Here is a 72,089-nt window from a genome sequence, read left to right on the forward strand (position 1 = left end):
GCTCTTGTGGCCGCCGCTACTGTCGGCCTTTCCGGCGAGCGCTACGGCGAGGGCGAGGAGGATCTAGGTCGCAACGTCGTTGAAGGTGGCGACGGCCATGGCGGTCTTGGGCTGTGCGACGGACGCAACATGCGCGAAGGGGGTGTCTTCGTCGGATGTTTTCGGACAGCTAGGCGGCATCGGGTTGTGTTCTAAGCGGCAGATGGTGGTGATCTTCGCGGCGTCAGTTCGGAGTGGAAGAGACTGTCAAAGAGAAAGAAACTGCAGCACATTCTTCGCATGCGTAAAATGGAGGAATACATAACTTCTCCCTAACCAAATCCTTATGTTTTTAAAATTTAAAATTTAAAATTATTAGGAATTAATTAAATTATTTATTAATTGATTCTAATTCCAATTTTGCCTCTATTGTACACATTATACACTAACACTCCGTTTGTTTGATATCCGTGTCTTGCCAAGACATAGACACAGTGGGACGTGTCTATTGTTTGGATTGTGAGACACAAAAATAAGAAGGACACACTTACACACAAACATACACAAAATACATGTATTTCATGTCTCGGTAAAATGGTGAGACACAGATTTTGGAAGATGGACACAGATCTATATCACTTTTTCAGACAATTTTATCCTCGTTCATTTTCTGAAATTCTAAAGGTCTCCTCTGTTTGTTTCAAACCCTAATCAGTGATAATTTCTTCTGTATACTGACAGTGGCACAGAAAGCAAGAGAGGGAGGAACAACATAAGCTCTATTCTGTTCTCTTCGAAGTTCTGAATCTGTAAGTTGCTGCTCTTCCAATTTCTCTTCTAACGCACCGTTTTAGCTTCATTGATTTGCAAAGTTTGCTTGCATCTTTATAATTTTCTAGCTTCAATTGTTGTGTAAGTTTTTTTTATTTGTTCTTTTGGGTGGGGTGGAATCTGACGTATGGAATATAGGGCTTTGAATTGATTAATTGGGTTGGAAGACTGGGACTTGCTTGATTTGATTTGATTTGATTCTTTGAGTTTATTAGAGATAATAAGTTACCTCTATGGTGTAATTAAGAAGATTATGGTGTTTTGACTTTTTAAGTTTCTAACTATGAGTGTGCTGTGCTGTTGAGAATATTGTTTTGTGGTAGATGATTTGGTTCTTGTTGAGTTTATTAGGAGTTAATGCAAAATTAAATTTTTAAATTTGAGTTTTTAATTATTGTTTCTTAATTGGTGAAAGTTCAAGTATTTCTCTTCCACAGGTGGATAGTACTCTTTATCACCTATTTTTCTCGCTTTGCATGTGGGTCAAATTCCATTCATATGTTGGTTTATATGTGGGCCAAATTCCATTCATTCATAGCTATTGAAGTATTGATTGGCATGAAATTTTTAAATATTTTTTGCGGGTGCATTTCTATTAAATGCTTGAACCACAAACTCAGATAAATTCATTACACTTTCAGAAGCAATGAGAAATTATTGACTTTGTCACTAATTCACTTTTATGGTACCAAAAACTCATCATATGCCCTGTAGAAAATAACAAAAAAACATTGATATGAATATAGAGAAAAAGAATGGCACTTTTGGAGTATTTCGACGTAATGAATAAAATCAGATATCAATATACGGCGCTCTCCATCAATGAGCAATACTCTATGAGCAACGCTGGCTAAATGGACCTGCAAATAATGACCCAACAATTAAGAAGAAGAAGGAGGAGAAGAAGGAGAAGAAGGAAAAGAGGAAGAAGAAGAAGAATGAGAAGAAGAAGAATCGCACAAAGATTCGCCTCAAAAAAGAAAAACCACACAAAGATACGCCCAGAAAAGATCCATCCAACATCGAAGAAGGAGGAAACTAGAAGAGAGATTTTTGGGAGTAGGGGTGGGGGGAGAAACCGTCGAAGCAATTTGCAAGTTCCTGAAGTAAATTTTTTTTTAATTATTTTATTTTTATTTTAAATTATAGGAAGAAAATGATCTTTTATTAATTAGGTAGTGTCTTGTTATTTAAAACAAACATAATATTAGACACTCTTCTAATGTCATGTCTATTTATATCCAAACACTATACACAAATTAGGGGTGAGCACGGATAGCGGGTACCCGATTACCTGTCTGAACCCGAATCGAACCAATTAAATTGGTTCTGGAACCAACGGGTAATCGAGTTTAATCCGAACCAAACCGATGGTCTTTGTTAGTAATTAGTTCGGGTATCGGTTCTGGGGGTACGGAACCTGAACCAATTCGCGAACCCGATCATATATTAATTAAATAAAAAAAATAAAAAATATATATATGACTTTTTCATTTGACAAAGATTATTCACTATTAATATGTTTGGATTTTAATGAGTTTAGTTTTTAATGTATTTGGGGTTTAACATGTTTGGATTATTTCTATTGATGTTACATATTTATTGTACTTGTTAGGGGTGCACATGGGCCGGGTGAAGCCGGATTTGATGTGACCCAGACCCGACCCGAAATATACACAGGGTCTATTTATTAGACCCGAACCCGACCCTAGACCCGATGAAACCAATATACTTTCGGGCCACAATTATACCGGGTGAAAACCGGGCCGTTAACATTACGTTATGTTGATACCTTCTTGTAAGCTAACATGTAAAAATATCCAAATTTCTAAGACTCCAACCATTATTTAACATGGTAAAATTCACTTAGAAAAATATAACAAGAACCAACCCTTCTTTAAAATTAAAGCATAACCACAATCAATACTAAAGCAAAACCACAATCAATACTAATATTGTCTAATAATACCAAATATTTAAATCAATACAAATAACACAATATTATGTATTAGTCTAAAGTCTTATGCATTCTAAACATAAAACATTAACTTATAGTCTTATAATGACTAATAACACAAAATATTAAGGTTTACAATACTTAAATTTCACATAAGAATAGTCATGATCCATTACTAATAACACAAAATATTAATTGTGTATGATGACCGGGCCACCGGGCCACCGGGCCGACTTCGGGTGACCTGAGCTATGGCCCGGACCCGACCCGAAATAATGACCGGGTCTATTTTTGAGACTCTTACCCGACCCTAAACCCGATGAAATCACACCAAATTAGCCCTTAAAGTGTTCGGGACCGGGCCGGGCCGGGTCTGTGCACCCCTAGTACTTGTTGAATTTTTAAGATAAAAATTTGATTTTTTTTTATGAATTTTAAAGTCATCGAGTATCCAATTACTCGAACCGAACCAATCCGTTCTTAATCGATTTAGTTTGGTTCGGGTACATATACAAAAAAACACAAATCCGAATCAAATTGAACCAATTATATTTTAATCGGTTCGATTCTAATTTTACTATGAACCCGAACTAAATCGACTCATGCTCACCTCTAGCACAAATACAAATATTTTATGTCTATCTCTCAAGTGTCTATATCTTAATATTTATGTCTTAATACATACACAAACCAACAGCAGCCTAAATTTACTGTCTCCCCGTACTTTCTCATAATTTAATTTAAGATAAAACGAAAGCTCACGGTGGAGGCGAGAACAGCAGATCAGTGCTTGTGTTCTGATTCCTCAGCGCAGCGTTTTTCTCCTTTTGTCTTTGTGCCTTCAAAAATCTCAAAAACCATTCTTTCATTTTCCTTTCCATTTCCGATTCTCGATCACCAAACCAAGCCAAGCCAAGCCAAACCCACTCTTTCTCCTCTTTCGAATCCCTAACCCCTCTTTCTTCGCATTCCTCAACTTCAAATCCCCCCAATTCCATTCTGATCCACTATCCCCATCAACCAGTAAGGTTCCTCCCCTTTCTCCTCTCTCTGTTTTTCAATTGTTTAATACGATGTGCTTATTGCTATGCAATGCATGCTTTCAAATCGGTTGCTACATGAAAATTTTGTTTTTATTTTTTCAATATTTTTGTTTTATTTTATGATTCATTAACGGTTGATTAATTAATTGATCTCTGGGTGCATATCATGAACTTTCGGGCCGTGTGCATTTGTGAATGCAAAAAGTAAACATGAGGGGGGGGGGGGGAATTGACTGGAATATGGTGAACAAGACTGAACGGAGGTAAATGGAATTAAGATTCCACCTAGCAAAGTAAGTTATGCCTACGGAAATGTATTCTTGGGGGTTCTAGCCTTTATGTTTTAATCAGCTATTAAGCTTAGGAAGTCAACCTTTGAAATTTAAGACATTATTGTAGACTGGGAGTTGCATTGATTAAAGGTATTAGGGTTCCGAAGTTTGTTTCAAGGCTTTAGATTAAAGGAAATATGATTTGTTGGTTCTGGTTATTCATTTTGATTATGCAAGGTGTAGTTGTTAGAAAGTAAAAGGTTGCTGGAATGTGGGTTTCTAATGAAATTGAGTTGTTCCAAACCGGGACTTCAAATTTATTTTGGGTTCTGTTTTAGCTGATAAAGGCCAGAATAAGTTCTGGGGGCATATTCTTCTGTTCTGTATGAAAATGGGGTTGAATTTAATGTTTCAGTGTGGAGGGAGAGAGGATAATGATGAGTGAACAGTTAGTCTGAGGAAGAGTTAGACCTATAGAGTGAAAAGAAAGGTTGCTTTTTCATGCTTTATTAGAAACACCTTTGATATGCTTAAATTCCCGTGAAATAAAGCTTAAAAGGTTAGCTTGTTAAGAATCTTAAATGTCCAAAAAAAGATTTAAAAAAAAAGCACAAGACTCTCAAATGTATAGGCACTTGGATCTTGTCTGTTGTAAATAGTGCTTTAAATAGTTTTCTCATGAATTGCTAGATCATCCAAATATGGAGTCAATTTTTTCATTTATTAATATATTGTTGAATGGGTATTTCTTCTTGGCAAATAATAGAATTGTTTGTGGTTTTTTCATTTTATATCTCACTCCTTTGTAATCTTTAAGAAAGTCTTTAAACATTGTTGTTTCATATCCATCTTGTAGATAATAAATTGACTCCAAAGTATTCTAGATCGGTGGAGCAGGGGTGTGTTTCAGGATGAATTTGCAACAAGTGGGGCAATCTAAATCATCTAATGGATATGGTCGTCGGAAGTATGAAAAAGGAGCAACTAAGTCTGACAGTAAAATCTCATCTGGAAAATCAAATACCAGCGGTGTAGCTGAAGGTGCACTTCTGACCTAATTTATATTTATCTATTTTACCCACCATATTGCTGATATTTGTTATCGTGGCAGTGACTGGCAGTAAAAGTGGTACTTATGAGAGTCCGTCACGTGATCGGCTAGTGTATGTAACATCATCTCTTCTTGGGCACCATGTAGAAGTCCAGGTGAAAAATGGATCTATATACTCTGGAATATTTCATGCAACAAATACTGAGAAAGATTTTGGTATGTTCTGTAATATTCATTTAATTGGTTTTGGCAATATGAAATTGAAGGCAATCATCTTTCTGTACTGTTTGTCTGAATAGATAATTGGTTCATGGTTTGATTCTTACTTTTATAGGTCATAGAGATTTTGACATTTTTTTTTCTGCTTCTATCATCAATATTGCACTTTTAGGAATAATTTTAAAAGTGGCTCGCCTGATAAAGGATAGCTCTTTGCAAGGGCAAAGATCCAGTGTAGAAATTGTCAGCAAGGCTACTACTAAGACTTTAATTATACCTTCCAAAGAGCTTGTACAAGTCATAGCGAAGGTTTGCTACTTTACATGTATCTGCATTATTGTGGTCCATTTTTCTTTAAAAATAAATTTAATTACATGCTATATAGAGATGAATGATTTTTGAAAAACTGTAGTTTAGGATTAGCTGAAGTTTCTTTGAATGCACTTTCAGCTATGTTGTTGATGCTATTTGTTATGTGTTGTCTTTTCAGGATGTTGCTGTTACTAGGGATGGCCAGCCTAGTGAATCTCATTATGCTATGCATCAGGATATAATGGTTGATTCAGTTATATCTCAATCTCGCCATGTCGAGATGGGGAGAGAATTACAACGATGGGTACCTGATGATGATGATCCACAATGCCCTGAACTGGAAAATATCTTTGATGGCCCTTGGAATAGGTAGTTTTACATTTCTCTTGTTATCTTTAAAAATCGTTGGTCGTTAATCATTAAGATGAGGCTGAGCTGAGTCTATGACATTATGTTCTGAACCAACGGGAGGATAAGAACTAGAGTTTGTTACATAATTTGGCAGGTATAGGAGACACAATCAGGGAATATTTTGTGTAGTGGGTTTGGGGTGTGAATATTTGGCAAGAGTGAGATGTAGGGAAGGATTCTGTCATTTTGACAGGAAAATACCACTGAGGCTGAAGAGCTTCAATATGCTCAAGAGTGTGTGTTTTTTTGTGCGCGCGCGCGCGTATTTTTATTTTTTTTCTCCCTCGGTACTATTAAGTCTTTCGCTGTTTTATTAGCAGGAATACCAGAAAGTTCCAGACTGAGTTGCTCAGAGCTTAGGTCTAAAGGAGCATATTCAACAAATTTCATTTCCATTTGTTATATATCTTGATTATAACCAGTTTAACACACTGCGACTACCATAAATTTTTTTGTTCAATAATTTCATCTTTTTTACTTTAGTTTCTTCACAGCTCTGCCATCTTGTTTTGCACTGACAACTTTTTTTTTTTGGTATTTTTCTAGGGGATGGGATCAGTTTGAAACAAATAAAACGTTGTTTGGTGTAAATAGCACATTCAATGAAGACCTCTACACAACAAAACTTGAAAAAGGGCCTCAGATGAAAGAGCTGGAACAAAAAGCTTCAAGAATAGCAAAAGAAATTGAAGGGGAGGATACCCATGATCTTCATCTGGCAGAGGTTGGTCTGGCTTCTTTTTTTTTTAACCTCCCCCTTTTCCTTTGCAAGTTTCTATAATTTTTATGTATAAAAGACTTCTATAATTTTTTTATGTGAATTCCTCAAACACTGTGATTTTTTCAACAGGAAAGAGGCCGTTATCATGATGATTTTGATAGTGATGAAGAAACCAGATTCTCTTCAGTATATAGGGGTAAAGGTGTTGATGATAGTGGATATGATGAAGATGAGGAATCAAGGTTGGATTCATACAATTCTGAAACATTTGGCAGCATCACAGGTTCGGTCATTAAGAAGCCGGGTGAAACAAGTGGTGGAAAAGCCAACAATGGAGCACAAACTTGGTCAAACTTCTCTAAAATGGTATCTCCTCAGCCAATTTATTGAGTAAAGCTGTTACACTTCAGTAAATTTCAAACACTTTTCACTAGTTAGTCCTTAATTGGCTTGAATGCTTCCATCATGTTTAATACATAACTGATTTTTTTAATTAATTTCTTTTAGATCTGCTGGCATACCAAAATTTGTAAGCTAGATAATAATGGCATGCCCCATGTACTGTTCGTTTAATACTCAGCGTCAATATTGTGGGTTCTATTTAAGTTGCTTCTAGTTCAGGAGTTCAGGTGTGCGTTTATGTCCTAACTCCTAACAGGACTAGATGGAGGGAGGACAGGTACGACTGTTTGGGAATCTATTAATCTAATGATATTACTGGGTTGATCTATATCTATGTCATGGTGCGAGTGATGACATTGCTTTTCCAAGCTTTTTTTCTCCTAACTGGATTGGCATTAATGAGTTCATGAGACAAATATGATTTGTTAGATGTTTGCTTCCCGGTGCCCTGAGTTCACAGTTGTCCATCCATAAATTACGAAATCAATGACGATAAAAAGGAAAAATTTCCCCACCAAAAAATAAAATAAAAAAGGTAGCAAAGAATAACAAGCATCCAATATAAGTTTTTTTCAGATAAAAGAATGAAGATGAGAGGATAAGAGACCCTTCTAACAAAAACAAAAAGGTAATGAAAGATGAATGGAGTGGAAAATTATGTCAAGAGGATAGGCAATAAAGACAAGAAGTTAGATTAAAGGATGAATCACTTGCCCAATGGCCCTTCCGTAAGTGATAGTGTGAACCATCATCCACCTTCAAGGAAAGCAAACATTTGAAGGTAGAACTAGAATTACAATGATAAATAAATTTCCAGGGCTAGAATGAGCAGCATTGGTAGAAATATTAGCATTTCAACCATTTTGCCCAAGGCATACTTAACTCTTGTTAACTTGAGCCATAGAGGATGAGACTCTCAAGGAAACCACCATAGCCATTTTGAAGCCATGGTCTTGTTCTTAGACACCATATTGCCCAGACTTCAAGCCTCCTTCCTTTTTAGGCCAACAACCAACCTCCCAACTCATTATCACGAGTCCCAACATGAATCTGAAGCACCAAACCAAAGAAAATCCCTTGTAATCTTTTCAATGATATTGGTCAACCCTGTTGGAATAATAGGCATCTAGATAAACATGCAAATAAGAAAACGAAAAAAATGAACCACTATAGCTGGTTCTTACTGCTTGGAGACGGTCTTCAGCAGACTATTGGGAATAAAAGGGGAAGAACTCAAATAAAATAGAGACACAAGAAAATTTCTTTTATCGAAGCTTCGAAAGAAATTAAGCCCTCTAAATCCTTTAGGTATTCGATTCTTTATTGTTGTTGCTGTCATTTGAAGTTCCATTTCTACCTTTTCTTTTCACAGTTATATCCCTTAAATCAACTAACTACATCTCCATGTGGTGGAGAGATGACTGTGGATCACAAAACTAGCTGCATTACTGAAAGGCCTTGTAGAAAATACTTCCTTGTGAAATCCCTCCCTCACTCAGCTTTTTGACAGCTAAGCAAGGCAGACTTCCTCTTTAGAAGAAGCATTAATAGAGTCAACCCTAAAACATCTTGCTGGATATGGTTAAATATCTTTCATTTTGGCAAAAAGAATCTTTTGAAACAAAGGCCAATATATATTCTAGAACAATACTTTGGGTCTAGAACAAAGTTTCAATAATATGTTTCTTTTGTTTGAGCTTTTGGTTTGACCTCCTTACTCCCTTTTAATAAAATAGTGACTTTGCTTCTGGAGTCAGGATAACCTTTCATGTTACTTTTTTGCACAGGATCACTCACAGTCATCTCTGTCAAATATTGGTGTGGATTTAGGCCGCTCTGGTGCTGATGATCATGCTAAGCAATTAGCATCTGAACACCCTACTCAAAATTACTCATTTCAAGATGGGGAATGCAGGTCTTTATTTGCTTCTGCTAATTATATTTTAGAACTTAAAATATAAATATCAACTGTCATGAGTTCTCAAATCCAGTATACTTTCAGGATTCAGAACTGTGTTAGTGATCCAAATGAAACCAGTGGTAATGCCACAGAAGAAAATCAGGTAGCAAGTTGAGGTTTCGGTGTTGTTTCTGATACATATGTTTACAAAAATATCTTGAATGAGATTGCAGCTAGAATGAAACTCCTGGATCTCATTTTTTTATTCATTTTCCTTTTCATTAACTGATGCAGCAAGCTGAGGATGTCCGCCTGTCAAAATCTGAGGGTTTGTGTAATTTCTTTTTCGTCTCTCTGAATTGATTAGGTCATTTGACTATGCCCGCATGCAATGAATATGGATGAAATACAAACCTCATTTTCTCCATTTTTTTATTGTTAAAGGAGTACTGAAACATTCTGTCTGTACTGGATGCTCTCATCTAGTTATGAACATGTTCATTTTAGTGGTTAATTCCTTCATTGTACATGGATCCCTCTTATTGTAGCAGTTTTAATGCAGATTTACAGCCACCACATAACTTGAAGAATGTCGTCTCTGTCTCTGATAAGGGGGAATCATCACCTAACACCACCTCCTTTACCCCTTCACCACATATTATATCAAAGGGTCTTGAAAAAACTGGGTTATGTGGGGAGTTTACTACTGGGACTTCAGCATCTGGCAGATCTAGTGAGCAAACAAAAGCTGCAAATTCACGTGGAAGAGTAGGTAGTGCCTCATCATCTGGTTCAGATAATGTGGGCGGTGTGGCCGCATCTTCTGGTTCTGGTCTATCTCCGAGTTCTTCAGTTGGATCATTGTCTTCTGAAAGATCTATTTTGAATCCCCATGCCAAGGTGCGAAAGTTCAAGATTGACTTTTTAGTATGCGAAATTGCATGTACAAATGCTGGTTTTTCTTTTGGGTCCTAAGTTCTGGTTGTTTATATTACTGATGTCTCTCTGAACTTGCCCTTTTTTGGTTTTCCACTTGATGTCAGGAATTCAAGCTTAATCCTAATGCCAAGAGTTTTATTCCGTCCCAAAATCCTGTTAGGTCCCGATCCCCAGTCTCTGATGGTTCCTTCTATTTCCCAGCTAATGTATCTACGGTACCAAATATGCCCGCGATGCCCATGGGTATTGGAGTAAGTATATTATGGAAAGATATTCTCAATATCCAATGAGGAAATCATGTATTATATTATTGTAGTGTTTGAATATGTATTATACTATTATAGTTACAGAAGATATTTTATTTGAAAACCCCATTTGTCGTTAGGATCCATTTTGAATACTACTTGGTCTACCACATGTCTCTTCCTGCAGTGAACTAATGTTGGATGGATTAGGACTTATGATATACTTTTCTATTCTTAGTTTCTTACTGTGGTGGTGTTCGAATATCCAACTTCAGTTGTTAGGTTAGCTTAAGAGGTGTGAATTTCCTACCGAGTTTTGGTATGAAAAGATTTGAATATATTACTGCTTGTTTCCGTCTTTGGAAGCTCGAGACCTCACTTTGAGCTCTGGTCTTGCAGCTGGGTAAGAAAATTTGACTGGATATCTAAGGGAAATCCATCTTCTAAGCTTCACTATTTGAGCCATGGTACTATCCTTGGAAGATGAAACTAATATTTATTAGAAAAAGCGTCTTCTGCCTAAACCCAAGTTGGCTTCATTTCCCTTTTTTTCAAATGAATGTATAATGGAATATCTCTCATTTGATAGCTGCCCTAATTTATTGGAGAGTTGCATCTTTGGTTCCATATTGTATAGCAGAATTGAGAATGCAAGGGAGGACATTTGGATTTACTATGGAATATATTGATTAGAAGTGATGACATTTGTATTTACTGTGGAATATATGGAGCAGAACTGTGTAATAATGGTTTGCAGTGACTTCCTTAAGTCTATTAAGAAATTTGACTTGACCCATGGAATGAAGAAGTGCCATGGAAACCAGTTTCTCCCAAACTATATAAAATTCCCACTAAGGTTGAACATTGTACTTGTGGTGGTCAAAGGAATTCTACGTGTAAATAATCTCATTGTAAATCAACGGCGTCGTCTGATTTAACTGACCCCACCTAGTGGGATAAGGCTCTGTTATTGTTTTGTTGTTGTTGAACATTGTACTTAAAGCTGAGATTTTGCATTTGGTGTGCAGGTTGGTAATACTTTTGCTGGGCCACCACAGCCTATGATATATAATCCGCAGGTAGCACAAATGCCATCCCAAGCATATTTTCATCCAAATGGACCACAGGTTGGATTTTGCTGGAACTTTCTCATTTGAGCCTTTTATATGCATATCGATGCTTCAGAATTATTCGTTAATATTTTGGATCTAATTGCAGTATGGACAGCTTCTTGGTCATCCTAGGCAGGTTTTGTACATGCCAAGCTACCTACCTGTAAGGATTCATATATTATACTGTGTGCCTTGTCGTCGTGTTTTTATTACTATTTATTTGTGTATTTATTTAATCATATATATTGTGGGAAAGAAAAAAGGTTTAACTCGGTTATCGCAGTATCATTATATATACTGATGTATCATGGATGTTACTCATTCTTCCATGTAACATTCTGGGGAAGACATGTCCTCATTTAGATATCTGAATTCGAACAATCCCGCCTACCATTTGTAAACTTAGAGCAATTTCATACTCGGTTTTTCTTGGAACTCAAGTCTTATTGTTCGATATTTTGCAGGAAACGCCGTATAAGGGACGAGATTATTGACCACTTGGCTGACTCCACTGTTTCTTACCTGAAAAGAAAAACCAGACTCAAATTTCTTAAAAATGTGTCTTAGATGACGAGGATTTCAGCAGAGCAGCGTGTGGGAGGATCCCGCAGTAGTACGATCATTTCCCAGACCAAGCTGGCCACCCCATTTGGGATATAAGTTAATGATCTGTATTAACATGTATTTTCTGGGATTGTGTTTTCGGTGATGTTGTACACATTTTACACGGAGTCATCTTTGTTTTCTTCAGCGATATATTAATATGCTAAATTTATTTTAATTCATGTCTTCTCCCGTTTAATCACTTTTACAGTGTTTTGATTTCTGGTCTTGTCTACATCGTAGCCAAAAAAAATTGAATCGCCATTTTTCTGTTACACCCGCTCTCTGCTCTCTGTTCTCTATATTCTTACTGTATTCTCGAGCTTCAATTTTACTCCACACTCCTTTACTTGTAGATTATCTTAATGTCACGTGAGTGCGTTATATTGTGCTGAGTGGGATATTACACCTTCTCTTGGTATGGCCTATCTCCTAGAGCAAAGTATTATATTAGACTACATTTATGTACTGTATTGCCCTTTTATAGTTCTATACTATCATTCTTTGAACTCTAACCCACTCATTGTTTTAAGTTGGAAAAGATCATTATGGGATCCATGGGATCATAAGTTCATAACGTTCAATTGTTGTTTATACTTTATCTTTCCATTGAAGATTTCCTTCATCTAGTTTATGAGCTATGGGATTTGTGAAGCGTTGGATCAATCCTATGTTTGCCCCGTGTTCGTTGAAGGTTTTAGAGGGAAAGAGAGAATCTAGATTGAGAAGAATGGTGTAGTGTAGTATGACTACTCAATAATAGAATGTTTTACAATGTAGTATGTTCAGTTAATTATAGAAACAACTTAAAACAACTACTATCAGATCCTGACTTGTGATTTACCCTTTAGAGTGAAATGCAGCTCGCAAATCAACAAAGGCAAACAATCTTTTGTTGATATTCACACGAATGAAGCATAAGAGATGCATTCATGCAAAATATGCCATTTTCTAATTAGACTAATGAATAAGTCAGGAACAAACTATTATTTTGGTCCTCAAAAAATTTAGCTTTTGTCAAAATGAACTTTGAAAGTAAGAAATAACATTTTAACCCCTCATTATTTTTATAGGACAGAATACACAGCTTGATCTTCTATTGTGCTACCAACTTCATCTTCTATTGAAGTAAAAAAAATATAATCATATTGCTGATAATGACAAAAATTGCATCCAGCAACGATATGAAAAAATCAATTTTAAAATTATTATCATAATAGTACACTGATTTCAACTACTACTACTACACAAAATAGAATACATAAATTGATGTGTAGCTTGGAGTCATGACCTCGAGAATTATGAGTCCTAAGGCCTTACAGATCAGCATAAGGAAGCGCATCTTAAAATAGCTATTAAGTATTTCTTATACCCAACCCAGAAAAGGTCATGCTGATCAACAGTTGCGTCATCGACCTTGATTTGCAGCAGCGGCAATTGGCTGAACAGCTGCAAGAGGATTTACTTCATATGAAAATGCAAGCTGCCACAAATCTACCAAAGCTCTCTTCATTGCGGTTACTTGTGTTCTTACCATCCTGAATGAATAGGCAAACACTGATATCAACTGAATCCAAAAGCAAATAGAGATCATACCAAGAGCTTGTTTCTTACAAATTCATATTTGATCACATCAAAGATACCAGGCCTTTAAGTAAAAATAAGTGTTTCTAAATGTTTGTGAAGCACACATTTAGTGTACAAAAGGAGCATGGAAGTATTTCTCTGGCATGAGGAGTTATTAATTTACAGCATAACAGACCAGCCTGGTTATAAAAGGTTGCTTCAACCACAGGATTAAACATGAAATTATGAACAAACGAAATCAGATAATTAATTACTTCACCACAATAGAGTAGAAAGTGAAATGTTTTTTAGTCATGTTGAAAACAGATTACTTGGGAAACTTCAATACAAAATTTTGGAAAATTTTAGCCTGGGTGGGTTAAACAGAGTTTCAATTGATACGAAAACATAAATAAAATCTAATACATGGTCAAAAATAAAATAAATCACAAGGACAACCTTGAATTGCAAAATATTGCCTTCAACTTGATGAAATAAAAAAATATTTACCTTAGCCAGTCCATTAGGTCTACTAATATAGAATGGCATGGTTCTTCAGAACATGTTTCCAACATAACTACAAATACGGTATCTTAGTCTCAATTTGTCATGTTTAAAATCACACATAACTTCACCAGTCAATTACGAGTTCAAGAAGTTCATCTGTCCTTGGTAAGTGCATCCATTTATCAAGGTAACATCACTTCATATTTCATTGCGTGATATACAACATTCCCTTGCTCTATATACAAATCATGCATGAACTTGTCAAAGAAGGATAATTTCTATGCAAGATAGTGCATTAGCCTTTGGCACCTCAATTAATTTCATGAGTGTGCTAGAAAATTGGCATCTGTCAGTTGTGTTCATAACCTTTCACAAAGCCTGTTACCCCCCCCCCTCCCAACCCAAAAAAAAAAACAAACTTGAAATGAACAGCAACCAGAATGACAAAAAGAAAGGTTAATTTATCCTGAATCTACTTTTATATGAAATGGAGGTATGTGCTCCAAATTCCACACTAAGCCGTGGCTAATAAATTCTTGGTGTATTGACTATTAAACTAAAAAATTAGAATTTATTACTCGAGATGCATGATGATAGTCAGTACCTTTTTATAGTAGCTTGCTTCCTTCTGTAAACATAATAGATGAACAGGACCAAACAACTGAGCATAATCTTCCCACTAGATATTACAAACTTTGTATTGCCAAACTTCAAATTGATCGCACGAAAGCACCAGAAGCATGGTTCTATTCGCTCAGCTAGTCTTGGAACAATTTTTGAAGCGTACTTTCTGTTGTCTGAATCTTTGCCTTTTAAAGATTTATGTGATCCTTCGCATACATTTTGCTCATTAACAGAATAAGCCGCATTGTCACTTGTAGGAGAGGAAACTTGAGAAAATTTTGCACTTTTAGAACAGTGCATTGAGTTTAACCTTCTCCGAAGTCCCTACAAATACAATGGTATAACAGAATTAGGACTGTAGTAAACAGAGATGAAAAACACACCAAGGAGAATTGAGATCAATATGTTCAAAAAGAGTTCCCCTCCCCCCCCCCCCCCTTTTTTTAATGAAGTTAGAACATATGGTCTAATACATGTTTTTATTTTCACCGGAAACCACCACATAAATCTGATTTGTATGTCCACTTCAAATTCCAAATAATAAAAGAATTAACTTTGATAAATACAATGAGATAAATTAATTCTACATAGGAAAATTAACCTTGATTAATGTTTACCTGTCGGTTTTCCTCAGGCAGTGAAGCATTCTCAACCCAAGAGATTGCAAGATCCACATCTTTTAGAAGTGTGGCAAGAAGTGTGACTGCATAAACCTCGACAACTTCCAAGTATTCATCAATTCCAAGAACTAAGTGCTTGTTATATTTACTTCCGCACTCTTTCTTTGCCTCAGCAATAACAGCAACATATTGTCCATCCCCCAGATTCCATCCATTAAGAAATTCCTCCAGAAATTCTCGAATGCCAGATATAGAACCTTCAGCTATTTGGAAACAAACTCTGGAGAGAGAGAGAGAGAGAGAGAGAGAGAGAGAGAGAGAGAGAGAGAGATGAGTATGAATCTGCTTAAGTCGTTGCCATAATCCCAAATTCACATTATATGGAAATAAGAATAAAAAACCCTTGTCAGACACTACAAGAACAAGCTATCTGGGATATATCTTCATAGTCAACATAAAAAATAAAAACAATCAAACAAGATGACTATAAACTCTCCATATCTGGAACGTTAAATTGTAATTATAGAGTAATCAAGATTAGGAGAAAATGCAACAAGTGAAACTAAAGCCTACCCGGTAAGAAGAACTTGAGAAGGGATAGTTTTGACTGAAGTGAAATACGATCGAAGTTGATTGAGAATATCCGGTGCCCTAAAAAGTCCATAGATTCATGAATCATAATTCAGTGATTGCTGATCAAAGACCACAATAGTAAATATTATAGAAAATAATTTTAAAAAATGTTACATAAAAAAGAAAAGAACCTAGAAATTTGACCAACTACGAGAGTGGTTATTGAATACCACAAGTGATAGGAATGACTTTCTCTGGTCCCAAATAATTGTGCAGTTTTAATTATGCACACAGATTAAGCAAATGATTTAGAACATCTTTATTAGAGATAAATTTAAGTGAGCATACACAATTACATTTAATCTCTCTCCTTCATTTAATAGGGTTACTAGAAACAGTTAGGGTTAGTTTGGATTGGCTATTATAAAAAGATCTTTTTTGAATAGACAAAAACTATTTCACATTTGGATAAACTTTTAAAAAGAGTTTTCAAATATTAAAAATGTCTTTTGCTTCTGCTTTTTTTAATAAAAGTACTTTCCTTAAAAGATGTATCCAAACGAGTTTAAAACTTAATAAAAGTACTTCTTTTTATTAAAAGTACTTTTTTAACTCAAATAAACCAATCCAAACTAACACTTAATTAGTGTTGCCCAGTTTTCTAAATGGACACTTATTTGGGACCAAATGAAATTTTATAAATGAAAAATTATATGGACTCTAGGGAGTATAAAATATTTCAACTAACTAAAATTTGTTAAACAGTAACAGCTAGGGGCCTCATCCCACAGTGTACAAGTTACCTGCCAAGTTGATTGAGTGATTGAACCAGGACCATGGCAGCTGATTCCCACATATCCTGAGTTGCAACACCAGAAGAGTCGTCTTGCAAGACCTTCAAAATGGAGATAGCTATCGAAGTGGCTTCTTCATACATGGAGCAAACAAGGTAGCTGCAGTGCAAAAACACATGGATATGTAAATAAGTAGTTGTTTGCAAAACTTCTATTTTTCAATGATATCCTAATTCATGATGTTATCTATTCAATGGAGTAGAAGAGTTAACTTTGAAACATGAGTCTGTGGGTAGAATCCCAATTTGCAATAAGAAAGAAAAGCATAGTAAATATTACCTCTCAGAAACCTCAATTTGTTTCCATATGATTTTGTCAGCACTGGCGTCAGTTGTAATTGACATAGTCGCAGTATTCATTCTCTTAGCTTCAGAGACACAAACAAGAGCACAGAGGATGTCTGAAAATTTAAAAAAAAAAAAAAAAAAAAAGGAAGGAAGAACAAAATCATTACCTATATTTATATTTATTGAAAACATCTAATTTACCCTTTCCAACTTTGGGTCATTTGCACTTTGGTCCTCAGACTTTTAAGAACGTGCAATGCAATCCCTAAAACTTCCTAAACTGTTTATGGTCCTTTAATTTATTTATTTTTCAAATAATTTGAAAATTGTTATATAGGGATAGAAAAACAACCAGGCCTATTCAACAAATGTAATTATAATATTAGGCATAAGCCACCAAGAGCATGCCACCACTCAGTTCACTCCAAGAGCACTCTCCACCACAAACAAGTAATACACCATACCAACAACATGCTGCTTCCAACTTACAAAAATTAACAAGAAAAAAAAAAAGATGAGTGCTTACCGGAGAAGAGAAGACGGGCGAGCAGCAGAGTCGTTCGCGTGGAGGTTTTGGCCGACCAGTGGAACGGAGGTGACGGCGAAGAGAAGACGGCCGAGCAAACACGTTCGCGACGTCGAGGAGAAGAGCTCCGAGCAGACCTTCGCGACGGCAAGGGGAAGAGGGCCGAGCAGCAGAGACGTTCGGCGGCAACGACGGCACCCTCGGGTCGATGACGAGGACAGAGACGACGAGTTCAGGGCGGCCGGCGACGACGAGGACAGAGGCGGGCTTGACGACGAGGACAGAGAGACGGCGACGCCAACAGCAGTTCCGAACCGACCTTCTGGCGACGCGAGGAGAAGAGCAGACCTTCGAGAGGCGAGGATGGCAGCCGCTGGTTGTCACCGCCGGCGCCGATAGTGGTGGGGGCTAATGAAACGTGTTTTGGGAGATGGTGGCTGGTTGGCTTTGCTCTGAGCCTCTGATAGGGTTTAGGGTTGGCTTTCGTGCGTTTGTGAGAGAGAGAAGGGAGGGGGGGTGCTCTGCTCCGTTGTTGTTTTTCTTTGGGATCAAAACGGCGACATTTCGAAGGGTAGAATAGCGAACCGGAATGTTTAAAAACCGAGCCGGTTCTATCAGTTTACCGGTTAATTTTTAGTTCAACCGGTTTTTTGCATGACGGTTTTGGACATCAACTGAACCTGTTAGAAGATTGGTTTTCGATTAATCCAATTGAACCGATCGAACCAGTCTAATTTCAAAACATTGCATAATATAGAAACTGTTGTGATCAAGGTTCTGAAAACCGAACCGATCATCAAACCGCTCTAGTTACTGGTTTACTGGTTCAATCGTGGTCTAACCGAAAAAACTATTTTATATTAAAATAATAAATAAATTATAAATAAACACTCTAAAACATAATTATAATCTAATATAAAATTTAAAATATTTTCTAAATTTAAAGCACTACATAAAATATTATCGGTTTAAGACCTTTAGATAAAGTACAAACTTAAATATTTTAATGAACTTAAGCTTTTGCTTTCAAAGTTTGCTATAAGAGAAACCAAAATCCTTTCTTCATCCTATAAATGTTTGCTGTGATGACATTGATCAATAAAGCAATTACATCCACAAAAAATATCAAACCATTTCCAACTTTGGTTTAAATTTGTCCAAGCAACAAAGAAAAAGAATCAAGGTTTTCTCACCAAAAAAAAAAAAGAATGAAGATTCCTCGAAGTAGCAGCTATACACTCCATATCATTTAACACAAACTAGAAGTTCAGAAACCTCATTCTTCCATAGCTAGACTCAAATCTATTGCCACCTAATTTTAACATGCTACCTAACATACCACAAATTTCTAATCAAGAGAGGTGTCTCTGTTCTCACAGCAAAATTGTATTCACTTGAAGATACTCAAAACAAATCAGGAAAAGCAAAAGGATTTCACAATAACCCAGAGATAAATTTGACATTTTAATGCTTCTTCATCATGTTACTCAATAAATCAGCAAAGCAGTCACAATCCAAGCACATGTAAATCACAAAATAGTCAAACAAACACAAGTCAGCAACACATCACTAATCAACAATCACAAGACATTCAAAATCAATAATTAGTAAATTAAAATCACAATAAAAAAAGCAGCAAAGAGCTTCGAAATAATCAATCATCAATAAACAGCAGCAGAACCATAGTAAACCAACAATCAAATAATCGTTCAACAAAAATTAACAACACAACAAGTCAACCAGACCTTCGAAAGACAGAAACATAGCATAAAAAAACAAAAAAAATGATGAACAAGTGAAGAACAAATGAACAATTGAGCACTGAGTTAATCACTAATCAGTCAGAAACAGTGCAATAATTGCCATCAAATAATCAAGAGTCACAATCTAGGTACAATTAAATCACAAAACAAAACAGTAAAACACAACACACAAAATCAGTAATGAACCAGAGCTAATCACTAATCAATAAAGGCCAAGACCAGTATGCTGACAACAGAAGTAAAGGAGCAAATATAAGCTTTCATCTCAATTGGCTTTGTGTTCGGGAGACATGGGAAAAGGCTCGTTTCCGGCAGTGATCCTTATCGCAATCAATTATTCAACAATTATTATTACAAAGAAAAAAATAAATCCCGAGGGCTAGAAGCTGGAAGCCTAGAAAAAAGCAGAGCTAACGGGGATAGTGGCTGGCAAGAGGCAAGACAGTGGCCGACGGGGTGAAAGTATGGAACAGAGCTGGCGCCGCAGAAAGTGGCTGCACGACCAAAAGTGGCACTGGCGGTGGTTTCGGTTTTTGAAGATCAACAAAGCTGGCTGCGCGATGGAAAGTGGCTGCACGAACAAAGCTGGCTGACATTGGCCGGACGGAAGTTGCGACGGCGACGGTGGCTGGACGGAAGTTGCGCCGGAAGCTCTAGGTCCAGCCGTCCAGGTGAGTGCTGCTTCGCGTTCTGGAGACTGGAGAAGAGAGGGTAATGGTTAGGGAAGTAAAGGATTTAAGGTCCAGCAACCAAAACGCAGCCGTTTTTGACACAATTTAAAAACCGGTCGGGTCACAGTTCGGTTCGACCGACTGGTTCCTGGCCAGTTCGGCAGTCCAATGACGGTTTTTCAATCTTGACGTTTTTAGCTTCTGTCCGAACCGTAATTCGCATCAGTTCAAGGTTCGACCGGTTCGACTGGCCGATTCGAACCGGTTTTTAGAACCTTGGTTGTGATAAGAGCGGAGTTGGATGCCCATTAATATATGGGCGGCTCAGTTTCTCAATGAAACAACATTTAACGAAGTTTGAAAATTCAAAGCTTTGTACATGTATAAATAGCAAGGTTCTGAAAACTGGATCGGACTGGCCGGTCGAACCGGTTCAACCAGGAACCGGCAGTAATAACGGTCCGGTCCAGTACTTATAACCGCTGAGGAAAAAATCGCTTAAAATCGTTGAACCGGCCAAGAACCGGTCAGTTGGACCGGACCGGTAACCGGCCGGTTCATAGAAAACGACGCCGTTTTGTTTATTTGTAAAAAAAAAAAAAAAGAAAAATAAACCCAGAACCATTCGCGAACAACCCCCCTTCCTTCCCCCAATCATTCGTGCAAGCCCTGGCCTATCTGAAGCAAAGGAAAACCCTAGCCGTTCATTGCGTCGTCGTCCTCAGATCCTCAGCGCTCCGCGGGTCGCCGGTTGCCGGTCGTCTCCACGGCCTCCTCCTTCTCCTCCTCCGCGGCGTCTCCCCCTTCTAGCTCGGCACGTCGTCCATTCCCAGGTGAAATCGCTGGTCGAGGCCTCCAGCTGGTGCACCGTGGTGTCGCCGTCGTGTCTTCGTCTTCCTGTTGTCAGTGGACGGTTAGTGAAAGTGTGATTTACTGATTTCTGTCGAGTCTGTTACTCTGTTTTAGGGTTTTGAGGTTGAATTTGTGATTTTTGATTTCTTGAGTCTTTTGTAATGCTGCTGATTTATGATTTCTTGGGTCTTTTGTAATGCTACTGATTTTTTATTTCTTGGGTCTTTTGTAATGCGAAAAGTGGGTTTTACGATTTTAAATGTTCATCTGTCTTCCTGTTTTGATTTTAGCGTCTGTATAAATGGTTACTTTCCTGGTGTATAAATATAGATGATTATAGACACATGACATACTAAGTTTTAAATATATCAAATTAGTGCATAGCTATTTACTATGAATCTATGTTTCCAATTCAGACATTAACCACATGATAAATTGAACAGGAACATGTTTGTTCTTAAGTATTATTAACATTTTAGTATACTTGCCTTGTTATAAGGCTTAAGCTGCAAATGTAGTTTGATCTCCTTATCCTCTCCTTATATTTCTAATGTGGAGGATTTCACTTAGCTCAAGTCGATGACTTCAACAAGAAGTTTTCTCACTCAACCCTGTAAACTTGTTCTTATTTATCTGATTACCTGTTGTGATCAATGATTAGAGAAGGTTGCCTTGTTCCTCTACAATATATTCTGAGCAGTGAGATCTGCAAAGAACTAAACTACTAAAACCATTCCTTTTTGTTTTTGCTTGAATTTTAGAAGAAAGAGCAATGTAATGTATTCCTATTTATTATTTCATAAGATCAAGGTTAAATTAAAAATTCAGGTGGAGTTGAGTTTTGTTTATGAGTAATTAAATGCACGAAACAGGAATAGGATTGCTAATTTCTTTTGTGACTTTCATTGTTCTTTTCCCCCTTGTTGTGCTACTGTTGTTGTTATGCTGCTCTTTTATTATGGCACTGTAATTCTCCGATCACTGATCAAGTGTTTTGAATTTGGAATTTCTAATTAGTGACTTGTTAAGCTACTGTTATTATTATGCTGCTATTTTGTTATGGTACTGTGATTGTGTGATCACTGATCAGTATTTTGAATTTGAAATTTGTAATTAATGACTTGTTAAGCTGCTGTTTTGCTATGGCACTGTTGTTGTTATGCTACTATTTTGTATTGGTTGTTGCTGAATGAGTAGTGGTAGTGGAAGGAGAGTCAAAGTGTATCGGTAGTTGGTGATATGTTATGCTTTCTTATCCAATGACTACTTGTTATGTTGATACCTCAACTTGGAAACAACACTACATCCTGTTTATGGCTTGCTCAGCAAGAAGAACATGTTGCTAAGAGAGCTTTCTTACAACAGATGAACGCAACGCTGCCTAAGATTATACCAAAAAGGTCATCTTGCAAGGTTCAGGTTCATGTTCAGTTAGCATAATACCACAGAATGATCAACATTTTCTAACTGAACTAGCCCAACATTCTTTTGAAATTGATAATCCTTTGTCTCCTGATATTTCTAAATTAGAATCTGAGATGTTAAGTGATCCTGTTAACCCTCAAAGTCAAAATTTCATATTTAGATATTTCTTTTTACTATTTAAATTTTGAGTTTGTATTTTGATAAGATCATATTGAAGGTTGTGGTAGGCTTAGAGAAGGGGGGTTGAATCTATGCCTTCCTTTTAGGTTGCTGTTATTACCCTTTTAAAATGAACTTCCAATTCAGGTTCTGTTTGAACTCAGCAGCGGAAATTTATGAGACAATTTATTTTTGTCTCATGAATATCAGAAAACAGAAAAGCTAACACCAGCATGTATCCTGGTTCGGTTGCCTTGTGCTATGCAACCTACATCCAGTCTCCTCCACAACTATGAAAGAATTTCACTATAGTTAACAATATTACATACACCAATTTCACAGGATTGACCCAATCCTTTCACACTCAAGTTCTAACCTAACTTGACATTGGCTATGCTAATACCTAACTATTTCTCTTAGTGCTAACCCAACTAAGAAAGGGATACCTTACAGGTACAAGATACAAGACACTTAATCAACCTAAAGAAATCAAAAAATAACTCTAGGCTTTTCTCTCAAGTGTATCTCTCAGCATGTTTCCACTCATGGCTTTTTCTTAAGCTTTCTCACAATGCCTTTTCTCTCAAGAAATTACAAAAAGATAAACTTAGAAAAGTACATTACAATCAGTAAAACATGAAGGAGATTGACTTCATCAGCAGTCTCTTTGCTATGTGCAAAACCAGATTCGCAAACCTCAGATACAGTTCTTCAGTATTGGCCGAATGCTTCTTTGAAAGAAAGCATTATCCAAGTAGAGGAACTTCTTTGCAGAACACTATTCTCAAACTCTGGTTTTCTCTCCTTGGTTCCTGAATGAACAGCAAGCTTCTTTTATCTCCTTGCATGTTGCTTGGTTCTTCTTTCAAGGTCAACACCTTGAGCCTTGAGTTTCACCAACCCACAGATTCACTTTTTCACCTTAATCCTTAGAGAAGAAACTTTCCCTCTGACTTCCTCATCTTGACCGAAAGCCATAAAACAACAACCATAGAAATCTTCCAAGGTCAACTTGATCTGAGCCCTTGAAAACCAACTTGGTCCCCAAGTCTTGTTTAACATCGTAGATACACAGCAGGGAAGAACAGAAATCCTCTTTCCTTTGTATCCCATTTCGGATAGAGCAGAGAGTTGGGAAGAAGAGATGTAAGCGAGTTGCATGTATGAGGAAAAGATTTACCTATAACCTAAGCTTGATTTGGTTTGAATTTGTTGAGATGACTTCTGCCTTTCAAGCTTAGTTTCTCTTTCTTGCTTCTTTTGTGACTATCTTGGTGAAGAAGCTCTTTCTCTCTTTCTCTTTCTTGCTTTTCTGAAGCTGATTTGACTTGGTCAGAGAGAGATGAACGTTGCACATTGAAAGAGTGAAGACTTCAATCTTACAAGAGAAGCTTTGTGAGATGGATACGGGCTTGGATTGGTTTTCCATTAAGCAACCCGTTGGTGTCTTGCCTTGCTTCTTTGAAGAATTTTGCTTGGGATGAATGACTTGGGCTTGTCTTAATTTTTCACTTACCATTCAGCCCAATAGCATATTTCTTTTGTTTGATGTTGGGCTGCTGCAACACTTGTTTTTAGCCTGTATCATTTATCAAAAATAATCAAAACTAATTTGGTGATTAGCCCACTAATTAAATGTTTGTCATCATCAATTCTATTAATTAATTTCTTAACTCAACACATATGAATTTGGTTGATGATTTTTTGTGTAGTATTTTATATTTGGAAGATATTTTAGGATGTTTATTTATAATTTATTTATTATTTTATTCTAAAATGATTTTTTCGATTGAACCACTGGTTGGACCGGTTGGACCAATAAACTAGTGAACTAATGATTAGAGCGGTTTGATGACCGGTCCGGTTTTCCGAACCTTGGTTAAAACAATCTCATTTTAAAAATATTAAAAAGATTATATCAAACATTTTTTAAATGGATAACTAACGCTAACAAAAAATATACTATAGTAGTAAAGTATTATAACAAGTCATTATTCTAAGTCGCCCTAAATATTTAAATAAATCAATACAATCCTAAGCCACCCTTCAAGTATACTAGTAAAAGAAATTAATTCTAATCCAACAAGTCATTTAAACTCTAAAAAATAATTCTTAAACTAAAATAAATAATTAAAAATTAATACCAATTTCGAAATTCTAAATTTATTGATGTATCATGCTCATTTAGTCTATAAGACTGCATTTTTTTGGTGACTGAACATAACACAAAGAAAAAAGACCTAAGAAAAAGAGTAGTACTCCTCTCTAATAATAATATCTAAATTATTAGGAGGCAGCAACCATTCTAAATACACCTGCTTGTTTAAAACAGCAGTCTTAGCCATTAAATCAACCGCTCTATTTGCTGTTCGCTGGATGAGCACTAAAGTAGCTGTCCAATTGCGCTGGAGCATCTCTTTGATTTTGTCAAGCAGATCAGAGTCATTCCTAATCATGCTGGTTGTGCCTCACGAAACAAGAAGAAACGCATCAAGATTATCAGTTTCACATATGACCTCTTTGCACTCGCAATCCCAAGCCATAACAAGCCCTCTCCAAATAGCATGAAGCTCACAACAGAGAACACTAGAAAGAGGTATACTGGCAGAACAACCTTTTATCCAAATTCCCATGCTGTCTCTAATAATACATCCAAAGCCAGCTAATTGCTCATTTTCAAAAACACTTGCATCGCAGTTCACTTTACAGACATTCATTGGAGGTGGTTCCCAGTTATATTTCAAAGAAGAAGGAATAATATGTTTTTGGTTGATAACAACATTAGAGAAATCTCGAGCAGCATGTTTAACTAAGTGAACAATTTTCTCCTTACTCCATGGATCATCTTGGTGGAAGATGTCATTGTTCCTATCCCTCCAAATCCACCAAAAGGCCGCTGCAAAGAGAAACTCATTTTTGTTGAGGTTAGAACGAATCCAAGACACAAAATCCAAACTAGAGTCCTCAGCGGTCATTCCCAAATTTAAGCTAATCCAAATCTGACGAGCTTTTTGGCAAGTCCTAAAGCAGTGGTTAATATCCTCTAGAGCAAGATAACATCTCTGACAAAAATCAGAAGTAGAAATACCTCTTTGAAACCGGTAACTAGCTGTGGGAACTCCGTTGTTGAGGCAAAGCCAGAACAGATACTTTATCTTCTCTGGTATTCTCAAGCGCCAAAGCCAAAGCCAATTTTCATTATCATTCCAGCCAAATTTCTTCTTCAATAGCCATTCATACCCGCTTTTAGTCGAGTAGGTGAGAGTATTTGAGTTTGTCCAAAACCAACCTGTTTTATCTCCTGCCTGCTTGATAGGATCAAAGAGCATCAAATCAAGTTTAACTTCTTCCGGAATCATTGTGTAAAGAATATCCCACCGCCAATGCCCAAGGTGCCAGACATCTTCTAACTTCAAGTGAGAATCAGAAATGTGCACAAAAGGAACCAAAGGAGCTAGCGTTCCACATGGTCGCCAAGCATGATACCAAAAGGATTGAGACATCCTGCCTGTACACCAATCAAAACCATCACGAAGCTTTTCTATTGTCTTATAAATCGCTCGCCAAGTGCTTGAAACATTATTAGAAAATTTGGGTGAAAAGCAAGAACTCCCAGATAAATATTTTGCCAACATAATTCTTACCCAAAGCTTATCTTTATTATGCAATAATTGCCAAACAAGCTTTCCGAGTAAAGCAAAATTTACGCATTGAGTATCTCTAATTCCCAAGCCTCCATATTTTCTTGGAGTGACAACTTTGCTCCACTTGACCAAATTTAAACAACGCTCCCCCACCTTTCCCTTCCACAAGAATTGTCTAAGCACAGAATCAATCTTTTGACAAACCGAAGTAGGAAAAAGAGTCACTTGCATCTGATAAATAGGAAGAGAATAAGCAACAGATTTAATTAAGCAAAGCATGCCTGCTCTGTTAAGGAGCCGACCTTTCCAACTAGCCAGCCTATTTTTTATCTTCTCTAAAGAGTCCGAAAAAATAGATCTAGCAGCTCGAGGATGATTAAGGTTCACCTCCAAGTATTTGCCTAGGTTACTAGTAAAAGGAATATGAGAAACACCAGACAACATTTCCTTCCTTCTATTAGAGATATTTCTAGAACAAATAGCTTTAGATTTTTCAATGTTAACCTTCATACCTGAAGCTTTACAGAACAACTCCAAGGTGTGCACAACATTCTGAACTTGACTTTTCTTCGCTTTATAAAAAGGAGGAGGTCATCTGCAAACATCAAGTGAGAAACTCTAGGTCCCCCTCTAGAAACAGCCACACCATCCCAAATACCCTCGTCAACTTGTTTGGAAATGAAGCACGTCAATCTCTCCATGCACAAAACAAATAAATACGGAGAAATTGGATCTCCTTGCCTGAGCCCTCTGCGAGGTTGGAAGCTGTCCAATCTATTCCCATTCCAAAGGATGGAAAGATTTGAGGCCTGAACACAATTCATTACAAGCCGAATAATTAGAGAAGGAAAGCCAAAAGATTCAAGAGTGTGCTCAAGAAAATTCCAATCAACTCTATCATAAGCCTTTTCTAAATCAATCTTAAAAGCCATAGCTCCTTTTCTAGACTTTGTTCGCTTAAGAAAGTGAAGAACTTCTTGGGCGACAATAATATTATCAGGTGCTCCTCTACCATGAATAAACCCTCCCTGAGTTGGGCTAACAATCTCATCCAAAAATGGTCGTAATCTATTAACCAGCACTTTAGTCACTAGCTTATAAATTACATTCTTATTGGCCGAAAATCCTTCAATCTAGTTGGAGGGTCGCACTTAGGGATAAGAACAATCAAAGTTTCCAACAAAGAATAACTTAACGTCTCCTCTAAGAATGCTTTCTGAACAGTACGCCATACCTCATGACCCACCACATCCCAATATTCCTTGAAGAAAAAAACTTGAAAACCATCCGGCCCAGGAGCTTTGAACGAGCTCATATTATCCAAAGCTTCTTTAACCTCCAACATTGTTACTGGTTTAGACAAATTATCACAAGCATCCTGGCTAAGAGATGACATAGGAATTTCTCCCATGCAATTAACCTCAATAGGCTCAGTAGAACAAAAAATATTTTTGAAGAAATGAACAACCTCCCTTTGCAAAACTTCCAGATCATCAGACCAAGACCTATCACTAACTAGCAACCCATGAACCTTGTTAGATTTTCTTCTAAGGATGGTTTGCATATGGAAAAAGCTAGTATTTCTATCATCATACCGAACCCATTGATCTCTTGACTTCTGCTACCAAAGCAATTCTTCCTGGGCCAAAACTATATTATACTCAGCTCTCAATTCTTCCTCTTTGTGCTTCAAAATCGGATCATCGTCAGCTTCCATTTTTCGTTGAATACAATTCAAATAAGCCTCCAATTCCCTCTTTTTAATAAAAATATTGCTGAAGACCGTAGAGTTGAATTCCAACGAAGCTTCTTGAACCCCCAAAAATTTTCTATGGATGCCAAAGTCTGTACTATTCCAAGATTTCTGAACAATGGCCTTGTAATTAGGATGCGTTGCCCATGCCGCTTGGAATCTAAAAGGCCGGTTTCCTTTCTTGATAGGAATTTTTTGACATCAGATAAGTAGGGGACAATGATCAGAGTGGGAATGGCTGAGAACTTCAACAAAAGCTTCTGAAAAAAGAAGGCGCCATTCTGTAGTACAGCAAGCTTTATCCAATCTCTTTGCAATTTCTCTGTTTCCTTGAATTTTATGGAATCAAGTAAACCGTCTTCCAGAGGTTGTCAGATCAAAAAGACCACAAGAATCTAGAGTACTTGCAAAGACACTACTGCGATTCGAATAGTAATTACCCCCCTTCACCTCATGAATACTCAAAATATCATTAAAATCCCCAACCACCATCCATGGGTCCTGAATGCACAAACCAATATCAAGCAGATGACTCCATAATTCTACTCTATTAGTGGCTTGAGGGCTGCCATAAACCGCACTGCAGATCCAGCTTCGCCCACCACCATCAATTTCCAAAGTTACACATTGATTCATAGCCCAAAGAATTTTACAAGAAAATTTTAAATTAGCAGAGAGGAACCAAATTCCTCCCTTGTGTCCAACAGCATCTACAATCCCAATAGGATAATAGCTTAATCTCCCCCAAAATTATTTCATAGTTTCAAACCCAATATGAGTTTCCACCAAAATAAAAAAAGTTGGTTGAAATTTTCGTACCAACTCCTTACAGTGCACCCGAGACATCTTATTTGACGCCCCTAACATTCCAACTAATAATATTTAAATGGTCACAATCCATAAAAAATAAATTAAATAATTGGAATGTTTAATCATTCTACCTCACGTTGATGGACCCCTGTCTCCAAGTGTCTCCTTGTGGACTTGCACCGCAGAACCATCATTCTTCTGTTGAGGTTGGGTCTCCAAGTTTGTTGTTGCACTAACTTTATCAAGCTCTTTTTGTACTCGAGAATCCATTGACAATGCTTCAGTAGGTGAGTTTTGAAGCGAAATAGGATGCTGCCTTTTGTGCCCTGCTTTAAAAAAGGGAGTACTCTGATCCTTGAAAGCCACCTGAGTTGTTCCCAAAGAGCCAAGTGTGGATGGAGGATCTTTCTTTTCCTTAGGCCCCACCTTTGCATTTGATAAGGACTTCACCTTTGCATTTGATGAGGATCCAGCATGCATGTTATTATACCCAAAAGAAAATTTCTTACTCACCAAATTGGAGCATATTGCTACATTGGATTTTTTTGGCACCACATTGTGGCCTTTACCCACTTTTTCCTTGCCTTTTCTACTAACTGTAACCCATTCACCCTCTTTTGCACGAGTATCCATTTTCATACGTGAGTCTTGTAAATTATCATGCACAAGATCTGCTGCACCATGTTTCTCCATAATTGGAATTGATTTGGCATTAATTCCAAATTCAAAAGATAAATTTTGATTTTTTACTGGGATTTGACTACCTTCCACTGTTTTCTCGTTGTTATCTACAGGAAAAAGTGACGGCAAATTTTTCTCCTTCACCGTACTTTCCTTCCCAATGCCATTGTTGTTCTCTTTCACACATTCTCTTGTGACATGCCCAAAGCAGCTACATTTTTGACAAATTAAATTCAAGTGCTCATATTCTATGTCATACATATGACCATCAACTTGATTTTTTTTTTTATAACTGGAAGTCCCAAGTTAATTTGCACACATACTCTTGCATACTTTTCCCTCTCTGCAGACTTGGTGGCTAAGTCGATGCGGATCGGTTTGCCAACAGCTGACGCAATCATTTTCATGGCTCTCTCTTGATAATAGTTAATGTTTAAACCTGTGATTCTTATCCAAACCATGGTAGACCCAAAAGTGTTTTCACAAGGTCTGAATGAAGAACTCCAAGGTTTAACCGCAACATAGCTTCCAGTAATCATCCACGGTCCTCCAAGGAGAACTTTCTCTCTATCCTCCAAGAGATCAAATTTGACTAAGAAATAGCCAAAACCGACATCTAGTACCTCATATCCTCCTTTGGTTCTCCAGACGCCTTTTAGCCTGTGCGTGATCGCTGTATAGCTAAAATTTTTTCCAAGAACTTTGATCACGATGGCATCTTTGTAGGGCTCTGCCAATATCTCTTTTGCTTCCTCAGTGAACGTCACAGTTGGTATCTCCGAATCACCTTGCTTACCAACTACGGTAGCCATCTTATCCCCATCAAGAGAATCAGCAACCTCCCAAGCTCTCCTTTCTGAGGCACCAACAACTTTATCTCTGAACGATATCCGCTGACTTTGAGTCTTGTTACCATCTCCTTTAATCCCCTCCTTTTCACCTGATGCATGCCCCCTCCACTCTCCCCCTTATTGCTTCCGCCGACATGGCCGGCTGCCTCGCTATGTGCCACCCTCGAAGACTCTCCCCCGCTCTCCCCACTCTCCATTTCACGTACTCTCATGTACTCTCTCGTAGTCTATAAGACTGCATTTGGTTAATCGGTATATTTATCCAGGATAACAATAAAATGATACACATTTATTATGATAGTGTTTGTTTAGTGGCTATGTTTGTTTTTTTTTTCTTTTTACCAAAGATAGGAGACTCGAACCCGCAACCTCTTAATTTAGTATGGGGAGACTATGCCATTTGAGCTATTACTCATTGGCTAAAATTTGGAAGATAGGAGACTCGAACCCGCAACCTCTTAATTGATGATGTAGTGTTGTTTCCAAGTTGAGGTATCAACATAACAAGTAGTCATTGGATAAGAAAGCATAACATATCACCAACTACCGATACACTTTGACTCTCCTTCCACTACCATCATCATCATTCATCAGTTTATTTATATATGGCATTGGCAGGTAGCTACCCTACTCATTCAGCAACAACCAATACAAAATAGCAGCATAACAACAACAGTGCCATAACAAAACAGCAGTTTAACAAGTCATTAATTACAAATTCCAAATTCAAAATACTGATCAGTGATCACACAATCACAGTACCATAACAAAACAGCAGCATAATAATAACAGCAGCTTAACAAGTCACTAATCAGAAATTCCAAATTCAAAATACTTGATCAGTGATCGGAGAATCACAGTGCCATAATAAAAGAGCAGCATAACAACAACAGCACCACAACAAGGGGGAAAAGAACAATGAAAGTCACAAAAGAAATTAGCAATCCTATTCCTGTTTCGTGCATTTAATTACTCATAAACAAAACTCAACTCCACCTAAATTGTTAATTTAACCTTGATCTTATGAAATAATAAATAGGAATACATTACATTGCTCTTTCTTCTAAAATTCAAGCAAAAACAAAAAGGAATGGTTTTAGTAGTTTAGTTCTTTGCAGATCTCACTGCTCAGAATATATTGTAGAGGAACAAGGCAGCCTTCTCTAATCATTGATCACAACAGGTAATCAGATAAATAAGAACAAGTTTACAGGGTTGAGTGAGAAAACTTCTTGTTGAAGTCATCGACTTGGGCTAAGTGAAATCCTCCACATTAGAAATATAAGGAGAGGATAAGGAGATCAAACTACATTTGCAGCTTAAGCCTTATAACAAGGCAAGTATACTAAAATGTTAATAATACTTAAGATCAAACATGTTCCTGTTCAATTTATCATGTGGTTAATGTCTGAATTGGAAACATAGATTCATAGTAAATAGCTATGCATTAATTTGATATATTTAAAACTTAGTATGTCATGTGTCTATAATCATCTATATTTATACACCAAGAAAGTAACCATTTATACAGATGCTAAAATCAAAACAGGAAGACAGATGAACATTTAAAACCGTAAAACCCACTTTTCGCATTACAAAAGACTCAAGAAATCAAAAATCAGTAGCATTACAAAAGATCCAAGAAATCATAAATCAGCAGCATTACAAAAGACCCAAGAAATCAAAAATCACAAATTCAACCTCAAAACCTGAAACAGAGTAACAGACTCAACAGAAATCAGTAAATCACAGTTTCACTAACCTTCCACTGACAGCAGGAAGACGAAGACACGACGGCGACACCACGGCGCACCAGCTGGAGGCCTCGACCAGCGATTTCACCTGGGAATGGACGACGTGCCGAGCTAGAAGGGGGAGACGCCGCGGAGGAGAGGAGAAGGAGGAGGCCGTGGAGACGACCGGCAACCGGCGACCCGCGGAGCGCTGAGGATCTGGGGACGGCATCGCAATGAACGGCTAGGGTTTTCCTTTGCTTCAGATAGGCCAGGGCTTGCACGAATGATTGGGGGAAGGAAGGGGGTTGTTCGCGAATGGTTCTGGGTTTATTTTTCTTTTTTTTTACAAATAAACAAAACGGCGTCGTTTTCTATGAACCGGCCGGTTACAGGTCCGGTCCAACTGACCGGTTCTTGGCCGGTTCAACGTTTTTTAAGCGATTTTTTCCTCAGCAGTTATAAGTACTGGACCGGACAGTTATTACTACCGGTTCTCAGTTAAACCGGTTCGACCGGTCGGTCCGGTCTAATTTTCAGAATCTTGTTTTTAACTGTTAAATATAATTTTGGTTCTTAAAATATAAGTCAAAATTTTTATTTATTTTTAATTTTTTTGTATATAAAATTGTCCCTAAAATTTAACTTAATTTTAAAATCGTCTTTATTTTAGGAACTAAAATCTTACAGAAATGGCAATAAAAACAAAAACAGAAATAGATTGTAGATAGTTTTTTCTTCTTCTTTTTTCCTTTCCATTAATCGGAACAAAAATATTCTCTTTCTCTTATTTTTTTATTTTATAATTTTTTTAAATAAATAATTTGATCTAAAATTTTAATATTTAAGTAAAAAAGATAATTTTAAAATTGGATTTTAAATTTTAAAAACGATTTTATTTGTAAAAAAAACATTGGTAACAAACAAAATTTCAATTTATATTTTAGAGATCAAAATTATAGTTAACACTTCTTTTAACTACAACGAATAAGAATCAACTTGTAACGTGATACTCAACAACCACTAGCGAATTAAAGCCGATGTGGACAAACCCTTTTACTGACACGGATAAAACTAAATTCCATACTGCAGCTTGAACGCGGCGAGAGGGAGAAAAAAGATAGCAAGTACTACTCTCTCTCTTTGAACGAATCCGAAGTTCGAAGGGGAGATGGATTTGATTTGCACCTAAATCCTTGGATCGCCCATGTGTCTGAAGAAAATAAAATTTTAACAAAATAAATTTATTCAAAAAATATCAACAACTCATCTTTATAGTAATACAAATAGGGAGCTCATATGTTGATGTAGCGTTCATACGTTGATGTAGCGTTCATACGTTGAGTCTGAAAATTTATTTGTTTAGGTGTCGTCACTAGAAATTTTTAGATTTATATTTATAAATTATAAATTATAAATTATTATTTGTTTAAGTTGTTATTTTAAAATTTTAATCTATTTATTTAAGTTGTTATACTTAAATTGTTATTTTTTAAATTTTAAATTTTTTTATTTAAGTTGTTATTTTTTAAATTTTAGATTGTTGTACTTAGATTGTTATTTTTTAAAGTTTTGTAGATTTTTTTCAAAAATTACAACTACATACATAAATTTAAATATATTTACGTTAATTTAGAATTTTAAAAATTGTTAATATATTTATTTACTTTATCTGTAAATTTAATTTAAATTTAAATTAAAGTCAATCAAATTTAAAAAATTTTAGCTATGAGTCAACTATATTTAAAGTACATCAAACCCTTTTCTTTACATACATCCAAAATCTAAAATTTCTCTACTTATTTCAATGGATGGTATTCACAAAATCGCAGAAATCAAACCTACAATCGATAATTTGTGTGTACGTATACGAATGATACGGTTATGGACACTACCAAGTTACGGTAATTCTTCATTGCCATACTCAATTGAGATGGTTTGACTCGATGAAGACGTGAGTTTTCTACTAATATTTTTTATTTTATTTTAAATTTATATTATTTATATTTTAAATTTGTTTGTTTATCCTCATCTAATTGTTCTTTGATTTTTGTTTATCAATTCTAGGGAGGAAAAATACACGTCTCGGTTAGGAGGGTTCTTGTGTCTCGATTCGTGACAAGGAGGCAAAATAAATTTTGGGAAAGAACTGTGTAGAGATACTTGATCCACTCCTATTGGTAAGTTCTAACCAATATTTATTTCTAAAAACATTAGTGAATATATTTTTAGTGTTAATTTTTATATTATTTATTATTAATATATTATGTAATACCCTGCAGAAAGGAGATCTATCGGATATACCTACACTTTTACTCAACCTAATTGATAAGATCTTTTTCTTCATCGTTGAAGTTTAAATATATGATAATCCACATTTTTCACCTTTTTATAAAGTTAAGATGATGACTGATAATGTGAATCTCATAAATAAATTCAAAAAGGCTCACTCTATTCAAATTGTGAATACAGTTATAAGTGTACTTTCTATTAAAAAGCAGTATATTTTTCTCTTCCTTGGTCATTAGTAGTATCTAATTTATAAATAATAATTAATAACTAATTATAATTTTAGGATGTTGACTACACTGGTGGTTTGCTTCCAATTTCAAAGGCTTCCTCAATCATTGAAGGGGAGAAAGTAGAAGGTGTTAAGGTATTTGTTCAAAAAATGAATTTTTTGTTTGTTTGTTTTCTTAAAAGTAGATCTTTATTTTATTAAAAAAATATTATTGAGATAAAATCAAAGGTGAGAAGGAAGTCTTTAATTTAACGTAGTATTTTGTACAGAATTTGTTGCTTGAGTTCTCCAATGAAGTTACGGACAATGATGAATCCGAAGTGTTGGAAAATGCTATTACACCAACCAAGCGACTATCCTCGGAGTCGGAAGATTCGAAGGTGCAAGGAGATACCTCAACTTGCAAGAAGATCAAGATTGGGAATGAAACTTGAGAATTTGGATGCACATGTTTTAGAATCTTTTTAGAGTATATATAATAGAATAATGTCAAGCATATGTTTGTTTTGGTGGAAACATCATCTTTTCTTGAGTTGTTATTTTTCTTTTGGATTTTTATGTTTGGAATTTAAAATTTTTTTAAATATAAATTGAAGTTATTTGGTTATTACTTATGATTTTATTTTTAATTCGATTCATACTGTTGATATTATGTTAATTTCTAATTTAGTATTTAATGTCATAAAGTTATAAATTTCTTATATGAATTATTGTTGATACAATTAAGTTAGTTATTAATTTTTAATATGTACTTATTTTAAAAAAATCTAATTATAATTTTTAATTAAAGTATTATGTTTAAAATTTTAAATTTAAATTCAAATAAACTTTTTTTTTGAATTTTTAAATATAATTGGATTTGAGAATATTTTTTAAAATTTTATATAATTTATAAGCTATTATGTTAATTACAAAAGATTATATTAAAGTAAATAGAATTACCAGTCTTATTAAAATGTGAGGTTATTTATCCTATTTAAAAAAATATTTTAATTTGACATTTTTCTATATTTAATTCTGTTTCTAATGTTGTTCCGACAAAATTGAATTAATTTAAAAAAATTTATTTAAAAATTTAAACTTTATACTAACTAATTAGAAAATTCTATTTAAAAATTTAAAATTTGAAATTCTAATACTAATTCCTAATTAAGTGACTTCTTAACTGTTTCGATTTTTAAATTTAAATTTTTTTACTTGTCACATTTATAAATTTTCTCTTTACTCAATTTACATTGTTATCTTTTAAATTGTTTCTGCACAATAGAAATACTTTCATTTTTTCTTTTTTTAAAAATTTTTTCTAAATTTACGTAATTTATAAGGTTATTAATTTTTAGATTGTATTTATTTTTATTTATTTTTATCGACAAATAATAGGAATGACACTATTTATAACAAATCTAATAAAATCATTTTTAAATTAACAAATTCCTATATTCCTGATGAACAACAAATGTTTAATTAAAAAAAAATTATTTAAAAATTTAAAATTTGCACTAACTAATTAGTAAACTCTATTTAAAAATTTGAAATTCAAAATTCTAATACTAATTTCTAATTAAGTGACTTCTTGACTATTTCGATTTTTAAATTTAATTTTTTTTTATTTGTCACATTTATAAATTTTCTCTTTACTCCATTTACATTGTTATTTTTTAGATTGTCTCTGCACAATAATAGAGGTACTTTCTTCTTTTTCTCTCTTTTTAATTATAAGCTATTCATTTTCAATTTCTTTATTTAATGAAATAAAAAAATTTTAACTATTAGTTGAATTTATTGATTGTGAGATTAAACTTATATTTATTTGAAAAAAGAAACTTTTGTGAAAAAAATATATATTATTTTTTGTAAAATATATTTACGTAACTAAATAAATGAGAATGAAAAGAAAATTAAAGCCGCCGTTGAAGTTAAACTGACCATTTAGTTATTTATTTATTAAGTAAAGATGCAGATGAGTGAAGAGGTTGAATTCAAACAGGATAGTTAGTAAAATGGATGAAAAAAATAGAGAAAAAATGAGAACTACATGGATATAAATATATATATAACAAAACATAATGATTGATTTAGAATTTTTGATGGAATAGGAACAGAGAAGAAGGAACAAATGTGCGTGGTGTGTTATGGGTATTTTGGCCAAATAAAATCTCATAAAATACAATATTTTCTATACATTATTTAGCTATTGACAAGTAATAAATTATTAGTTTATATTGTCTTCGTAATATTTTACTAAGTTTGTTTATAAAAAAATTACAGAAAATCCGAGTGATAGTTCCAATGGTGTGCATTTTGATTTGGTGTTGTCGGACATTACAAATAGCAGCATCAATACAGGTTAATTTTTGGATGATTTTTTTGAAACTTGCTTATGTGAATATGCATTCACTTTATGTATATTTTGATTTTTCTACCATTTATTCAATTATAAACTTTAACAGAAAATTTGTTCAAAACTAATGTCTCAAATTATCTTATTAGGTAATAACCCAACACCATATCGATCAAGGTCTTCAACTACTAATTCACACTCTGTAGGTGAAAAAGAACAATGTGAAAATATTAATAGTATTAGTAATTTGGGTATCACACGTGGAGCATATGATAGCCCATGTCATCAGACAAGTCAACAACAGTTTCAACAAACATCAAACAATATCGACCAATTACAAAGCTAGTGTATGTTAATATGATTTTATTACTTAAAGACCAAACATTTAAATTTTAAATTGGTCTATTAAAAACAATCTTTGGTATATGCTATATAATTATTATAGATTCATTAGAGCACAAAAATCGAATTAGATTGGCCTTCAATAATGAGATTAACCTTTCATTTGCCTAGAGAGCAAAATATCATCTTTAAAGACGATGATGATCTTGAGAAAATCATGGAAGAAGAGGAAGAAAAATGTATGATGTTCTTAGCATAGATGGAGGCCAATAAAAAATTTGAATCAGGTCAAATTTTGACATATGCTGAGTTTCCAAATCAATTTATTTATGATAGAGAAGCAAGGGAATGACATCCACGCAAAAGAGGGTATTCTATCGAGAGGTTAAACTATGTTCCATCGGGTACAGATGATATTTATTATATGAAAATTTTGTTAGCTGTTCAGAGAGGTTGCACAACATATGAGTCTATTAGGACATTTAATGGAATTACATATTCTAACTTCCAAGATGCTTGCTATTCCATGGGACTACTGTGCGATGATAGGGATTTCATTACAGCTATTAATGAGGTAGCTGAATTTGCATCTGGTCATCAATTGAGAAAATTATTTGTGATACTACTGATATCTAATAGCATTAGCAACCCAGAGCGTGTTTGAAATGTAACTTGGACATTATTAGCTGATGGAATACTATATGAGAGGAGAAAAGCTTTAAAAAATCAAGATATTTTACTATGTCTTTTTTTTATATCAAGATTTTATTCTCTTATTATTTTTATTTTTATTAATAATATTAATAGTTTTATTTTGGAATTACTTATTAAATATTTTATAAAACCACTATGTGCTTTTGCTAGGACTAAACATGACTGATGACGAATTGAAAAACCTCTGCCTTATTGAGATTAAGAAGATACTCAACAGCAATGCGAGATCTTTAAGAGACTATCAATCAATGCCATATACTGAAATGTCTGATGTTCGCCTTTTTCAGAATAAGCTAATAGAGGAGGAGTTAGCATATGACACAAATGCGTTGACTCATACAAACTTATATACGGAACAAAAGATGACTCATGAGCAAAGGTTAGTATTCGATGAGATACTTAATGCTGTTATTACAGACTCTGGTGGTTTTTACTTCCTTTATGGGCATGATGGGTGTGGTAAGACATTTATTTGGAATGGACTTTCTTCTGCTATTCGGTCTAAAGGAAAGATTGTTTTAAATGTCGCATCCAGTGGAATTGCGTCTTTACTCCTACCTGGTGGCAGAATGGCTCATTTTAGATTTTCAATACCCATTACAATTACTGATGAATCTACTTGTAATATCAAGCATGGCAGTTTGAAGGCTGAGCTGCTCATCCAAAGTAGCTTAATAATTTGGGATGAAATTCCAATGCTCAATAAAATGTGATTTGAAGCACTTGATCGGACGCTCAGGGATCTTATATCAGTTACCGATCAACATAAGACACATCAACCATTTGGTGGTAAGGTTGTTGTTCTAGGAGATAATTTCAGACAGATACTTCCGGTGATTCCGAAAGGGAGTAGACACGATATATTGACATCAGCTATTAACTCATCCCATCTGTGGTCGTTTTGTAAGGTTCTGAAACTGCATACGAACATGAGGCTTCTAATGTCTTATTCAGATCAAGATGAAGGTGAAATGAAGAGATTTGCTAATTGGATACTTGATGTTGGAAATGGAAATATTGGTTCTGTTGTTGGTGATGAATCAGAAATTGAAATTCCAGATGATCTATTGATTACAACTATTGATGACCCTCTCTTTCATTTGGTAGACTTTGCATATCCAAATTTGTTGCAAAACATGTCAGATTACAGGTATTTTCAGAGTAGGGCAAATCCTGCACCCACGCTTGAGAGTGTCGAGAAGGTAAACGATTTTGTCTTGACAATCTTTCTAGGGATGGAAAATGAGTATTTGAGTTCTGACATAACATGTCAAGTTGATGAGAATGAAGATGTACAACAAGAGCGGTTCACACCAGAGTTCCTAAATGACATCAAATGTTCGGGACTACCCAATCACAAGTTGACTTTGGAGCCAGGAGTCACTGTAATGCTACTGCAAAACATAGACCAGACTTCAAGTTTATGCAACGGGACAAGATTAATAGTTAACGAACTTGGCAGCAACGTAATTGGAGTGACGGTAGTGACCGGTAGAAATATTGGAGATAAAGTGTACATTCCAAGAATGAACTTGATCCCTTCAAATTAGGAGTTGCCATTTAAGTTTCAACGGAAACAATTTCCATTAGCAGTATGCTTTGCGATGACCATTAATAAGAGTCAGGGTCAATCATTATCACATATAGGACTTTACCTGCCAAAATCAGTGTTCACCCATGGACAACTTTATGTTGCTTTGTCAAGAGTTAAGAATCGCAGTGGCCTCAGGGTTTTAATTCTAGACGAAGACGGCAATCCAAAAGTAATCAACAACAAATGTCGTGTTCAAAGAAGTTTTTAATAATATTTAGGTAAGAATAATAGTATTTTCATTTTAATAGCATGTTATGATTTACACTTTTGTATAAATATTTACTATAGATATAACAAATTTATCTATAACTCTGTTTTTAGATTTGAGATGAAATGTGTAACAAGAAGCACAACATCATATGCCAATTACTTTTCTACTGAAGTTAGTAAAATACTAGGTTGTCGATAAATTTTTATTAGCCTTTTGATATAAAATTTAGTGTAAAATTGACATGCTATTATTACAGTTATATATGTTCTTATTTTTTTTATGTCTCCCTCCTTATGGTTCAAGAATATTATAGACTTTAAACTCTTCTATTTGTTTTTTACTTTAAATAAAGATAAAATAGTATATTCAGTACGATTATTATATAATAACAATGATCGTATTATACTAAACTCAAAAAATTTATAATTATAAAATATTATTTTTAATTTAACATGTCAAATTTAAATATAAACCCGTACATCGCACGAATTTAATACTAGTAATAATTAATAAAGATTCAAGTACCGTTGGAGCAAGATGAATTCAAATCTAATTTAGCCAACGTCACTTTAATGACTCGATAGCTTATCCAAAATGTATAATACCGAACGAATAATTATTGTCTGAACAAATTCTTTTAAAATGAGGAGATCAATACAGTAAAAATGATAATTTAATCATAATTAAATAAAAATATAAAACTTACACATAAATACATAATGTTAGTTATAAGCTTATTAATAATAATTAAATTTTTATTTTTTTATTTTAAAAATTATTTTTTGCTATTTTTTATTGGAATAAAACTCTATATTCAAGCAAAATACTTAACCAAGTTGTTATAACAATTTTTCAAATCACGCATTTTTTTCTTCTTTTCCTTCTCTTCCTTCTTCTTCTTCTTTTTCAATATTGCATCTTCTTCTTTTTATTCTTTAAGTAATTTTTTCACTTTTTATTCAAATATGAATCGAATTACTAATAAATTAGAAGCAGGAATTTAAAATAGATCAGACAGAAATAGATCATCGTGTTTAAAATATTGAATGATTCAAGTTTAAATTAGTTGAATGGGAGTGATTTGAATTTTTTTCTGATCGAATCAAGTGGAGTAGTGGACGAGATTTAGATTATTCAATTTTGAATTGAATGGAATGGAATGCAATTGCTAAATTCAGTTATATATGTACACCATTTTCGGTTCATTTGGTATTGTATAACGGTTTCGTTTTAAAAATATATTCGATTCATTTGAGACGCAGGTGTTTTTACATTCGAATTTATATCGGTTCATTTGGTATTTTACAATGATTTCGCTTTGATAATATTTTCAGTTCATTCGAGATGCAGGTTTTTTGAATTCAAATTTATATAATGGATAATTTTCGGTTCATTTGATATTATACAACGATTTCGCTTTGATAATATTTTTGCTTCATTCGAAACGCATGTGTTTCTGAATTCGGATTTATATAATGGGCAATTTTTGTTTCATTTGATATTATATAATGATTTCGTTTTGATAATATTTTCGGATTCGAAACTATTTAATGATATCACCACAGAGAATCAAAATCAATAAAGATGTTAGCAAAATGTTACTGTTGTTGGTGATGATGATAACGAAAGAGAAATATAACGAAAAAGAAAAAAAAAAAAAGAAGAAGACATAGAAGAAAAACCTATGTGTAGGAATTTGAAAGAATGAGGAGGAGGAGGAGAAGGAAGAAACGGAGAAGGAGAAGACGAAGACTTGAAACAAAAAAATTGCGTTATTGAAACGCGCGTGTGATACACGCTGGTGTAATAAAAGTGATTTTTGTTGAATTTGGATCGACTTAATTGCCAAAAACACTTGAATGTGTAGTTAAAATGGTTTTATTGTGCTTTGCCAAGTGATAAGCATAAAGCGCTTACTTATCCAACACACTTTTTAAAATTACATTTGAAGGAGAGATTGAGACTGAAAGATAAAAATTGAGAGATAAAGACAAAATTAAGATTTTATATTATATTTAGTATAAAATATATAAAATTAAATTATGTCTCAATATTTTATTTGATTTAAAATAAATTTAAAGACTAAGAATTTGTTTGGGTAAATTTTTAAGAAAAGATTTTTCTTCGAATTATTTTTTTTTTAAAGATCTTATGAAAAAGTAAAAGTAATTTTATGTTTGGGTATCTCATGCAAAAAGATCTTTTTATTTATCAATTATGTTTGGATATAACAATATAAAAGTACTTTTCTGATTATTTATTACATGAAAAACATCTTTTTTTTTTTTAAGAAAAAAGATCTTTTAAAAAAAGATGTAAATTACAACTTCTCAAAATAGATATTTTTTTATTTTTTAGTACTTTTACTTTTACTACTAGAAATTTACCAAACACACTAAAAAATAAAAAAAAAATATTTTTCATTAAAAAAATATTTTTTTTATCAAAATAATAACACCGAAACAAATACTAAAATAACCAAAATTACTTAATTATCTTTATTAATTAAAAAATAAAACAAAATAAATTTTAATTCCATTCTCCTTTCTCTTTTTTTTTTTCTTTTTTTTTTCGCTCATTTTCTTTAAGAATCATCATCATATAATCATCACCATTAGTAGAATGAAAGAAAGAAAAAAAAAATGGGGCCAAAATAAAGCTATAAAGATTATCCAACAAAAGCAACATTGAAACAAAAATTTTAGAAAAATACTAAGAAAGCATTAGAATTTATTATTTTTTATAATCACTTAACTATTAATTTAATTTTTTTAGTTTAATCTAACGATATATTTTATTTTATATTTTTAAATATGTACTGATAATTAAAAATAATACATTTTAACCTTTAACATTTTTCTAAATTTTAACAGTTCTTTGTATAACAAGAAATTGGAGAGCTGAAAACAAGGGTAAAACGCTGACCATGGCTCCGATTCGGTTTGAGAAGGACGAAAGATAATAGAAAATTGAAAAAAAAAAAGTTATTTGGATATGTGTCTCTTTCGTTGTTTCAAAAAGACTTCTTATAATGGCTGCATCGGTGCAATGTTAGCCCAAGGCCGACGTCTGTAGTAGTGGTTGCGGCGGGAGATAAGGGAAGTGCTACATTGGTGCGATAATGGGAGAGGAACGTGGCATTTGCCATTTGTGAGGGTAAAGTTAGAATATTAAAAAATCAATGAGGGTATCTGAGAAAATAAATGTTATTATAATTTTAGTATTTTTATTATTATTTTTTAAATTTTAGTTCCATATATTTTTATTTTTTAAAAATATTAAAAAATTTTTTATATTTTAAATTAAAATTTTAGTTTCAATCACTAATTATCAAATACAATATTAAATTTTAATTCTCTGGTATCATTGAGGCCACCGGTAAACAAACACAGTCTAACAAAACTCGAATAAATCATAAGTAAAACAATGTTTGCAATAAATATGTAAGCCTTAAAAGTGCAATCAGAATAGTGATTAGGAAACAATGTTTATTTCCAATTTTCCATGGACGTGGGTATTTGAAATTTGATTGTTTGCACTTTGCATCCAAGCAGAGTATGGTACTCGCTTCACCACGCCGGCTCATGCGTGACCTCATTATTTTGTTTTTGAATTTACACCCAACAAAATAATAATAATAATAATAATAATAATAATAATAATAATAATAATAATAATAATAATATATATTATTATTATTATTATTATTATTATTATTATTATTATTATTATTATGGAGTTGTCTTGTGTGGGCTTCAATTTGCTATTTTGCTTGCAGAGGCACAAAGCAAAGGAAGCCACCACCACCTCTCTCTCTTTTCTCTGGGAAATTCGCTTAAAGCCTCCCTTTTCTCCCCGTAAACGACGTCGTTTCACTCTCACTCTACTACTTGTATTTTTTTGTTTCCTTTTCTGATTTCGGTTTCAGTTTCGTTTAGTGTGAGTGTGAGACTCTGAGAGAGAGAGAGAGAGAGAGAGAGAGAGAGATAGAGAGAGAGAGAGAGAGTGAGTGTGAGTGAGAGGGAGGTGCAGCAGAAGGAGCAATGGACTCGCGAGCTCAGTATAATCCGCGCACCGTGGAAGAGGTTTTTAGGGATTTCAAGGGTCGCCGAGCAGGTCTCATCAAAGCCCTCACCACCGGTATCCAATTTAGTTATTTCTTTTGGGTTATTTTGAATTTTAAGTTCTGTCTGTGCTCAACCCTCTTTACTAGTTCAAGTAATGTGCTCTGTGCAAAATCCTTTCTTTTTGATTTTGTATTCTCATTTTTCTTCTCAATGGGTCAACGAAAATTTCCACGTTTTGTTAACATGGATTTTTGGATTTGGTTATTGCGATTACCTCTAACGTTCAGGAGTGTAGCTGAACATTTTAATTTTTCCTTTTTTTCTTCCAAAGAAAATTCATGATTTCGTGATATTCATGTTGTGGCATTTCTTTTCAACTTTTAGAATGGTTACTTTTTTTTTTTTTATATAATTTTTCCTAAGTTGTGCTTAACTTGGACTTGTTTTGTATTTGTTGCGGTTTGTACTTTGTAGAATGTGTTAACCCGCAATTGCTATCAGATGCACTTCTTCTTCTAGATTTTGTTTTTATTGATTTTTTTTTGCTGATATTTTTTTTATTTGTATTTTTGTGTAAACATGTTATCTTCTTTTGGATGTGAAATTTGTTACTTAGTTAAAGCATTCAGCACTTTATTTTCGTACTCTTGTTAATTAGAAGTGTTTTGACGCGGATGAACATTTTCTGCTTGATCGTGTTGCAGATGTTGAAGAATTCTACAACCAATGTGACCCTGGTTAGTTACACTCCTCTTTTTCACGTAGTTTTACTATGTGTTATTATTTGTGTTTTCAATGATATTTTCATTATTTTTAATTTTTTTTCAATTAGTTAAAGCTTGAGGGAGGGCAAAAAAGCCCTTGGACATTGCTTTATAGCCTGATTCATTATGATATTTGGAGGATTGCTATTTATTTCTTCTTTTTGGCTCATAATGTAGATTTAGTTCTTATTGCTCTTTGGAGTTTGCTTTTGGTTCCTTGAGCACTTGTTTTTGCTTTCCTCTCTTTTGTAGATGCACCACCATTGATCTAATTCATCTGTACTGTCTGACTAAGGTGTAGCTTTAGTTCTGTGTTTCAATTGAAAAGTAATTGGTCTCTGTCATGTGTTAGCTTTGAATACTGACACGGCAATAGTTTAAAATGTAATGTGCAAATGACAAAATGTCACTAGGGGTTTTCTTGGACTTGGTGTAATATTTTTTCCCACAATTTTTGTGAGTGGTTATTCTGTTTTAAAAAACTTGGTTATCTGGAACCTCAGGATTCACATTTGCTTTGCCCACTTGTCCTACCATTAACCCTTGACGTATAACAAAGGAGATATATATTATGCAGCCCTTTAGTTTCATATAGAAGTAGTGTATAAAAAGGATTACAAATAATTATCTTTGGTAGGGTATTATGGTGTTATTTGATCCATTTAGTTGACCCGACCAAGCAGGATAAGTCTTTGTTGTTGTACAATATCCTCTTCTGTTTTAGTATTTCATGCAGCATTGTGGTTTATATATCAATTACTTCTTTCTTTCAGAGAAGGAGAACTTGTGCTTGTATGGCTTTCCTAGCGAGCAGTGGGAAGTAAATTTACCCGCTGAAGAAGTTCCACCAGAGCTTCCCGAGCCTGTGCTGGGCATTAACTTTGCCAGGGATGGCATGCAAGAAAAAGACTGGTTATCTTTGGTCGCTGTTCACAGCGATGCGTGGTTACTTGCTATTGCCTTCTATTTTGGAGCCAGATTTGGGTTTGATAAAGCTGACAGGTATGTCTCACTCTAAAGCATAAATATTTTCTTAAGTTAACTTGGAACTATGTTTTGGGACTTGAGATGTTCTTAAGTTAACTTGGAACTATGTTTTGGGACTTGAGATGGTTGGAACTTGAAAGTAAGATAACATTTGGGTCCTGCTTGTCTGGTTAATGGCATTGTTGCAACTTTGTTTATGTTTGCCATTCATTCATCCATGAAGTTATGAATTACCTTGTAATGCAGGAAACGCCTTTTCAATATGATTAATGAAGTGCCCACAATATTTGAAGTTGTTACTGGTGCAGCCAAGAAACAAGTGAAGGAGAAGTCTTCAGTTTCGAACCATAGTGGCAGCAAATCAAAGTCCAACTCTAAAGCAGTAAATATTTTTCTCCTTGCACTTACACATGGAAATTATGTATTTTTTGTCTGTGCTTGTTTCTTTGAGCATGAGAAACTCATCTAGGTTTTTCCTGTCTGTTGATACAGGATCCCTTTAAAATTGAGTAGTCCATGAGTTAGTTAATTTTTTTATTTATTTTTCGGGGTCTCAGTAGAATTTGAAAATAATGGAAAGATTGTGGAAATTGAAAGTGGTGAAAGTATGTGCAGCTTATGCATTGAATATTTATCTATCTTGGAAGGTGAATGCATCTTCTTTTATAACTTTTATCCCTTTCAAATAAGCTTTGTTCTAAATGACTGAGTTGTTTGGTGAAGAGGGAATAACTGTTTCATTGACTGTGCTTACTGCTTTAGTGTTGATACTTTTCAATACATTCAAAAGAAAGATGATTTAAGAAGCAAAAGTTGGTTGTGCTGGAAAATTTTGGAAGTTGTGGTTAGTAGTATTCTTGTGATTCAGTAGGCTGTGTTTGGTATGGGTTTGTTTGTGACTTAGTATTTTTGAGGGGGAAGGAGGGAAATCCTGTAGTATAAATTCCTTACCTTCCTCTCCCCTCCAGTATCAAATTCACAAACTACCTATAAGTGTCTCAAGACAGAAAATAAAGAGACACCGAAACAATTGTTGTCTCCGCCCCAATTATCCCCAGTCTTTTAGTTTATCCAAAAAATAAAAATAAAAGTTCCAATTATTTTAGTGGACTAAATTGTCTCCTGATGGAGACATTTTTGTCTGTTATTTTCTGTCTTCTCCAAATGGAGAGTACAGAAGGGAAGGGAAAGGTTGATTGTAAGATGAACTGAACACTTTAAGCTCTTCCTTTTTGTCTCTTACCTTCCAAAATCAAAATTCACAAACACACCTGTGAGCCAAAACAATATAGAAAAGCAGATTGACATGTGTGCATGTCCACATAAGATGAACTGTATCCCTGATATGCTTACTGTGTTTTACTGCTGACATTGCTCATGGATTTGAAAGAAGAATGATTAAAGATGAAAAATTGGTTGCACTGGAAAACTTAAGAGGTTATGGTTAGCACTTAGCAATATTCTTTTCTCTGCCCGAAAACATACAGCAAATCCAATTGTCATGAGCAGCATGGGAACATGAAAATTAGAAGTTTATATGAAGTATGAAGAGAAATTAATGCAGCTGTAGTAGCTAGAATGGAAACAATATATGTTTTGACCTCTCCCTTTGAATTAAGCTGTGTTCTAAAAGGCTGGAGTTGTGTTAGGCTGGGTTTGGGAAAGCTTTTTCAAGAGGCGAAAGGCCGAAAGCACAAGCACCTAATTTTGCGTTTGGTAAAGTTAGGGGTGCTTTTGAAAGCACCTAAGCGGAAGCTTTTTAAAGCTGGCTTATGCTTATCAAATTTTATTTATTTTCCCACTATTATATTGCCATTGAAATCCTTATATATTTCTAACTTCTCATTCTAACATTCACAAATTTTAACATAGTCTTCATATATTTTTTATTTTTCAACCTAATCTTCACATATTTCTTATTTTTCAACCTAATCTTCACAAATTTCAACACAAATACATCTCTATCACATATTAGGTATGAACTTCTATCTATTTATATTATTTTTTTGTGAGTACTAACATTGAATTACATACAAATTTTATTATTGACTAATGATAACTCTATTTATATTAGTACAATCAAGTAAATATTTAAACTATTAGTCTCTAAAATTTGAGTTAGATAATTTAGTATTTTTAATGATGATGTTTAGGTTAAATAAATGTTCATTATATAAAATTTTAAAGTAAAAAAATTAAAGAGTTTATTTATTATATTTATGTTTTTTATGAATTTTTCATTTTAAAATTATTTTATTTTAAAATATTATATAAAATTTTAAAGAATTTGAAAAAATAAATTATTCTTCGTTATAAACGTGTTTATTATAATTTTTTTAAGTTTTAAAATCTGTTTTACCAAATACAACTGTGGTACTTATGCTTATTAAAAGTCATTTTTAATTTGATTTGACCAAACGCAAGTGTTGCCGCTTTTAAAAAGCTGTATTTTAAAAGACAGCTTTTATAAGATACTTTCAAAAAATAAAAGCTTTATCAAACCAAACCTTAGTGAATATTACACAATTCTATACTAGTGATCATGCTTATGCAATAAAAAGCCAAATGATCTAAGATGAAAAAACATGGTTGCATTGGTTAAATTCCTGTATGCTATGGACTATAGTACTTAGAAAGATGAACTTTGTTCATAGAAAGTTTATAGCCCTCAAAAAAGTGTAGTCATTTTTATATTGAATAATATTTTGTATTTGGGCTTAGGGCTGCCACACATGTTATGAAATGGGGAAATGAAAAAGGAGAATAAAGGATCTGAACGTGTTATCTTAGTTTATCTCTGAATTGGAGTCACTCAAATGGACTATGAACTAGAAAGTTTATTAGGTGGTAGAGTAACATGTAAATTACGTTATAGGTGATGTATCATATTTGTAGCTTTTAATTTTCAGATAGTTTTTGTTTTCCTCTAACTGTTGGCTTGTGTAGCAGCGTGCTCCGGAACCACAGGGTAGGCAGCAAAAGGCATTGCAAGCAAAAGATGAGGACGATGAACTGGACGAGCAAGAAGACGATGAACACGGGGAAACCTTGTGTGGGGCATGTGGCGAGCATTATGGCACCGATGAATTCTGGATTTGCTGTGACATTTGCGAGAAGTGGTTCCATGGGAAATGCGTGAAGATCACCCCTGCTAGGGCAGAGCATATCAAGCAGTACAAGTGCCCATCATGCAGTAATAAGCGAACTCGCCCCTGACATCAGCAAGTTACCATCATTGATTGACAAGCCTTTGTTGCAGTCTATGCTTGTTTTTCTGTTGAATCCTAGGTGTTGCAGTTAATGGATAATTTCTATTTGACTCTTGTAGGTTTGCTTTTCTAGTCTGTAGAGGTTTTTCTGAGTTGGTTATGTTCATGTCAGCTGCAATTCATTCATAACTTGTCTTCAATCAAGCTGTAGCTTATGCATTGCTGACTTGGGAAGCTGTAATCTTTTCCCGAATCTTAGGGGAAACCAGGGAGTAATGATTATAAACATTTATTTAAAATTGTCTACTTAGTTATTTTCTGCCTATTAGAATGGATCTTTGTAATGAGCAAATTCACTTGATTTTGTCTTGTTTAATTTTCATCATTGAGATAAGAAAAAAATGCTGATGAATTTGTTGGACAGAGAATTGAAGGAAGTTGCTATAATGAATAAGCCAGCCACATTGATCTAAGAATGTGTTGCGGTATATTTTCTCTCCACAACTTGCACTAGGTTGCTGCATTGGGGAGTAAATAGTTGCTTATTGGATAAAAAGGAGTTCATAATTTGAATTTTGCAGCGGGAAAGTAGGGTGTCTAAAATGAGCACAGCAACTTGTGTGAGTTAAACTTTAAAATAGTCCCTGAAATTTACGGCAACTTGTGTGAGTTAAACTTTAAAATATTTAGTCTCTTTTTTTGGTCATACACATTCACACACTCACTCACTCACATGCACTAAAGGTTCCATCACTACTCAGCCATAGCTAGGATTCGAACCTAGGATGTGGCTTCTATGAGGCCAACATATTGGCCATTGGTGCAATGCCTCTGCCACTCCCTCACCTTATTTTCAACCAATTAGCCTGCCGCCAACTAGTGACTTGGCAAATGAGTGCCACGTTGTACACCATAAAACGACATCATATAGTTTTTGGTGCTAAAATGCATTGGAATGATGTCGTTTGACAAATTTAGAGAGTTACGTTGATCACTTCATCATCTTCTTCTTCTAAACTCAAACATTTAGCGTTATGAAATCCTTGCGCCTATAACTGCTGCCTAGGGTTTGAACGGTGAAATTATCTGGCTTGGTGGAGTCCGCTCACACTCTGAGCTTCGTCCGCGATTGTAGTCATTGAGCTCAGAAAGAGAAAGGGTTCTTCGCGAAATATAGAGGTAAGTCTGTACTAGATAAAAAAAAGTTATAGCCCTTCGATTGAGGTATGCGTCATTGTGTCTGTTTGGTTAGAATTTTGTGTAGGTTAATGAAAATTTTTCGTTGCTCGTGATCTGCTAGGGATTATGTATGTTTTGTGGGTAGTGGAGTGATTTTTTCTATGCTCTATTTTTATAGAAGAAAAATGGGTATTTTTTTTCAATGCAATTTTATTTGGATTGGTTGATGGCTATTTTTGAAAATTTTGTTTTTGTGAGTGCCATGGTTATTTGGAGTTCTCGTTGTTGATCACATAGAACTTTCATGATCTTGACTCGCACATGCAATCATGATTCTACTTTCAATTTTAAACAAAAATAAAAGAAGAAGAAGAGGAGGAGGAAGAATGTTGGTGAAGAAAGAGAAGAAGAAGAACGATAGAAGAGTGTCACTGAAATTAGGTTTAAAATAGGTACAGGGACTATATTGGATCAACTAACTTCAATTGCCAGCTCAGCTAGCTATTATGTACTCCAACGTTGCATGTCAGTGTCATGTCACTGGCGGCAGACTAATTGGCTGGAAATAGGGCAAGGGACTAATTAGGTGCATTTTTTATAAACTTGGGGACACAAATAATGCAATTGGTAAGTTAAGGATCAAATTGATGTAATCCGTGAATCTCAAGAACCACTTTGGGGTTTAACTCTAACTTGTGTTCTAACTTGTGTGTATTGAGTGTGTCATTTTTTCTTTTATAAATTATTGGATTTCATTAAATAAGAATCAAAGGTTGCTATTAGACTTTAATAAATACAGAATATATTAGTACATAAATATATAAGTATCTTTAAGAATTTAATTTTAATACACTAACAGTATAAAATAATTTTATATGTGCATCATTGCATTTAGTCACATAAAACATTAACAAAAGTAACTAATTTTTACTTTGACTGCATGAATAATTATTAAAAAAATAAATGTAATTAGACGATTATATAAAATTATGTAAAATTTTATACCGTAGATACATTAAAATTAAACTCATCTTTTAATATGTAATACACACATAACTTTTTATTTTTAAATAGATAAATATAAAATATATAAATACTTAAAAATATAAATTACTTTTTATTCAGAAAAATTATTATACAATAAATTTTTATAACATTAAAATTTATATTAAAATAATATTTTAAATTATTATAAAAATATAAAATAATTATATTATATTTTATATTATTTAATAAATAATTAAATTATTTTTGTTAAAAATAATATTATATAATATATTTTTTAATAAAAATATTTATAAAAATATAATTTATTTAAAACATTATATATACTACACGAAAATGTTAAACTTTTTTATTTGGAGGGCCTGGAGTGTGAGACAAGCGAAGAGGAAAAAAGTAGAGTAGATGAGGGAGGAGAGAGTCTGGAAAAAAAACCTGAAAAATTGGGAGGGACGGAGATTGAAGATGAAATAAGGTAAGACTTTGAGAATAGTTAGGTTAGTTTAGAAAGTTATTTTTGAATTTTAAATAGCTTTTTTAAAATTTAGATAATTTTATTTATTCAAATTTATCTTTTTTACAGTTACAAATAATTTTAATTTTTTATATTTGTCAACGTTATAATTTTTTAGAATTAGTTTTATTATTGTAGGCTTGTAGCCACTATATTCTTTATCTTCTTCATCCAAACATTAAAATGTCTCAAGTAAACACTTACAAGTTTTGGGATAACACAATCTTTTTGTCGAGTCTAACATTAAAGGTTAACAGAAAATAGCTACATGAATCGTTAAATGGGTGAGTTGTCCGTTATGAATTGTGCTAACAACCCCAAATTGAATAGGGACTGACACGAGGTCCAGTGAATTTGGATAAGGACTTATTTGTCCAAAGTTGTTATAAAAATCCGCCAAATCCATGTGTTTTAGCGGGCTAAGACCAGCTGGGAGCAAAAAGTTATTTTATTTTATTTTGGGTAAAATATATTTTTTATCCTTAAAATTTGATAAAAGTTTTAAAAATATTTTTAAGTTTTATTTTGTTTCAATTTTATTCCAAAAGTTTTTGATTTGCATCAAATATATCCTTGATGACTAATTTTTCAAAAAATTTAAGACTAATTCAACAACAATTTTATAAGAACAACTTTCAATACAAATAAATCAAGAATAAATTTCATATATTATTGTTAGATTAGACTTAAATATTTTGAAAATTTAGCCGTCAAGGTAGATTTGATACAAATCGAAAACTTTTGGAACAAAATTGAAACAAAATAAAACTTAAGGGTATTTTTAAAACTTTTGCCAAACTTTAGGAACAAAAAATATACTTTATCCTTTTATTTTTAATTAAATAAAAGAGTGATTAGTACTACAAAAATTAATAATTATATACTTTTTAAACATTTTTTATTTTTTATTCTTCTTTAGTTATTAACTTTATTTATTTTATCGTTAACTATTAAATTGGTATCCGAACGTCGCTAATATAAACATCCTAAAAGACGCAAAAGACAAATTAACTCCTAAAAAATTTAAAAGTTTAACAAAAATGTCCAAACGTTAATTGATCACAACACTTAGGTAGCGTTTGGTGGAGAGACAGAGACTGAAATAAATTTTAGTATTCTGTTTGCTGCAAAGTGAGAGACAGAAATTGAAACAAGAATAAAACTCTATTTTAATTTGCACAAAAGATAAAATTGTAATTAATTAATTGAAATGAGGGTATTTTAGATATAAAATGTTATTAAAATTTTAATATCTATTTCTAAAATTTTAGTCCTTTGTGTTCCCACTTTTTGAAGGTACTGAAATACTGAAATTTTGGGGATAGAGACAGAAATTTTAGTACCAGTCTCTAAGCCAACAAACATGATATTGAGTCTCAGTTTTTCAGTCTCTGTTTCAATACCTCAAAACAAATGTTACCTTATGTGACTAACAGAGTTGATGACTTGGCTAACTTTATAGTTAAATGACATTATTATTTTAAAATAATAATTACATGGTTAAGGTTAACAGAATTGATGACTTGATTTATGTAATTATTATTTTAAAATAATCAATAATATCATGTAACTATGAAATTAACTAAGTCAAACTTTTAAATATTTCAGGAGTTAATTTATTTTTCTGCATCTTTTAAGGATATTTTTGTTGGCGCTAAAAATTTTCAGATACTAATTTAATGGTTAACTTTAAAATAAATAAAATTAATAACTAAAAAAAGAATAAAACAAAAAAAAATAAATAATATATGTTTAAAAAATTATATAACTATTAATTTTTGTAGCACTAATCATTTTTTTTATTTAATCAAAATAAAATAAAATAACCTTTGTCCCGGCAACCCAATCCCGCCAAAATCCCCAGGTTATGTGGTGCTGGTTTAACGGATTTGACGCATTTTTTTTAACAATTTTATAATTTTTTGTCTCGTGTCAGTATCCATTAAATTGGGGATTGTCAGCACAATATATAATAGACTGTTCACTCACTTAATAATCCATGTATGCATTCTTCATTAACCTTTAATATTGGATTCCGCAGAAAATTCGCGTTGTCCCAAAACTTACAAAGATCGAAATTGATTTAAAATTTTTAATTTTTAGAAATAATTTTATGGTACTTACACTCAAAATCATCATGTGATATTGTTAATAGGTGGTACATTATAAAACTACTGCGTGTGTGAAAAATGTACTGTCTCTAGTATGCCGTTCATAGCAGCATTATGATGGAGGACCAAGGAGATCCCGTTTCCGTTATTTTGTTAGTAATTAATTAGGTATAATTTGTTGTTGCCTAATGAAAGTGAATTGGGTCGCGCAAAATATCGGTGAAAATTGGGGCGTTTGGTTTTTGGTGGGAGGTACATTGGGTAATCTGTATAAAATTATAACTTGTCCTTTGAATTACCATGATGACCAAAAAAAAAAAAAAAAACCCAATGTAGTACTGATATAATAAATTCTCCAAAATTTTTTTTCTTTACTTCTTAATATATATGTTTAACCATTTCTCATTATGTGAGTATCCAACCGAAAACCATATAGCAATAATATTAATACAGATATTATTATTATTATGAAGAGAGATCAAGTGACATGATTACTAAGAAGACGTGTTATTCAAGAAGTTAAGAAGAAATTATGGAGTTGAAAGTTTGTAGTGCCTTCATTAAAGTGGAAAAAGTTTTGTTGGTCACTTTTTTTTTTTTTTGTAGACAATATAATTTTCAAAATTATGTCTATATTCGAAGCATGGTCTCAATGCTCTCTTTTTTCGATCTTTGTTGTCACTGTAGCTTCTAATTAGTTAATCTTGCAGAGTTTTCTTTTTTTAATTTATAATGAACAAGTTATTTGGAACACTATGATTCATCTGTAAGATTTGTTTTTATAGCTTGATATCTTTTAATATACATTGAAAATTAATTTGTGAGCAATCCTAATCAAAACATTATTTTGGAAATGACCAATAATAAAATCACATAGGAAAAAAATCACTTAAATTAAAAATTTAGCTAATAAGTATTCAATTCATTTACTATCATATAAGAAATGTATATAAGTTATATTTTTTTAAAATAAATAATATTTTTTAAATAAATAATAATTTTTTTAGTATTCAATTTATTAAAAGCGTGTTGAACCTCCAACCAATTATTGCAAGTCACCATCATGGAAGTTTATTATGAGTTGATAAAAGTCAACCACAAAAATTTAAAGAAAAAATGAAAGAAAAAAAAGAAAAAAAAAAATTATTTTATTTGATTAAGAAAAAAAATTAAAGAGAAAAAAAAAAACGTCTCTCCAACATTAAAAAAAAATGAAACCAGAGAGAAAATTAATTTTTTTTCTATTTTTAATATTATTTTTTTATTTTTTAATATATTTTATAAAATAAAAATAAAATTATTTTTTATAACATTTTTTTATTTAAACATATTTAAAAAAAATCAATCAATTTTTTTCTTTTTTTTATTATTTTTTATCTTTTTATTTCTTTTCTTCCAATCAAACATAACCTAATGCATGAAAAACTTTTTTTTGGAGTGAATGAAATAGTTGAACACTTTATTATTGCAACAGGTTGAAAAGGAAATCAATGTGATTGGAGTGCCACACCACAATATATATTAACTTGAGTGGCGGCCATCATCGCTAAGGCTTGCTGTTGGTCCTGACTTCAGTTTGGATCCAGATTATCATATGCTTCCATTGGCAGACTTGGATCTGCTTGCAGAACCCCTTCCGGAGTTTATAGATGCTATGGATTGGGCTCCAGAAATTGAAGTGTTTAGTAATGATGCAGATTCAGAATATAATGTCACTGAAGATTTCTCTTCTCGAGGCGAGCAAGAATGTTCAAGCTCCAATGGCTCTGGCGATACAGGGTGCAGCACGGACAACAGTGAAGGGTAGGATGCTCATATGGACTGTATCCGTAAATCAAAAAGAAAAAGACAGAAGACTGAAATTGAGATTATGACTTCTTCTGGGAGACGTGTGAAAAGGAGGAACTTGGATGAGGTTGATGGCAATAATTTAACTGGTAGCCGAAGCAGAAAGGAAAAAAGTGACAAAAAAAAAAAAAAAACCTTAATGTTCGCAAGTTTAAATCCCTGTTTTGTGTATGGTCCACCATTTTTTTTAGTTTTATGCATCAAGCATATTTATTTGTAAGGAGCCAGTTAAATAAAGATGTTAAAAACGTCTTTTTTTTTAAATATTTTTTAAAAATTAAAATTTAATATATAAAATAAATTAATTTGTATTATTTTTATTAAAATTAGATTGGACAAATCAATTTAGCAAAAAAATACTTGTTCTCAATTCCTTTTGAATTTTGAATTTTGAAATGGAGAGGGGAGAGAGCGGGAGAGTCTTCGAGGGTGGCACATAGCGAGGCAGCCGACCATGCAGGCGGGAGCAATAAGGGAGAGAGTGGAGGTGGCATGCATCAGGTGAAAAGGTGGGGATTAAAGGAGACAGTAACAAGATTCAAGGTCAGCGGATATCGTTCAGAGATAAAGTTGTGGGTGCCTCAACAAGGAGAACTTTGGAGGTTGCTGATTCTCTTGATGGGGATAAGATGGCTACAGTAGTTGGTAAGCAAGGCGATTCGGAGATACCAACTGTGACGTTCATTGAAGAAGCAAAAGAGATATTGGAAGAGCCCTACAAAGATGCCATCGTGATTAAAATTCTTGAAAAAAACTTTAGCTATACGGCGATCACGTACAGGCTTAAAGGAGTCTGGAGAACCAAAGGAGGATATGAGGTACTAGATGTCGGTTTTGGCTATTTCTTAGTCAAATTTGATCTCTTGGAGGATAGAGAAAAAGTTTTCCTTGGAGGACCGTGGATGATTACTGGTAGTTATGTTGCGGTTAAACCTTGGAGTTCTTCATTTAGACCTTGTGAAAACACTTTTGGGTCAACCATGGTTTGGATAAGAATCACAAGTTTAAACATTAACTATTATCAAGAGAGAGCCATGAAAATAATTGCGTCAGCTGTTGGCAAACCGATCCGCATCGACTTAGCCACCAAGTCTGCAGAGAGGAGAAAGTATGCAAGAGCATGTGTGCAAATTAACTTGGGACTTCCAGTCATAAAAAAAGATTCAAGTTGATGGTCATATGTATGACATAGAATATGAGCACTTGAATTTAATTTGTGAAAAATGTAGCTGCTTTGGGCATGTAACAAGAGAATGTGCGAAAGAGAATAACAATGGCATTGGGAAGGAAACCATGGTGCAGGAGAAAAATTTTCCATCACTGTTTCCGGTGGATAACAATGAGAAAACGGCAGAAGGTAGTCAAATCCCAGTAAAAAATTAAAATTCAACTTTTGAGTTTGGAATTAATGTCAAATCAATTCCAATTATGGAGAAGCATGGAGCAGCGGGTCTTGTGCATGATAATTTACAAGAATCACGCATGGATAGGGATACTCAAGCAAAAGAGGGTGAATGTGTTACAGTTAGTAGAAAAGGCAAGGAAAAAGTGGGTAAAGGCCCCAATGTGGTGCCAAAAAAAGCCAATGTAGCAATAAGCTCCAATTTAGTGAGTAAGAAATTTTCTTTTGGGTCTAACAACATGCATGCTGGATCCTCATCAAATGCAAAGGTGAAGTCTTTATCAAATGCAAAGGTGGAGCTTAAGGAAAAGAAAGATCCTCCATCTACGCTTGGCTCTTTGGGAACAACTCAAGTGGCTTTCAAGGATCAGAGTACTCATTTTTTTAAAGCAGGGCACAAAAGACAGCGTCCTATTTCGCTTCAAAACTCACCTACTGAAGCATTGTCAACGGATTCTCGAGTACAAAAAGAGCTTGATAAAGCTAGTGCAACAACAAACTTGGAGAACCAACCTCAACAGAAGAATGATGGTTCTGCGGCGCAAGTCCACCAAAAGACAATTGGAGACAGGGGTCCATCAACGTGAGGTAGAATGATTATAAATTCCAATTATTTAATTTATTTTTATGGATTGTGACCATTTAAATATTATTAATTGGAATGTAAGGGGGCGTCAAATAAGATGTCTCGGGTGCACTGTAAGGAGTTAGTACGAAAATTTCAACCAACTTTTTTTATTTTGGTGGAAAATCATATTGGGTTTGAAACTATGAAAGAATTTTGGGGGAGATTAGGCTATTATCCTGTAGGGATTGTAGATGCTGTTGGACATAAGGGAGGAATTTGGTTCCTCTCTGCTAATTTAAAATTTTCTTGTAAAATTCTTTGGGCTATGAATCAATGTGTAACTTTGGAAATTGATGGTGGTGGGCGAAGATGGATTTGCAGTGCGATTTATGGTAGCCCTCAAGCCACTAATAGAGTAGAATTATGGAGTCATCTGCTTGATATTGGTTTGTGCATTCAGGACCCATGGATGGTGGTTGGGGATTTTAATGATATTTTGAGTATTCATGAGGTGAAGGGGGGTAATTACTATTCGAATCGCAGTAGTGTCTTTGCAAGTACTCTAGATTCTTGTGGTCTTTTTGATCTGACAACCTCTGGAAGACGGTTTACTTGATTCCATAAAATTCAAGGAAACAGAGAAATTGCAAAGAGATTGGATAAAGCTTGCTGTACTACAGAATGGCGCCTTCTTTTTTCAGAAGCTTTTGTTGAAGTTCTCAGCCATTCCCACTCTGATCATTGTCCCCTACTTATCTGATGTCAAAAAATTCCTATCAAGAAAGGAAACCGGCCTTTTAGATTCCAAGCGGCATGGGCAACGCATCCTAATTACAAGGCCATTGTTCAGAAATCTTGGAATAGTACAGACTTTGGCATCCATAGAAAATTTTTGGGGGTTCAAGAAGCTTCGTTGGAATTCAACTCTACGGTCTTCAGCAATATTTTTATTAAAAAGAGGGAATTGGAGGCTTATTTGAATTGTATTCAACGAAAAATGGAAGCTGACGATGATCCGATTTTGAAGCATAAAAAGGAAGAATTGAGAGTTGAGTATAATCTAGTTTTGGCCCAGGAAGAATTGCTTTGGTACCAGAAGTCAAGAGATCAATGGGTTCGGTATGGTGATAGAAATACTAGCTTTTTCCATATGCAAACCATCATTAGAAGAAAATCTAACAAGGTTCATGGATTGCTGGTCAGTGATGGGTCCTGGTCTGATGATCCGGAAGTTTTGCAAAGAGAGGTGGTTCATTTCTTCAAAAATATTTTTTGCTCTACTGAGCCTGTTGAGGTTAATTGCATGGGAAAAATTCCTATGCCATCTCTTAGCCAGGATGCTTGTGATAATTTGTCTAAACCAGTAACAATGTTGGAGGTTAAAAAAGCTTTGGATAATATGAGCTCGTTCAAAGCTCCTGGGCCGGATGGTTTTCAAGTTTTTTTTTTAAGGAATATTGGGATGTGGTGGGTCATGAGGTGTGGCGTACTGTTCAGAAAGCATTCTTAGGGGAGACTTTAAGCCATTTTTTGTTGGAAACTTTGATTGTTCTTATCCCTAAATGCGACCCTCCAACTAGATTGAAGGATTTTCGGCCAATAAGTCTTTGTAATGTAATTTATAAGCTAGTGACTAAAGTGCTGGTTAATAGATTACGACATTTTTTGGATGAGATTGTTAGCCCAACTTAGGAAGGGTTTATACATGGTAGAGGAGCACCTGATAATATTATTGTGGCCCGAGAAGTTCTTCACTTTCTTAAGCGGACAAAGTCTAGAAAAGGAGCTATGGCTTTTAAGATTGATTTAGAAAAGGCTTATGATAGAGTTGATTGGAATTTTCTTGAGCACACTCTTGAATCTTTTGGCTTTCCTTCTTTAATTATTCGGCTTGTAATGAATTGTATTCAGACTTCAAATCTTTCCATCCTTTGTAATGGGAATAGATTGGACAGCTTCCAACCTCGCAGAGGGCTCAGGCAAGGAGATCCAATTTCTCCTTATTTATTTGTTTTGTGCGTGGAGAGATTGACATGCTTCATTTCCAAATAAGTTGACGAGGGTATTTGGGATGGTGTGGCTGTTTCTAGAGGAGGACCTAGAGTTTCTCACTTGATGTTTGTAGATAACCTCCTCCTTTTTTGTAAAGCGAAGAAAAATCAAGTTCAGAATGTTATGCATACCTTGGAGTTGTTCTGCAAAGCTTCAAGTATGAAGGTTAACATGAAAAATCTAAAGCTATTTGTTCTAGAAATATCTCTAATAGAAGGAAAGAAATGTTGTCTGGTGTTTCTCATATTCTTTTTACTAGTGACCTAGGCAAATACTTGGGGGTGAACCTTAATCATCCTCGAGCTGCTAGGTCTATTTTTTCGGACTCTTTAGAGAAGATCAAGAATAGGCTAGCTAATTGGAGAGGTCGGCTCCTTAACAGAGCAGGCAGGCTTTGCTTAATTAAATCTGTTGCTTCTTCTCTTCCTATTTATCAGATGCAAGTGACTCTTTTTCCTACTTCGGTTTGTCAAAAGATTGATTCTGTGCTTAGAAAATTCTTGTGGAAGGGAAAGGTGGGGGAGCATTGCTTAAATTATGTCAAGTGGAGCAAAGTTGTCACTCCAAGAAAATATGGAGGCTTGGGAATTAGAGATACTCAGTGTATAAATTTTACTTTATTAGGAAAGCTTGTTTGGCAATTACTGCATAATAAAGATAAACTTTGGGTAAGAATTATGTTGGCAAAATATTTATCTGGGAGGTCTTGCTTTTCACCCAATTTTTCTAATAATGTTTCAAGAACTTGGCGAGTGATTTATAAGACAATAAAAAAGCTTCGTGATGGTTTTGATTGGTGTACAGGCAGGATGTCTTAATCCTTTTGGTATCATGCTTGGCGACCATGTGGAACGCTAGCTCATTTGCTTTCTTTTGTGCACATCTCTGATTCTCACTTGAAGCTAGAAGATGTCTGGTACCATGGACATTAGCGGTGGGATATTCTTTGCACAATGATTCCGGAAGAAGTTAAACTTGATTTGATGCTCTTTGATCCTATCAAGCAGGCAGGAGATAAAACAGTTTGGTTTTGGACGAACTCAAATACTCTCACCTACTCGACTAAAAGCGGGTATGAATGGCTATTGAAGAAGAAATTTGGCTGGAACGATAATGAAAATTGGCTTTGGCTTTGGCGCTTGAGAATACCGGAGAAGATAAAGTGTCTGCTCTGGCTTTGTCTCAACAACGGAGTTCCCACAGCTAGTTACCGGTTTCAAAGAGGTCTTGCTACTTCTGATTTTTGTCAGCGATGTTATCTTGCTCTAGAGGATATTAACCATTGCTTTAGGACTTGCCAAAAAGCTCGTCAGATTTGAATTATCTTAAATTTGGGAATGACCGCTGAGGACTCTAGTTTGGATTTTGTGTCTTGGATTCATTCTAACCTCAACAAAAATGAGTTTCTCTTTGCAGCGGCCTTTTGGTGGATTTCGAGGGATAGGAACAATGACATCTTCCATCAAGATGATCCATGGAGTAAGGAGAAAATTGTTCACTTAGTTCAACATGCTGCTCACGATTTCTCTAAGGTTGTTACCAACCAAAAACATATTATTCCTTCCTCTTTGCAATATAACTGGGAACCACCTCCAATGAATGTCTGTAAAGTGAACTGCGATGCAAGCGTTTTTGAAAATGGGCAATTAGCTGGTTTTGGATGTATTATTAGAGACAACATGGGAATTTGGATGAAAGGTTGTTCTGCCAGTATACCTCTTTCTAGTGTTCTCTCTTGTGAGCTTCATGCTATTTGGAGAGGGCTTGTTATGGCTTGGGATTGCGAGTATAAAGAGGTCATATGTGAAACTGATAATCTTGATGCGTTTCTTCTTGTTTCGCGAGGCACAACCAGCATGATTACGAATGACTCTGATCTGCTTGACAAAATCAAAGAGATGCTTCAGCACAATTGGACAGCTACTTTAATGCTCATCCAGCGTACAACAAACAGAGCGGCTAATTTAATGGCTAAGACTGCTGCTTTAAACAAGCAGGTGTACCTAGAGTGGTTACAGCCCCCTAATAACTTAGACATTATTATTAGAGAGGAGTGCTACTCTTTCTCTTAGGTCTTTTTTCTTTGTATTATGTTCAGTCACCAAAACATTTAGCAAAAAAATTAATAAATTAAATTTTGAACCGGTATAAATTAATATTTTTTATAAAAAATTACTACAATATTCCTATTATAAAACACAACTAAAATATCCCTATTATATATATATATATATATATATATATATATTCATTTTGAAAACTTTAAATTCTAATGTAGTAATTTTTTATAAAAAAATAATATTAATTTAGACAGATTCAAAATTTGATTCACTATTTTTTGATCAAATTAATTTGTCTGACCTAATTTTGACAAAAATAATATAATTTAAGTGATTATATATGTTAAATTTTAATTATTAAAAATATCTTTAAAAAAAGACGTTTTCTGCGTCTTGATGGGAACATTTCTTTATTTGTATTAGGTGATTCTTTAATTCGTTATGATTTTTTTTATTTTTTTTCATACCGAAATTCAATTTTTGTAAGTCAAAATTAGTATAGTCTAGTTAAAAATTTATATTTTATATTTTACATTTTTTACCTAATTAATAATTTATAAGTTAAAATTAATATTTTTTATTTTTTTCACACCAAAATTTAATCTTTGTAAGTCAAAACTAGTATAATCTAGTTAAAAATCTATATTTTATATTTTATATTTTTTACTTATTAATAATTTATAAGTCAAAATTAATATAGTATGAGTTGAGTTAAATGTCTGTATTTTGTATTTTGTAATTTTACTAAACTAAATTTGTCTCTCATACTCTCATTAATGTGACAAAAATAAATGTTACTTTTTTTTACCTGAAATAAATGTTGCTTTGAATGTTCTTTCAATTTGATATGAAAACAAAGGTAGAATGCCCTTATTGAAAAAAAATGGCCAACAAAAACAAAGCTTATTTTACTTCGACGAAGACATTAAAAACTTCCAAGTTATAATTTTATGTAGACTAGCTAAAATTTGGATCTTTTAAATTTTAAATTTGTACTTTAGAGAATAAAGTGTGATCTTTTATTCTTGAATGATTTCTCTCTCATATTTATTCTTAGTCTCACCTATAAAATAAATGATGAGAAATCACATTTTACTCTTTAAAGTTAAATTCAAACTTTAGAGAATCGAAATTCGAGTAGCCAATATGTTTCCACAAAAAAAGCTCAAGTTTCCACAAAAAAAGTCCAAATTTTTAGAGCCTTAGACAACAATCTAATTATATCTAATTAATTACCAGCAAAATAACGAAAAAGAGAATTCCTTGACTCTCATAATGCTGTTATGAATGACCTATCAGAGAAAGCACATTTTATACATGTGGCAGTTTTATAATGCACCACTTATTAACAACATCACATGATAATTTTGAGTGTAACACTTTGTTTAGATGCAAAATGAAAAATGTAAGAAAAGAAAATAGAAGAAAAGAAAATGAAAAGGAAGAAAATAAAAGAAAAAGTTGTTTTTTTTTTATATTGTTTGGATGAAAAGAAAGTAAGAAGAAATTTTTTTTTTTGTTTAGATAGAAGGAAAAGTAGGAAGAAAGAAAATTATAACTAAGTAAAATTACATTAATATCTTTATTTATATTATATATAAATTATAATATAGTAATGTATTTAAATTATTTTTTAATAAAAAAATGTTCCTAATTTTATTTTAAAATTTTAATGTATTATCATTATAAATAATAATATTTTTTAAAATTTATTTTTTTATTTTCTATTAAATATTATAAATTTTGCTTAATTTTAAGCATGGACATATTAATAATTTCACCTTTATTTTGGAACTTTAAGCAGATTTCTCCGCAAATTTGGAAAGAAAACTTGGATGTAGGCCTCACGTCATTATTTTTCCTTTCCATCTAATTTCTATGCTGATCCAATAAAAAAAAAAAATTTATTTTTCATCAATTTTTCTTTCTTATGTTTTCTTTTCTTCTAATTTCCATTGATCCAAACATAATGTAAATATCAGAGAATTTTCTTGATTTGGTTGGAGAAAAAATAAGTAAAAAAAAAATAAATAAAAAATGATATATTTTTTTGTTTGGTTATAAAAAAAAGAACAAATATTTTTTTGTATGAATCCCACTAAAATTTTTTTTTCACAAATAAAAAAATAAAAAAAATATTTTTATATTTTCAATATTATCCTTAGTTATATTATTATTAATAATTATTAATATAAATTTAATTTTAATATATTATTATAATAAAAATTTATATTTAAACATTATATATTAGATAAATAATACAAATCAAATATATAAAATTATAATATTTTATAATATTTATAAAATATAATAAAATATAAATAAATAAAAATATTTATACTTTATTTTATGATAAGAGTATTAATATAATTTTATACTATCATAATTTTCTTTCTTCTCACTTTTTTTTCTATCTAAACAAAATCTTTTTTTTTAATTTTTTTTCAATCTATTTTCTATCTATCCAAACAACACACAAATAACTTTATTATTTTTTTAATTTTTTCTATTTATTTATTTATTTATTTTTTATTTTCTTTCCTACCTCCAAACAAACACGAAATATCTCTTGCTTGCTAACCACTTAGACACTATGCTACTAGTCTACTACAAAATAATAACACGTAAATGTAAACATCATAACACGGTTGAAAAAGACCCATATAGTGATTGGCTCATCTCTAATTTATTTGCCCAATCGTTATTTCTTTCCCCCCTTTTATTCTTTATTCATAAACTTTTATCATTGACATTGTAAATTAGACCAGCAGAATTAGAAGCTAGAATTTGAACATTCTAAGCTAAACTTTAAGAATTCACCTACCGACTATTATTTTATTGCACCTCCATTTAGCTACGACTACACATTATTTAATTTATTATATTACAAATAGCCATCGCTTAACATCATCATATGTCAATTTAAATGCTTATTTGAGCCAGTCATTGTATGAACCATTCTTCTCTACAAAGAAAAAAACAATGGAGGGAAATTCAATACCAACAACTATGGCTATGAACCAGAATGGAGCACAGAGAGGAAGAGCATCATCAAGGGATACCCAAATGATTACAACAAAGGGAAACTGGGTTGAAGAGATGCGAGGTTCTCTAATGGTTGTAGCGACGGTTATTGCAACCCTAACTTTCCAAATTGCAATAAACCCCCCAGGGGGCGTTTGGCAACAGGACTCAAATAACCAACAGGGTTGTGCTTCTGGAAACACCTGCAAAGCTGGCACTTCTGTTTTGGCCACTTCCTCTCATGACAAAAACCAACGCTTGAAATACGAAATGTTCATACTCTTATGCACTGTTTCTTTCACTGCATCACAGACTGTGATTCTTTTTCTGCTTACTGGCTTTCAGCTGCGTAATAGGCTGGTCATGTGGTTGTTGATTCTTGTTATGTGCCTTTCGGTTATTTGCTTGGCTGGGGCTTATGTGATCTCCATTTGGATGGTCATGAAGCCACTTGACAAGTTGATTAACAAAATCACCTGGTATTATGCCTTGTTTTGGGTTGGATTGGTTGCTCTGCTTTGTCTCGCACTCTTGCTTCGCTTTCTCATCTGGCTGCTCAAGGCGTTCTTCCGGTTTTTATGTTGTTGCTAATGATCCTGAATCCGATTTTTAGTAGTGTTTGATTGTTGTAAGTTAATATTTGCGATAGTAATTTATAATGATTCTATAAATAGTTTGTATCTTGTACTCATTAGACATAATTCAATACACATAAATCCATTTGCTTAGTTTTTTTTTTCTCTGAGTTCTAACATAATTGTTAAGCCGTTAGAAGATTATACTATAGTAATACGGTGAGTAGATGCATCATTTGTGTGGAGAATCATCTGCCGAAGTGCGTTGACGCTTAAAAGATGAGTCAACTTCAACTTGGTTGAAACTTTTGGAATATGATAAATACGTGTATGTGCCTCTGTATTCATTATTTTCTTAGTTGGATGAGTTGTTTAATTATTTAAAAAATGTGTGAAGGACAATAGATAATTAATTCAAATTAGTTTAGAGTTATTTTATTTTATATTTTTTAATTATTATTTATTTTATTTTGTATTTTTTACTTGTTGGAATAATTGAATAATTTTAAATATAATAAATATATAACAAATATATAATTTTAGATAATTTTAGATTATTGTCTCTAATATAACCAATTTATTTTTACATATGTAATTGATTGAGAGTCATAATTCATCTTTCTAATTATTCTCCTAATACTTAAAACTTAAAAGAATAAAAAGTTTAAATATATATGTTATTTTTTAAAAACACCAAAAATTAAAAATAAAAAATTCAAAACTTCTTTATTTAGAAGTTAGGAGAGTCAATAATGAATTAAGATTTCTAATATTTTTTCTTAATTGAATTAGAGCTAATCATATGTATTTAGTATAATGTTTGGGAGGCATAATTTCACTTGCTTTTTTAGTTTTGAATGCATTCGTTTTCTTATTTTATATTCCTTAATTATTAACAAAATAAATAAATTATTTTAGATGTAATAAATATATATATATATATATATATATATATATATATAAAATTATAAAGATTATAAAGATTAAGTTAAATAAGATAATTTTATGTTATTGTCTTCCTATTATTACTCATGTATCTAGTACGAGTTGTTAATTAAAAATTAATTAAATTGTGAAAATTGCATATGAGCATGGAGAATAACAATAATAGAGAAACCAAGAAGAAATTGAGAATTGAACTTGTATAATGATAAGATTCAAAGAATACAATACTACAACTTGCTATTTATACAAACACTACTTCTAATAGAATTGTCTTGCTACTCTAACAAACTATACAGCTCAACATGTGCAACAAAATCCACTATTAACAACTTTCTATACAAGAGAAATAACAACCTATATTAACAAATTCTAACTAACAAAATAAATATTAAGTAACACCTTCCCGTAAGCTTGGACTATTGGGAGAGAAGAGGTCTAACAATCCAAGCTTAGAGTAACCTACATTGAAAGGCTCAGGAGCAAGAGGTTTAGTGAAAATGTCGGCAGCTTGATTATTGGAGGAAATAGGAAGGAGATGAATCAATTTTCCTTGCAATTTGTCACGGATTATATGGCAATAAGCTTCAATATGTTTTGTATGTTCATGAAACACAGGATTAGTGGCAATGTAAATAACTGAATTGCTATCACAATACAGATTAATAGGCTTTATGATTGGAACACCAAGATCTTGAAGAACATAACTCAGCCATTGAGCTTCTCGTGTGGCCAGAGCTAAAGCTCTATACTCTGCTTCTGAAGAAGAGGCTGCAACTGTTAGTTGTTTCTTACTCTTCCAAGTAACCAAATGATGGTCCTAAATAAAAACAATATCCGAGATGGATCTGCGAGACTCAACACAACCAGCCCAATCAGAGTAAGAGAAATCAGTAAGTTGTAAATCAAAATCTGCAGAGAAGAAGAGGCCTACAGCAGGAGAACCCTTTATATAATGCAGTACTCTATGTGCTGCCTTCAAACGTTCAGTAATAGCGCAATCCAAAAACTAGCTCAGCTTCCCAATGACATAGCTTATATTAGGTCTAGTATTTGATAGATATAAAAGCTTGCACACAATTCATCTATAGTGACCAGAATCAGCGAGCGATTTCCCAGTAGTTTTACTTAGTTTTGCTCCATAATCAATAGGAATGGTGGCAGGTTTGCACCCTTCAAATCCTGTTTCCTTGAGTAAATCAAGGACATATTTTCTCTAATACAAAGCGATTCCCGTCTTGGATCTTGCCACTTCTAGACCAAGGAAGTACTTCAAATCTCCCATGTCTTTGATCCAAAATCTCTCATAAAGAACATCTTTAACTGAGTTAATTTCATTTAGGTCATCATCTGCCAATACTAAGTCATCTACATATACTAGAATTGCTATGAATTCAAGTGATGTAATCTTGGTGAAGAGGCTGTAATCCGATTTGCATTGAGTGAATTTTAGCTCAAGTAGAACCGATTTGAGCTTGCAATTTCATTGTCTACTAGCTTGTTTTAATCTATACAAGGACTTTTCAAGCTTGCAAACTTGACCGACTTCTAAACCTGGAGGCACCTTCATATAGACCTCCTCATCGAGTTCACCATACAAAAACGCCGTGTTGACATCAATTTATTTAAGGTGCCACCCTTTCACTGCTGTAACAGCCAGCACCACTCTCAAAATCCCTAACTTTACTATAGGACTGAAGGTGTCTCGATAGTCAACACCAGCCACTTGTGTGAATCCTTTGGCAACGAGTCTTGCCTTGTGCCTCTCCACTGTGCCATCCGGGTTGTATTTGGTACGAAATACCTATTTACAGCCAATCGCAATCGCTCTCTTTCCAATTGGTAAAGAAGTTAGCTTCCATGTCTTGTTTTCTTCCAAGGCAATTAGTTTAGCTTTTATTGTCTCTTGCCAACAAGTTTTAATGATTGCATCCTCATAGGTTTTAGGCTCTAAATTCTGAATAGCAACAGAAAATGCCAAATACATATGAGAAATCCTAGTATAAGACAAGACATTGGAGAGAAGATACCTTTGAGCAGTGAGCTGCGATGAGGGTGAAACAATGTTGATGGTTTGGCACTCGTAGTCCTGCAAGTGAGCAGGTGGTTTAGTTTACCTAGTCAATCTCCTTACATCAACAATTTCAGGCATAATGGAGGATTCAGGCATAGCAGTAGAATTATGAGTTGAAAACTCTTCATGTGATGTAGATGTGGGTTCTAAATGATCATAAATTTCAAGATAGGAAAGAAGTTCTTTAGTTTCATTTAACTCAGATAAAGCATTATCATGTTGATAGCTGAGATTTGGGTGATGCAAGCTTGGTTGAGGGCTACATCATTAGTGTTTAAAACCTGAATCTGAGTCTCTTCCAAAAATTCATACTCAAAAGGATAAGATGCAACATGAGATGAATTAGAAAAATTTGAAAAGTTGTTATCATTGGAATTATTGGAGTGACAGTAAGGAAAACAATTCTCATGAAATTGGACATCCCGAGATAAGAAAATATCTCGAGTTTGAAAATCAAAGAGCAGGTATCCCTTTGTACCCTCTCTGAATCCAAGATGCAAACACTTTCTTGCTCTTGGATCCTATTTGCGTTGTTGTCTTGCAAGGCTGCTAGCATATGCCAAACAACTAAAGACTCTGAGAAGGAAAAGATTTGGCAGAGTCTTATAAAGAACTTAATATGAAGACTTATCTTGCAAAAAAGGTGTTGGCAATCGATTAATTAAATAAATCGCATGTCCAACATTGTAATTCCAAAAAGATTTTGTTAAGTGTGCATGAAACAAGAGAGTTCTAGCCACAGCAAGGATGTGTTGATGCTTGCGCTCAACAATGCCATTCTGTTGTGGAGTTTTCACACAAGTTCTTTGATGAGATATGCCATTAGAGCTGTAAAAAGTAGGCATTAAAAACTCAGGCCCATTATCCGTGCGAACTGTTTTAACCACTGCATTAAATTGGGTTTTAGCAAAAATAACAAAATCTTTAACCAATGAAGAAGCATCAGCTTTAGTTTTCATGAACAAAATCCAAGTGAATCGAGAATAATCATCCACTATAGTAAGAAAATAACGTTTTTCAGTAAAGGAGGGAACAGAAATGGGTCCCCAAATATCAACATGAATTAGATCAAGTATATTGGCTGCAGTACTAGAACTAACAGAAAAAGGTAATCGCTTTTGTTTGCCAAGATGGCAAGAATGACATGGTTTCGTATGTTTTTTATAGTCAATAAACTCAAAAGTCTTTTGTAATGAAACAATCCTATCATGAGATGGATGTCCTAATCTAACATGCCACAAAGATTATGAAAAATGGCTGAGGAAAGTTGCTGTGATGTGAGAGAGAGTTTTAACTTCTTTGTGTAAAATGTACAAACCATCAACATTGCTAGCTGCACTAATTATCTTCAAAGTGTGCAGATCCTGTATCTCACAAGCCTTATCAGTGAAGCTCATTTTGCAATGTAAAGATGCAGTAAGTTTGGAAATTGATATGAGTTTAAAGTTAAAAGTAAGAATAAACAATGCATTAGTGAGAAAAAGATTATTAGAAAATATAATGGTACCCATGATTGGATCAACTACTACAAGAAAAAGCAATATTTGTAATAAAAAAATTGTTTAAAAAAATCGAAATTTTGAAACAAAAGAATTTTGTAACAAAAAAGGGGCCGTTGCAGTATGTCCCGTTACAAAAAGTTTTTGTAACAAAAAATGGAACTGTTACAATTCAAAGTGATATTTTGTAACAAATTTTTCTGATACAAAAAACCAGAAGTCGTTACAAAAGTGGTAACAAATTTTTATTGTCAAAGTATTTTTGGTGACAATCTATTTTTTCCTATCATAAAATTTTGTTACAAAATGTAACTTGATTTTGTAACGTTTTTTTTTCTTTAGTTACAAAAGAAAAATAATTATTTTGTAACAAATTTTTTTAATACAAATTGCATGCATAATTTACTAAATTATTTTTTAAATTAACTAATATATTAACTATTTTAATAAGCAAGTCTACATTTATATAATATGCAAAAACATACATAATTTAAACATGTCTCATTTAGCTAAAATTGTTTTAAAACAAAATAACATTAGTGAGTACATTGATTCGTTCTACAAGTTATATGTCTTGCATAAGTTCAACCAAAAGTTAAAAGTTCTAACATAGATTAGTGTCTCTATGAATCAAAATATTATTGAGCCCTCAAGATAGCATGTGGTCACCATTTCAGCACTCCTGTAAATAAGAAAAATCAAAACAAAAAATTAGAAACAAGATATAACACTAATTATAATTTTTTTCATTAAGTTTTATCCAAAATATTTTTAGAAAAATTTTGGCAGAACCCCCTAAAATTTGGATATTTCCACCGTCTACGGTTCCAACAAAAACAATCAATTCACAACTTATTTCTCAGCCAATACACAACCAAATTTATCAAACCAAATAATAAGACATTTGTCATTTCTCAACCATGACACAAGTAAAATGTGATAAATAGATCCATATACAAATTAAACTATACTAATAATATAGGAATCATCTAAAAATATGTATTAAAATCATAAGCAATTTTATGAGTACCTTTAGGGTCTATTAGCATTTGAAACCCATGTGCAACATCCAGCAATTTCTTCAGTACGTGTTCTGAAATTTCAGTTTACAGGCACATTCTTAAAAAAAATTAATTCTAATGCATATCTGGTTTAAAAATTAAGAACAGCTAATATAATACCAAAGCTGCATGGTGGTATGCCACTTACCTATGAACCATATTATAGCAGCAAGAAAGAAAATGGATGTTAAACAAAGTGCTGTTTTTCTCCAGTCATTAATATGATCCTGTGCAGGAAAACTGTTTTGATTAGAATAAAAACAAATGTTAAAACAGGAACAAATACAGGCAAAAGGCTGGAACAGCCAACAATGTAAAGCAGGTCAGTAAATCATGAGTATGGCTGCATCAAAATGTAAAACATAAGGCAGCATAGTTCTTATTACTAGTTTTGTCAACTTCTTTTCCATATATGTTAATTCAAGAGGGATGTTGAAAGTTGCCTAAACAAACTAAGATGTGAAACCCTTTTACATCAAAGGAAAAGATGAGAAAGAGAGAACAATTTATAACAAATAAAACCAGGTTTGACATTTATTAACAATTTTCTGGAGATAGATATAATAACTAAAAGAGAAGGGGTAAACTTAAGTTTTGAAACATTTACTATAGATCAAACCCACTGGCTAATCATATGTCTGGTTTTTCTATTTGAGCAACTCCATATCATGGTTTGGACAAAACTACTAAAACGTGATTTAGAAGCTGCAAATGAAATCCAACAAACATGGATAAGGTGAAAATCAATCAAGCACTTTATTTCTAGTACAAATCTGTGCCTTATGTTGGCTGATAATATCCAATTATAAAAATAATCAAAATATTAGGAAAAGTCATGTAAAATGCAGAATCCCATGGCTGATATATATCCAATAATAAAAGTAACCAAAACACGCACAATATCAGAAAAAATGAGGTGTAACCTGCAGGATGCCAACAAGTAGTGAGGAAGGCACATCACCAAAGATATGGATTAAAACTGTAGATATTGCCATGGACAGCACCCTCAAAATTGGTTTTACACAATGAAGAGAAACATAATTTACAGGAGCCTACAAAAGGGGACACAAATTTAAGACTAGAGTTTTATGTTATATATCATTATCAGGTTCTTATGAACATGCAGTAGCATGCAAGAAGATGAAATACTAACCATCTGAATTTAGAACAGCCAGTCCAATATAAAGTAATTGATTGCAATTATTATGCAAGTAAAATGGTAGGTTGACCCAAAAGAAAAAGAAAAACCCTTCAAGTGGCTCATAATGTTACCTGTGTGGCAAAAATCAACAGTTCACCAATAGAAAAGAGTACTATGAAACTAGATAAGCTCCTGAAACATAATGCAATTAAGCAGAAGATAGCACCTAAAAATGTTGCTCCAGAAAGAAGCTGCCATGAAGAAAAGAAACAAAATATGATAAAAGATCATGAAGAGTAGAACTTCCAAATGAAAGATGTAAAATTCATGATAAAGTTTCAACTCAAATTAAATGAGACCTGCAACATTGGAAACAAGACACTTTGCAGAG

The 72,089-nt window shown here is 33.5% G+C and overlaps 5 protein-coding genes across 18 annotated transcripts; 4 read left to right on the plus strand and 1 right to left on the minus strand.

Moving 5' to 3' along the window:
• The first annotated feature begins 3,514 nt into the window (after positions 1-3,514).
• LOC107617924 (polyadenylate-binding protein-interacting protein 3) lies at positions 3,515-12,199 on the plus strand. 7 transcript variants are annotated; one of them, XM_088498551.1, is made up of 15 exons: positions 3,515-3,795; positions 4,939-5,123; positions 5,194-5,349; positions 5,525-5,661; positions 5,843-6,033; positions 6,622-6,799; positions 6,926-7,162; positions 8,986-9,113; positions 9,201-9,261; positions 9,393-9,432; positions 9,661-9,998; positions 10,142-10,288; positions 11,311-11,409; positions 11,501-11,557; positions 11,859-12,199. In XM_088498551.1, exons 2-15 carry the CDS (start codon positions 4,994-4,996, stop codon positions 11,886-11,888), a joined length of 1,929 nt encoding a protein of 642 aa, XP_088354677.1. In that variant the 5' UTR covers positions 3,515-3,795; positions 4,939-4,993; the 3' UTR covers positions 11,889-12,199. The 7 variants fall into 7 exon arrangements, with proteins under 7 accessions (XP_088354677.1, XP_088354680.1, XP_016175296.1 ...); XM_088498554.1 differs by having other exon boundaries at positions 9,393-9,426; XM_016319810.3 differs by having other exon boundaries at positions 3,515-3,790.
• A 983-nt stretch (positions 12,200-13,182) lies between these two features.
• On the minus strand, positions 13,183-18,120 carry APEM9 (3-phosphoinositide-dependent protein kinase-1). Of its 5 annotated transcripts, XR_015899991.1 has the most exons (8): positions 17,555-18,120; positions 17,021-17,141; positions 16,691-16,840; positions 15,888-15,965; positions 15,312-15,594; positions 14,675-15,018; positions 14,074-14,463; positions 13,183-13,535 (listed from the first exon to the last, which is right to left on the minus strand). XR_015899991.1 is itself a non-coding variant. In XM_088500086.1 (7 exons), the coding sequence occupies exons 2-7, from the start codon at positions 17,098-17,100 to the stop codon at positions 13,406-13,408; spliced, it is 1,065 nt and encodes a 354-aa protein (XP_088356212.1). In that variant the 5' UTR covers positions 17,101-17,141; positions 17,555-18,120; the 3' UTR covers positions 13,183-13,405. The 5 variants fall into 5 exon arrangements, 4 of the variants coding, with proteins under 4 accessions (XP_088356212.1, XP_088356214.1, XP_016175851.1 ...); XM_088500086.1 differs by lacking the exon at positions 14,074-14,463; XM_088500088.1 differs by having other exon boundaries at positions 13,183-14,379; positions 14,628-15,018.
• A 19,852-nt stretch (positions 18,121-37,972) lies between these two features.
• LOC148543912 (uncharacterized) lies at positions 37,973-39,364 on the plus strand. Its single transcript, XM_088498773.1, has 2 exons — positions 37,973-38,435; positions 38,535-39,364. Exons 1-2 carry the CDS (start codon positions 37,973-37,975, stop codon positions 39,362-39,364), a joined length of 1,293 nt encoding a protein of 430 aa, XP_088354899.1.
• A 3,988-nt stretch (positions 39,365-43,352) lies between these two features.
• Positions 43,353-48,945, plus strand: LOC107618298 (PHD finger protein ALFIN-LIKE 3). Of its 4 annotated transcripts, none has more exons than XM_021112659.2 (5): positions 43,353-43,759; positions 44,391-44,423; positions 45,224-45,452; positions 45,684-45,819; positions 48,384-48,945. In XM_021112659.2, exons 1-5 carry the CDS (start codon positions 43,663-43,665, stop codon positions 48,651-48,653), a joined length of 765 nt encoding a protein of 254 aa, XP_020968318.1. In that variant the 5' UTR covers positions 43,353-43,662; the 3' UTR covers positions 48,654-48,945. The 4 variants fall into 4 exon arrangements, with proteins under 4 accessions (XP_020968318.1, XP_016175807.1, XP_016175808.1 ...); XM_016320321.3 differs by having other exon boundaries at positions 43,355-43,759; positions 48,387-48,945; XM_016320322.3 differs by having other exon boundaries at positions 43,361-43,735.
• A 15,223-nt stretch (positions 48,946-64,168) lies between these two features.
• On the plus strand, positions 64,169-65,134 carry LOC107615081 (uncharacterized). The gene has a single exon (XM_016317195.3). It carries the CDS (start codon positions 64,365-64,367, stop codon positions 64,995-64,997), a length of 633 nt encoding a protein of 210 aa, XP_016172681.1. The 5' UTR covers positions 64,169-64,364; the 3' UTR covers positions 64,998-65,134.
• The last annotated feature ends 6,955 nt before the right edge of the window (positions 65,135-72,089 follow it).

The sequence above is a fragment of the Arachis ipaensis genome, chromosome B9, assembly GCF_059453495.1.
Source record: "Arachis ipaensis isolate K30076 ecotype BB chromosome B9, ASM5945349v1, whole genome shotgun sequence".
Classification (NCBI taxonomy): domain Eukaryota; kingdom Viridiplantae; phylum Streptophyta; class Magnoliopsida; order Fabales; family Fabaceae; genus Arachis; species Arachis ipaensis.

Coding starts and splice junctions, on each gene's coding strand:
- LOC107617924 (XM_088498551.1), top strand. CDS start 4,994: ATGAATTTGCAACAAGTGGGGCAATCTAAATCATCTAATGGATATGGT. Junction 6,034..6,621: donor TTTGATGGCCCTTGGAATAG/GTAGTTTTACAT, acceptor GTATTTTTCTAG/GGGATGGGATCAGTTTGAAA. Junction 9,433..9,660: donor GTCAAAATCTGAGGGTTTGT/GTAATTTCTTTT, acceptor GTTTTAATGCAG/ATTTACAGCCACCACATAAC.
- LOC107615081 (XM_016317195.3), top strand. CDS start 64,365: ATGGAGGGAAATTCAATACCAACAACTATGGCTATGAACCAGAATGGA.
- LOC148543912 (XM_088498773.1), top strand. CDS start 37,973: ATGACTGATGACGAATTGAAAAACCTCTGCCTTATTGAGATTAAGAAG. Junction 38,436..38,534: donor AATTACTGATGAATCTACTT/GTAATATCAAGC, acceptor TGTGATTTGAAG/CACTTGATCGGACGCTCAGG.
- APEM9 (XM_088500086.1), bottom strand. CDS start 17,100: ATGAATACTGCGACTATGTCAATTACAACTGACGCCAGTGCTGACAAA. Junction 16,841..17,020: donor CAAATTGAGGTTTCTGAGAG/GTAATATTTACT, acceptor TTTGCACTGCAG/CTACCTTGTTTGCTCCATGT. Junction 13,536..14,674: donor AAGCAAGCTACTATAAAAAG/GTACTGACTATC, acceptor CTATTCATTCAG/GATGGTAAGAACACAAGTAA.
- LOC107618298 (XM_021112659.2), top strand. CDS start 43,663: ATGGACTCGCGAGCTCAGTATAATCCGCGCACCGTGGAAGAGGTTTTT. Junction 43,760..44,390: donor CATCAAAGCCCTCACCACCG/GTATCCAATTTA, acceptor ATCGTGTTGCAG/ATGTTGAAGAATTCTACAAC. Junction 45,453..45,683: donor GGGTTTGATAAAGCTGACAG/GTATGTCTCACT, acceptor CTTGTAATGCAG/GAAACGCCTTTTCAATATGA.